Raw genomic sequence first — 72,089 nt, forward strand, 5'->3', positions numbered from 1 at the left:
AAGTCAAAAGTTTACATACATTTCATTAGTATTTAGTACCATTGCCCTTAAACTGAATGACTTGGGTCAAACATTCGGGATATCCTTCCACAAGCTTCTCACAATAGTTGGTCAGAATTTGGGCCCATTCCTCCTGACAAAACTGGTGTAACTGATCCTGGTTTGTAGGTCGCCTTGCTCGCACCTGCCTTTTCAGCTTTGCCCATAAATTTTCAATAGGATTGAGATCAGGGCTTTGTGATGGCCACTCCAAAACATTGACTTTGTCATCCTTAAGCTACTTTGTTGCCATTTTGGCAGTATGCTTCGGGTCATTGTTCATTTGGAAGACCCATTTCCGCCCAAGCTTTAACTTCCTGGCTGATGTCTTGAGATGTTGCTTCAGTATTGCCAGATAGTCATCTTTTCTCATGATGCCATCTATTTTATGAAGTGCACCAGTCCCTCCTGCAGCAAAACAACCCCACAACATGATGCTGCCATCCCCGTGTTTTACAGTTGGGATGGCGTTCTTAGGCTTCCAAGCTTCTCCCTTTTTTCTCCAAACGTAGCGATGGTCATTATCCCAAAAAAGTTACATTTTAGTTTCATCAGACCACAGGACATGTCTCCTAAAATTAAGTTTTTTGTTCCTGTGTGCATTTGCAGACATTAAAGAAGTTGTACACTACTTTATATTACCCCCCCAATGTACCCCCCCAGAGGCCTATAAGACTTTTTGTAAATACCTTACTTTGCTGATAGTGCCGCTCACAGGCATTATCGGTGGCTGCTCACAGGCATCATGTGACCCCGCACTGACGTCACGACAAGTGAGGCGTGACTCAGTGCTGGGGTCCCCGCGGTGGCTGCTGGGTTGTGGGCGGGGTTACCCCTCGCGTCACACCCAGCATCCACCGCACGCTTTCCCAATGAATGGGGAGAGGCAGAGCGCGCGGTGGATGTCGGGTGTGACGTGGGGGGTAACCCCGCTCACAGCCTGGCATCCACCTGGAGCGTGGAAGACAATGACCCCCTTCTGCTGCCAGCACTTGTCGTGACATCAGCGGATGTCAGAGCCGGCTGCAACCGGGGGTCACGTGAGGCCTGTGAGCGTCCAGTGATAGTGCCACTCACAGACAGTATCTGCAACGTAAGGTAATTACAAAAAGCTTTAGGGACCACGGGGGGGATACATTGGGGGGGTAATATAAAGTAGTATACAACCCCTTTAATCTAACTTTTTTATGTATCTTTTGGAGTGATGGCTTCTTCCTGGCAGAGTAGCCTTTCAGCCCATGTTGATGCAGTACTCATTTCACTGTGGTTATTGACACAATCTTACCAGCTTCCGCCATCATCTTCACGAGGTCTTTTATCTTTGTCCTTGGGTTGATACGCACATGTCGGACCAAAGCACGTTCATCTCTGGGACACAGAACCCGTCTCCTTCCTGAGTGGTATGATGGCTGGACATTTCCATCTTGTACAGATGAACGAGGCACCTTCAGGTATCGTGAAATTGTACCCAAGGATAAGCTAAACTTGTGCAAGTCCACAAGTCCTCCTGATATCTTGGCTGATTTTCGTTAGACTTTCCCATGATGCTACACAAAGAAGCAGTGTGTTTCGGGTGTGCATTAAAATACATCCACAGGTGTGTCTCTTAATTAACTCAGATGTTGCCAAAAAAGAAGCTTCCAAACACATGACATCATTATATGGGCAGTCCAGAATTTAAAGGCATAGTAATCTTAGTGTATGTAAAACTTTTGACTTTACAGTAAGTAATAAAAATGCCTTAAAACATTCTCTCTCTCATTATTCTGGCATTTGGCAAATATTAAAAATCATGGTAATCCTAATTGACCTAAAACGGGAAAGTTTTTTTCTGATTTCATGTCAGATATTGAGAAAAACATGCACATGTGGCTTTTTGTATAGTGTATGGAAACTTCTGGTTTCAACTGTAACTGCAATACCAAGAACTGACACTTCAAAAACATTGTGCTGGGCAGTGCAGAACACTCACTATCACTTACAATGGTGGATTAAAGGGGTTGTCCGGTGAAAACAAGTTATCACCTATCCTGTTGATAATCGGTGGGGTTACAACCGCTGTGACCTGCATTCATTGGCAGAATGGGAAAATCTCTCCCAGTTAGAAAGGAGCGGCAGTGAGCATGCTGTACACTCCATTCATGTGTTTAGCTTTATCCTGCAGCCTCATAGAGAATGAAAGGAACAGAAGTTTGTTATAAAAGCTCCCCCATTCTGCTGATTGGTGCGGTCTCAGTAATTGGTACACCGATCAGTAATTATCACCTATTATACAGATGTGGCTTCAGTTTCCGGCACTCCCTTTTTGGTTTCTCTGTAGCCTCTGCATCCCCGGGTGGAAAGCCTTCGTCTGAAGTCATGGTGTTTGAGTTGCAGCTGCTTAGGACTAAAGACGTTTGCAAAAATTTGATTTCCTCTTTGCTGAAAGAAAGTTACTACTGATATCTATGGCAGATATGGAAGAGTTTTTTTGTTATTTTAAACTTTTCCGGTATAAACCTCTTTTAAAATAATCCGGTCCCATGGTCTCAGATTTTGGGATCTAGAATTGAGCCTTTTAGTTAATGACCTTAAAGAAGCACTTTTCCCATCAAAGTTTGTATCCTATTACTATATTGCAATCACATTATATAGCACTGTGTACTTACAATTGCTCATTTTGCCTTTTTACCTAGCTAATTCTTCTTGTTAGAAAGAGTTTCAGGTGTTGTGGAATCCTGTGTTAAGGAGGCACTTCCCCGTGAGTTGTCCCCTTTGGGATTTCACCTAACTGCTAGCATAAAAGAACGTATTTGGAGAACTGACGATATAGATTTATTGTTTCCTTTTGCAAATGAGGATGTTGTGTGTGATAAAAAAGACAAAAAGAATGATGCAGAAGAGAGGAAACGTATTTTGCCAAGGTTGTTCAACAACTGACTCCAAGCCTTTGGTATATATGCTTCTGTTTTAGGTGAAAATTGCCTGGATCAATGCCACAGTCTTTTTTAACATGTTTAATATTGTTTTAGAAGTATATCGCAATTTCGGCAGCATGGCATGGTTCATGAGATGTTTAGACAAAAATTGGCTGTGTATCCGTCACTTTAGTGGGGTAACAAAGACGTACTGTAGGTCTGTGGTTGAATGTCATTCTTCCGCAAAGATCTATGCATCTCTATTGTAGATTATCCCCCTTGGGTATTTGTCCCTAAGAAGGTACCAGGTTCGTTTAGATGAATTCATCTTTTATCATTTCTTTCTGAATTTTCTTTGAATGATGAAGAGAATAAGGCTGGGTGCCCACGTAGCGTTTTTCAAGCGTTTATGCTGCGGAATTTCCGCAGCGGAAACGCTTGTGAAACGCTAGGTAATCCGCACCCCATGGTCCTCAAGGGGATTCCGCATGTTCTATGCACATGCTGCGGATTTTTCCGCAGCGTTTATGCTGCGTACAAAAATCCGCAGCATGTCATTTAATTTTGCGTTAGCGCAGCGGAACTCCTGCCATTGACTTGCATAGAAACCGCGACTGTACATTTCTACAAGCGGCTTCTATGCGTTTCTATGTGCGGATGGTACCCAGTTCTGGAGGAGAGGAGACTCTCATCCAGACCTGGGTACCATTGTACCTGTAAAAAAAGAATAAAATAACAAAGTTATATTCACCTGTCCGGCGTCTTCTCTCTGAATGCCGGCATCGCTTGAGGACCTGCGGTGACGTCACAGTCATGTGACCGCAGGCCCTTCACCGCTCTGTCTCGCCATATGCCGGCAGCCGGGAACCAGACAGGAACGAGCGCTGCTGCACACACCGGGGCCTCGGGGGTGAGTATAGCTTTATTTGTTTTAATTTTTACGGTTCACACTGTATAAATCCATGCCGGTTGCATGGATTTATACAGTGTGACCTAGTTGTCAAGCACTTTCCAAGTGATGCTAAAATCGCCTGGAAAGCGCTTGTCAATCTGGATGTGGATCCGCATGTGAATCTGCATGTGGATCCGCATGTATTCTGCAGGAAAAACGCATGCACAATCTGCATGCGTTTTTTCTGCCAGGGAGATGCAGAAATGCTGCAGAAATTTTCTGCTTCATTTCTGCATCGTGGGCACATAGCCTAAGTCTAATGCTTCACTCATGATGAAGCGTTAGCATTGTTCTGGGTTTTTGGCAATGTTGCATTGTTAGCCAATGCCAATATAAAATCTGCTTTTAGACTCCTTCCGGTTTACCCGGATGGTTTTAGTTGTTTGGCCTTTCAATTTGATGGGAATTTTTATTTTGACAGATGCCTTCCAGTGGGTTTTTCTTTATCTTGTTTTTATTTTAAAGGTTTCTTTAGTTTTTTACAGTGAGTATTGCAGCAGTATATTACGGAAGGAGGAGTCCTTCACTATCTTGATCATTTTTTATTTGTTGGTAATTCTAAATCTGATTTATGCTATTTCCTATTGCAGAAATTTACAGATATGTGTGCTTCCTTGGGATTCCTTTAGCTGAGTAGAAAACAGTATACACTTGTTCCTGTTTGGAATTTTTAGACATCATTATAGACACAGAGAAAATGGAGTTTAGATTGAAGGACTCAAAACTAATTAAAATAAGGTCATCGGTAAAGTCTGTGTTAGCCAGGAGGAAGACAACACTAAAGGAGATGCAATCTTTATTAAGCCTTCTAAATTTTGCCCTAAAAGTTATTCCAATGGGAATGGTTTTCTCCAGAAGACTTTACTTATTGATTAGAGGATTAAAGTCTCCTTATGCACATATTAGGTTAAACAAACAGCTAAAAGATGATCTCAGGGTGTGGTCGCAATTTTTAGCAAAATTTAATAGGCGCAGCTGTTGGCAGCACAATTTTATTGAGGAGGAATCCTTGAATTTATTTACAGATGCAGTTGATATGTCGCTTTTTTTATCGGAAATGGTCTGCGGAGGTGTTGCCTGTGTCATGGATCATTAATATGGTTGTTAAAAATATTGTTGTTGAACTGTTTCCGGTGGTAGTAGCTATAGTCATTTGGGGAGAGGCATTTAAAGATAGGAGAATTTAGATTCATAGTGACAATAAAGCGGTAGTATTTGCAGTCAATACTTTGTCTTCAACGTGTTATGTGTCAGTCACGTTACTGAATATAACATATGGTTAAAGGCGAAGCAAGGATTCTTTTTTTCTTGCTAGGGACTCCTGGCCGTTATGTAGACATTTTAGGCTCTTTGACAAATACTCTTTTTCTTAGGGAATTTATTCTAGAGAATTTAACAAAAATTTTAACATTTTAGTCATGGAAATTAAAATCTAATATAAATATTAATTTAAATAAAATTGGTTCATTTACTGGATTTTAATCCATTAAATATAATTTACATTAAAACAAATCCATAAAACAGTCTCACTCAGAGAACCTTTGCTGGGATCCTGGAAATACAGCAGTATGATAACCAGTATTCACCTATACACAAGACCTAAGTGAGCCTCAGGATAAAACCGTCTAGATTTTTCTGTCAGGTAGTCCACACTGAACCCAAGATCTTTCATGTTGAAACAGTAAGTCCTTAGGTCTCTTAGCTCAGAACGTAGGGCAGTTTCCTCCAATTTCCTGACCAGGGCTTGAAGTTCGGTGTTGAGTTTTTGCAGAGCTTCATTTTCATAGTGCAGAATGTTCTTCTCTTTTATGGCGAGGTCACGTTCCCATTTGGCTAGAGTTATCTTCTCCTCAAGTTCTTGCAGTCTGTAAGTTCATGAATATACAGACAGTTGTAATAGACGAGTAACAATATAAATTGCAGTTCTTTAAATGTTGGTTCTGGTTTCTATTATAAAGCATCATCTGATATGACGGTTAGTCATAGGGGTCATACAAAAGTCTCATTTCTGCCATACTAATAAATTATAAGGCAGACATGTGAACCTACAGATGAAAGCTAATCCATTCTTATAACCCTATAAACTTCCTTTATTGTGAAGGTGCTAGTTTCTTATTTGATCCAGCCTTGTCTGCTCTAAAGACCAACCATTAAAAGTATATTTATTATTATAGTTCCATTTATTCCATGGCACTTTACATGTGAAAGGGGGTATACATACAAAAATAATTACAATAATCTTGAACAAAATGTGATGGCGACTGGTACAGGAGGAGCGAGGACCCTGCCCTCGAGGGCTCACAGTCTTATAGGGATTGTGTTCAAAAACATTTTCAATTTGGTCTCAGGGTATAGATATTTGGGTACAATGTTTTGGAGATCCAGACGCACATATTTGTTCTTTAGAAGTTTTAAAGTGATTTTCGGAAAAAAACATCTGATCACTGCAAACCCCACCAAACACTAGAACTGAGCTCCCTGTTTTTTTTTCAGTCTATTAATTGATAGGGGTGCAGCGATCAGACATTTATTACCTATGACAGGTGATAAATGTCTGTCCAGGGAAACCCTTTTTAAAGTGATGAGTCCAGGATAGGTAATGTAAGAGGAGTGATAAAGGCCGTTTATGTCAAGAGCCAGATCTAGCGGAGACCAGATTTAGTCTACATCCTAAAGGGTCTTCCAATCTGGACATCAATTTTCCATCTGCACTATTAGGGCATATTAATTTTATCAAGGAGTAAAGTCCATTCAGGACCATCCTATTAGCTACAGAGAGTATTATACAGTGTGACTTCATAATATATGGTCACTGATTCATTGGCGTGGCCGCTCTGTGATACAACAGTAGCCTGTGCTAGAGAAATACCACAAGCATTTCAGATAAATTCTTCTGCCTATGAGGGACAGAAGGAAAAAAAACATGTCTGCTTATAGTCTGAAGGGTCTTTTTATAGATATCATAGACTAATTAATTGTGAATTGCTTGTTATTACTATGGGACGATACCAAACCAGCCCAACTCTGAATCCAGTTTAGGCAACCCCTAATGATCTGAAAGGATCCACAATGATTTGTTGATCAATGGAAGAATTAATTGATATTAATGAACTTAAAGCTCTGGATTCCCTTCCTGAGGAAATGTTATTTTCCGCTGCTGCGGCTGATAGAAGTCCTGAGCAATGAACTCCTTGTTATTACAGGGCAGATGAAGACCTGCACCCTTCCTACCCAAACCAGACAGGATTACTTTTGGTTTTCCCTTTTTAGAAATGTAACAGATGTATAGTATATTTGTTTTACAAGACTCGATTACAACATTCATTGAGTGCACAATCGGGTCAGAATTGGAGCTCCTTTACAATGACATTATTGATGTATAGCATGATGACGTACTTGGTCATGAATTTGCTTTGCATCCTTTGAATTTTCCTCCTCAGCTGCACATTTTCTTCTTTGAGTTTCTTGTCATATTCCTTATGTAGCATAATGGCTTCACTTAGGATGTGTTTATGTTGTGAAATGGATGATACTTAGGAGAAATTGTGGAAAAGAAAAGTTTACAACACAATAAGAAAGCCCATCAGCGACTATAAGTGTACAAATAGCTTGCCGACTACTCAGCCAATATAACTATTGTTCTTCTAGTAGCATTACCTTCAATCCCCTCTATGTGCTTGCACCCTTGGGCCAAATGAGTGTGTATGTTTATTCAATGAGGTGAGAGGAATTAGTCATTTACATGCTCCTCTGGTAGTGGATTTTCTTCTGCATGTGAAAAGAATCAGGCATGTTGAAATCAAACGTGCCTGATCCTTATTTCCACTGACATCTGCCATTGGTGAGATGGACAGGAGACACCCACTCTATTGAACAGGGGGTTTGGTTCACAATTATGTAATGTGTATGGCGACATTTAGTTATAACAAAGTATTTCAATCAATTGTCATCTGCAAAAAAAAACACAACATAGAAGTTTCCATAGTGGGTTAAAAAATAACATACACCCATCAATTTCCATCTGTATTTATAATAGAGAGATTTAGGGGCAAAGAATGTTTGAAAATGATCTTACATCAATAATGCAAATTACAAGCCTGATATTTCCATGTAGGACAAGTATGGTCCTCCCAAGCAAGTGTCCCTCTTTGTATCTGCTCTCCACCCTGACCAAGAGATGAGGAACAGGGAATACCTTTTTTAACTCTTAAAATGTATATGAAAATGTGTTTCTAAACCAAAAGAAGCCCTTTGAGCACAACCAGGACTTGCCTTAGATGGCACCATGCTGGATGTTTTTTTTTAGTGCCTCTTTCCACCAGCCCAACATCTGTAAATTACTTCTAATCAAACAATAGGTGAGGAGAAGCTTCTCCAAATTTTAATACCCATCATGAATCAAGTGTCATTATAGCTGTTTTTCGAAAAGCTGCTTACTTCTCCTTGTACAGTCTGTGAGTTCAGATGATAGTGTCTTTGGCTGGAGGGGAGACAGACCTGGCATTCCCTTCGCTCGGTTAGAGTGTGTGGTGACACTGGTCATGCACCTCTAAATCCAGCTCTGGTCACAGCATTTGAGGAAATTTTCAAAAGAGTTAAGATGAGGGTCTCCTTGACAAATAGTCATCTTACCTTCAGGTAACAAAGGTGTTTTGTTTATTGCTTTCTGTAAAACTTGTGCAAGGTGATGGTGACCAGTCTCATGAAGTACGACACAGAAGGATGTGAACATGTGATGGTCCTTGCTTTTTAGCACTTCGATAAGTTTGGCAACTTTCCGATCTGAAGACTCCTCAAGCTTTATTTTGTAATACATAGACAGATAAGGTAAAATATTGGTTTACATAGAGAGTTCATGTAAAATAACTAGAAATGGATACATAGTGATGTGGCTTCTATCAGTTGACTTCATTTTTCCTACACTGAATGCAATTTTTAGAGGCACATGTCCTTTCACTATTGAAGCCTCTCTATGGAAAACACGTGATCGGGGAGTGTGACATGAAATGAAGCGATCAAGTTTTACATGATTCGGTTTCAATGTGCATATACATTAGTATGGGAAAATCGAGACATCTGAGTGACTTTGAGACATGGTCATCGGTTTTGGAGTAGCTGAGGCCAGTGTTTAAAAAAACTGCCAATATTATGTGGTTTTCAGCCAATGGTGTGTATAAGAGTATATCGAGGATGGTGTGATCAAGAAAGAACATCCAGCAAAAAGACATCCCGAGAACATAAAAAATTAGTCACCGAAAGTGGTCAGAGGAGGCTGTCATGAATTGATCTGAAGAACAGGCAGTGCATACTTCAAATTGCTTTATGCTCTGTGATACCTTTACAGACACAGTAGGGCTTATCTATGCATATTGGCCACTAAGTTCATCCGTTCATAGCAGCCGTTTATCCTACTGCTGAAGAATGCTTTCAGTAGGACAATCCACCATGCCATAAGGGTCGTGTAATCATGGACTGGAACATGACAGCAAGTTCCGTTTCTTTCTTAGCCCTAAAAGACCCTTTACAAATTTGATAGCTATATCTCCCAACTACCCCATACATACTCCGCTGAGAACTCCTGTCTTTATGAGAGAGTTGCTGCTAAATTCATCTGGTAGCAGCTCATCTCCAGGAAATTTATTATTTATTATTATAGCGCCATTTATTCCATGGCTCTTTAAATGTGAAAAGGGGTAGGTGAGTGTAGAGCTGGTCGTGCAGCGATATGCTGCAGCGGTGGTTACTGCAGGTTGTAGGCTTGTCGGAAGAGGTAGATCTTCAGGTTCCTTTTGAAGGTTTACACGGTAGACGAGAGTCTGATATGTTAAGGTAGAGAGTTCCAGAGTAGGGGGGGTGCACGGGAGAAATCTTGTATGCGAATGTGGGAAGATAAGATAAGAGGGGAATAGAGAAGGAAATCTTGTGAGGATCGTAGGTTGCGTGCAGGTAAGTACCGGGAGACTAAGTCACAGATGTATGTGGATGGCTTTGTATGCCGTGGTTAGGGTTTTCAACTGGAGTCTGTGGACAGTGAGGAGCCAGTGAAGGGATTGACAGAGGGGATAGGCCAGGGAATAGTGAAGGGACAGGTGGATTTGTCTGTCAGCAGAGTTTAGGATAGATTGGAGGGGTGCGAGAGTGGTAAAAGGGAGGCCACAGAGCAGGAGGTTGCAGTAGTCGAGGCAGGAGATGATGAGAGCATGTACTAGGGTTTTTGCAGATTCTTGATTAAGGAATATACGGATCTGTGACGATACAGCCTATAATCTTAATAAGCCAGACGTTTAGATTTGTTAATCCAAGAGAAATACACTATTATCTTTGTGTTGACTTCTATTGCTCTGTGGAACAATGAATGTTTGCTAATTATGTTGATTAACCTTTGTGGACCCTGTGACTTATTGACTCACAAGACAGGAGGACAAACTAAGCAAATTCATTAAATGCTTAAACAATGAGACATGAGGCTGCCCTTTCCCCCCCAACCTGTAGATGTATACTTAAAAAGGACATGTGCTTCTGTAGCAGGGGAGACTTGGAACAGAAATTAGAAAGAGACTTTACAGAGAGAGTCAAGGTTCAGACTCTGTCACACCATCAGCTTGGAAGCATAGCTTTACCTAAAGAGACACATATTTGGATTCTACATGATTCTAGTCTAAGGGTATATAGCCCTGACTGGAAAGATGCTGATCTTCTCCATTGACCATCAGAGAGACCATGGATACATTTGGGGAGACCAGGTTGGGACGATGAAGTCACCTGGCCCCATGGATATGTTTGGGGTTGCCAGATGGGACCCTCCAGTCGTCTGGAACCCATGGAGACATTCGGAGAAGCTAGATTGAGACCAGCTGGTCATCTGTTACCATGGAAACTCTCGGAGAGGCCAGCGTGGGACCCTCTGGTCTCCTGGCCTAGTACATCGATGGACTGTCGGCTTCCTAAGCTTGCCGCTACCTTCTTTCTGTGGGGGCCCTCCAGAAGCAGGGGGCCACTGGTTGAGGTAGTTGGCCCTGGAAGTCCCAAAGTCGCAGCTGTTCTCGCCCGGGCAGAGCGGACGGGTGAGACTGTGTAATGTTGTACCATCTTGGGTATTCGCTGTGACTGTTCTGTGTGTTTATTGGCCGCTTTATGGTTCAATAAAGTATTGCCATGCTGTTTTACCCTAACCCAGTGTTTGAGTATGACACCCACGGAATACCCCGGGTCTTCACAGGATCCCGGAAATATTGTTGAGTTGGAGTCAGCAGGAAGTGGAAAGGGCTTGGATATGTGGTTTGAAGAAGAGATTAGAGTCCACGGTTACCCCGAGGCAGCGAGCTTGCGGGACTGGGGAGAGTGAGCAGCCATTTACTTTAATGTATAGGTCTGTTGATTGAGATGAGGGAAAGATGATGAATTCTGTTTTGTCCATGTTAAGTTTTAGAAATCTAGCATAGAAGGGTGAGATAGCGGACAGACATTGTGGGATTTTGGTTAGTAAGGACGTGATATCGGGTCCAGAGAGGTACAGTGACAAGCAAAAGGGTAACAATGTTTTGAACTTTTGCCTTCTAATACTGCTTCGAATGTGAGACTTTCATCATTTTATAGACAATCATCTTGGCTATCTCATACATAAATTTGACTTGCAACTATTTAGCATATGATTAATTTTGCAGATTTTTGTCATATCACTGCATTGTTACTGTTTAGATCCTAAAAATCAAAATTGTAATTTTAATTATTTTGCTAGTATTTTGTAAATCCACCTTTTGCTTTCAACACTGCCTGAATCCTTCTGGGCATGCTCTCGATCAGATTCAAGCATGTCTTGACCAAAATTTGATCCCAGGTCTCTTCTAGGCTTTTCCAAAGTTGGTGGATACTGGTCGACTCACTTAGGTATGTATACAGTTTTTTCTTCAACTTTACTCACAAGTGTTTATTTGGGTTGAAGTCTAGGGACTGTGGGGACCAATCCAGCACCTCTGCTTCATTATCATTGAACCATTTCTTTGCCAATCTTGATGTATGCTTTGGGTCATTGTCCTGCTGGAACACTGTCATCCTTTTCATACCCATAGTACTCAAGTGTATGAAGTAATTCGTCTTGTAGGATACTCGCCTATAGCTCAGCATTGAGATCATCATAAATCCTGGTCAAGTTTCCAACGCCTTTGGCTGTGAAACAACCCCATATCATAAGGCATCCTTCACTAAACATGACAGTTCCTTCAAATTCGCAATTCGTTAGCCTCTTTTTCCCTTTTTTCTTCATTTGCACTCATCAGAGCTTAGCCCATTGACTTTCGTCTCATCACTTAAAATCACTAGTTTCCAATCTTCAACTGTCCACTTTTCGTACTTTTTTGCAAACTTGAGCCGACGCTTCTTATGATGGTATTGAAGTCGAGGCTTCTTCACCTTGTTTCAAGCCACTATTCCAGACTTGTGTAATGTGCATTGCATGGTGCTTGCTTGCACGTCTGTGGTCTCACTATAAGAAAGCATACGAGCCACTCCACTGCCACATTTGTCACGCCAGAATTGATAGATCTTGTGATGAACCAACTTGTTGACTTCAATATTTTGCCTGGACATCCACCTCTTGGCTTTTGAATGGATGGACAGACTTCATTTTGTATTCTTCCAACTGTAATGGCACTCGCATAATGCAGTTTGTCAATTTTCTTGGCCGAGAGACCGCTATTGATGAGCTGGATTATGCTGTTTCTCTTTTCTTAAGAAATCTTCTTCATGGCTACTTCTCTATTCGAACCAGTGACCTCTCACTTGGGAATCAATCTAATAACACACTGAGCTATTAGGGAATGTGAGAACAGATTGTATTTTGTAGTATACAGAAAGAAAAATACTTTTCCACCACCAGGAGCAAAACAGTAACAATGTAGTGACATGACAAGAATCCGCATAACTAATCATATGCAAAATATTTGCAAGTCAAATTTATGTATTAGATAGCCAATATGATAGTCTATAAAATGATGGTAGTCTCATGTTTGAATCAGTCGTGGATTTTGAGATATGGAGCCTGAAGGTCAAAAGTTCAAAACATTGTTCCCTTTTGCTCGTTACTGTAGATCTGTGTGTCATCAACATTAAGGTGATACTGAAATCTGTAGTAAAAGGGAATGGTTAACTGTGTCAAAAGCAGAGGACAGGTCCAGGAAGAGGAGGACAGAGTAGTGTTGCTTGGATTTGGCAGTTAGGTCATTGGTGAGTTTAGTCAGGGCAGTTTCAGTGGAGTGATGTGGTCGGAAGCCAGATTGTAAGCTGTCAAAGAGGAAGCAGCAGGAGAGGTGGGAGGACAGTTCAAGATGGAAGTGTTGTTCCAGTAGTTTTGAGGCGTAGGGGAGAAGTGATATGGGGCGATAGCTAGACACAAAGGGTAAGTCAAGGGAGGGCTTTTTGAGGATTGATGTGATTGAGGCTTGTTTGAAGCATAAGAGAAAAACACCAGTTGTTAGTGACAGGTTGAAGAGATGGGTTAAGTTTGGGATGAGATGGGATCGGGTCGAGTGCACATGTGGTGAGGATGTGATCTTGAGAGTAGAGAGGAAAGTTGATCTTCTGTAATGGTGGAGAAGCTGGTTTTTGAGGGGATGGGCTGAGTAGTTATGAGGAGGGACTGTGGGAGCTGTAGGCCAAAGCTTTCTCTGATGTTATCGATCTGCTTGAAGAATGAGGCAAAGTCTTCAGCTGAGAGGAGAGCGAAGAGGTGCTGGGGAATGGAGGAGAGAATTGAAAAGGTTGAATAGCTGTTTAGGCTTGTGAGACAGGGAGAATATGAGAGATGAGAAGTAGGTTTGTTTTGCTACAGTGAGTGTGGACTTGAAAGTAGTGAGGGACTGTTTTAATGTTATGAAGTGCTCATTGGAATGGGATCTTTTCCATCTCCGCTCAATAACCCTGGAAGTCCGCCTCAGTTCTTTAGTCAGGCTGGTGTGCCAGGGTTGCCTGTTGATTTTGCGAGCTTTGGTATGTGTGAGGGGGGCGACCGATTCGAGAGCTGCAGCTGTTGCAGTGTTATATAAAGCGGCAGCAGCATCTGCATTGTGTAAGGAACTTATGTTTGCCAGAGGGAGAAGGGATTCAGAGAGTGAGTGCAGATCAAGGTGTTTAAGATTTCTGTGAGGGTGTGCAACATTGTGGACCTGGAGAGGAGAGGGAAGAGAATGTAAGTAGGCTATGATCAGAAAGAGGGCGAGGTGAGCTAGAGAGGTTAGAAGGGGAACAGAGGCGGGTGAAGATGAGGTCCAGTATGTGGCCATCTTTGTGAGTGGCTGCGGGCGACCATTGAGCGAGGCCAAAGGACAAAGTGATAGAAGTTTAGAGACAGCTGAGTGGGAAGTGTCAATGGGGATGTTGAAGTCACCCATGATGATAGTGGGGATGTCAGCGGAAAAGAAATGAAGTAGCCAGGTGGCAAAGTGGTCGAAGAAGGTGGTAGCTGGCCCTCGGGCGCGGTAAATGACAGCCAGTTGGAGAGGGGGTAGATGTGCACAGAGTGCACCTCAAAACAAGGGAGAGCACCAGAGAGTGGCAGTGGAACTTGGGTGAATAAAAGGATCAGCCATTTGAAAACCAACAAGCTGGATTCTTCTCTCCCCTATCATCTGTCGTGAAAGAGTCCAGAGTACACATTAGACTGCCAGCCGATCTAGCCGATATCTAGTCTAATGTGTATGGAGCCCGAACAGTCCACTGATCTTAATCTTACAGAGCATCTCTGAGACAAGATAGAACAGAATGTTTAGATCATATTAGTGCAGTCATCTTATTTGCGGCAACTACAAAAAGCCATCCTGTCCACATATACCGATATGTTGTGTAGAAAAATGTCAACACTTAAAAGGATATTCACATCTCCAACATCCTGTCCCAAAATGTAGTAGGTGTAAAAATAATAATATTAGCAATGTAGTATAATTCTTCTGATTAGCTATGTCGCTTACCCCTTGTGCACAACATTGCAGTAGCTTAGGTCTCCATGGTTATGACCACAATCAACTAACTATCACTATATGAGTGGTCGTAACCTTGGATACTGTAATGACCTGCACATGGGGTAAGCAACCTAGAAATGTAGTATAGTTCTAGTTCTTCTGATTAGCTATGTCGCTTATCCCATGTGCAGTGCATTGCAGTAGCTTAGGTATCAATGGTTACGACCACTCATATAGTTACAGTTAATTGTTAGTGGTCATCAAAACCATGGATACCTAAGCTACTGCAATGCCCTGCCCTTGGGATAAGCAACATAGCTAATTAAAAAAACTATACTACATTTAAAATTGGAGGTGTTTGCTAATATTACTATTGTTACATCTAGAAAACCAAAGTAGACCAAGCCAAACCAAGTCGGCAAAAAAAGGGTATACAGTGTTAAGAGAACCAGACAGAGAAAAATATACCCAATAAAAATTAATTTTTAATTAATTATAATTACCATTAAAAGTGTCCTTAATAGTCCAAATGGGACACATCATAACTAAACATATCAGATAAAAACATATGGGGGAGAAATAAGGATGCCAGGATATACAGACAAGCTTGCCCTATATGGCCCTTATAAGGTAAATACCCTACCTAACAGCGGAGTGTTTTCACCCTAACGAACGGTTTGGTGTCCCCGCTCCACGAAGGCTGTCCCTTGTCTGACACTAAATCTCCCTAAACAGACACACAATTTAAATTTCATAGGTATTGACCAAAATCAGTCATGCCATTATTAACATGCTAAATATTTATGTTAAATGGGGGAAGAAGTGAAAAAAACAGAGGGAAATATATCCCATAAATATTTATCAGTAGGATCATAGCCAGTCCTCCACCATTAGTGCACATAGGTGGGGGCCGTACAAACAAACACGAACACCCCCAAACGTTTAAACAGATATAGATTGGTTGGGACTATTTCTAATGGACACTTTTGCTTATGGGTCTACACCAGTGATTTTCAACCTTTTTTGAGCCGCGGCACACTTTTTATACTTAGAAAATCCTGGGGCACACCACCAACCAAAATAGCACAAAATGACACTAAAACAGTCATATTATACATATAGTTAATAATATAGATTCTAAATTTATTTTACTCACTCAGTGTGAAACATGGGCCTGTTTCGATAAACACAAAAGGGATATCCTGGCAGGAATGGTGGAAAGACACACACGAAGCTCTTCCTCAACAGTTCTCAGTTTCTCCCTGTTTTTAGTTTTTATCGCAGTCAAGCTTGAGAAGCCCAGCTCACATAGATATGTGGTTGAAAATGGGAGCAATGTCAAAATAGCTTTGTTGGCCAGAATAGGGAACTCCTTGGCAACAGATAACCAAAAACTGTCCAAAGGAAGATCAGCAAACTTTAGCTTTAAACCGCGATCTTGCTTCAGTTCAACGAGTTCCTCTTGCTCCTTTAAAGTCATGCCCTTTCCAGCAACGGATAATGAGCTGTATGGGTCCCTAACCCAGTCAAGGCATTCTGTGAAGGCTGAAGAGAAATAGAACGATAACTTCTCCTCAAGAGTTTTCAAATGTCTGCCAATCGCTTCGCACATTGCAGCAGTATTGTCATCATGCAGTTTCTCGGTGAGTGGGAACATCTGAAGGTTGCCACCCTGCACATGTTGTTGCCAGAGCTGCACCTTTAAACGGAATCCGTTCATTTTATCAGTGCTTGTAAGCAGGTTTTCATTTCGACCTTGCATCCGTGTGTTTAGTTCATTCAGATATTGAAATATATCAGCCAGGTATGCCAGCTTTGCACACCACTCATCACTTGCAAGCAGCTTTGAATAATCGGACCTCTCGTTTGTAAGAAATATTTTAAGTTCCTCTCGCAACTCATACACACGGGCCAGCACTTTGCCGCGTGACAGCCACCTGACCTCCGTGTGGAGCAATAAGATTTTATGTTCCGCTCCCATTTCTGTACACAAAGATGCAAATAAGCGACATCTCAAAGGTCGCGTCTTCACAAAGTTCACTATGCGCACAACATCATCCAACACAGGAGCTAGATCTGCTGGTAAGGTCTTTGCAACGAGGGCCTCACGGTGCAAGAAACAGTGGGTAGCAAGAACATCTGGGTTTCTTTCTTTAACCCTACTTACAAAGCCTTTGATGCGCCCGACCATGGCTGCGGCTCTATCAGTGCAGACACCTGTGCAGTTTTCCCATGTAAGTCCACTTTTATCAAGATATTCTGATGTGACTTGGAATATTGCCTCTCCTGTTGATTTTTCTGTCAGTGACTTCCAAAATAGGAAGTTTTCTCTAATGGCTTCACCATCCACAAAACGCACATTGGCCAACAACTGACAATGTCCACTGATATCCGTCGACTCATCAAGTTGCAAGGCAAATTTCTTCCTGATGCGCACCTTTTCCAAAACAACTGTTTCAATGTCCGCAGACAAGTCATCAATCCGTCTGGCAATTGTGTTATCAGAGAGAGGCACTTTAGCTATCTCTTTAGCTGCTTCAGGGCCAAGCATCTCATTTACAATAGCTTTACAAGCTGGTAGTATTAATGTTTCTGCCACAGTGTGGGACTTTTTTGATTTAGCTATGAGTTCAGCAACAAGGTAGCTAGCTTTGAGGGCTCTCTCATTTACCTTTGTGCTTTTTCTCAAAAAAGTTGCCCCTTTCTCATTGTTTGTACGTAAGCGTACAAAATACTCCATCGGTTTATTTTGAACGGAAGGGTGTTTCGTTTGGAGATGGCGTTTAAGTTTGCTTGGCACCATAGCGCTATTGGAAAGCTTCTCACCACACACCAAGCACAGTGGTGTTGGTGCTGTCGCATCCCCAGTGGAAGTAAATCCAAATGAAAGATAGCTTTCACTGTATTGCCTTGAGCTCACCGTCTTGTCTTTTTTCTTTTGTCGAACTCTCATACTAGGGCCTTCATTTGGGTTAGAATTGTGTCCAGGGTCCTGTTCGGCATTTGCCTTTTCCATTCTCAAATACTTCTCCATCACTGCTGAGATAGTGTGCGCAGCCACACACTAAAATAGAAGAGTATTACATTATCTGCCACACTTAAAGGACCTCTGCTAGGCATATTTCATTCCTGAGGGCTTAAAAAGCAGCTCTCGTGGTGACAAGAAGCTGATTTAAACCCCCCAAGAGTGAACTTCGCGAGAGCTGTATGTGTGTGATAATAACTTCTATTACTACGGTCTGCATTTCCTGCTTGAATTGACACTAGTGACGTAGCACTCAGCTTTCTCTATAAGTAGAATAGAGCCGGCTGCCAAGTGCTACGCCACTAGAGTCAATTCAAGCAGGACATGACTGCTGAAGAACGGTACTAATATCATTTATTATTCCATACATACAACTCTCACGGAGTTCACTCTTGGGGGTTTTAAATCAGCTTCTTACCACCACAAGAGCTACTTTTTTAGCCCTCAAGAGTGAAATATGCCTGGCAGAGGTCCTTTCAATAAATTATTTATTTTAAAAAAGTGAAATAAAAAAGGATAACCCCCTCATATATTCAATCCCATGTAACCTCATAAATACAGTCCCACGTATATGAGCACATGATTATCAGCATCATATACTGTGGTGATGTGCACTGTACAGCGCCACAGTATATGGTGCTGATTATTATGTGGCTCATATACTGCAATATAAAGGGGTACAATGAGAAGTACTATGGCCATGAGGCCAGAGTACAAGTGCCAGCTCATATACTCAGCATATGAGCTGGTACTTGTAGTACTCCAGCCTCATGACTATAGTATTTCTCATTTTACATTTCTCATCGTTATATGCAGTATACTGCTGGAGTACTAAAAGTACCAGCTCATATGCTGAGTATTCTGCCAACAGTTCATATACTCAGGCAAAAGCTCATATTGTCAGCATTATTGGCGGGCATTACCTTGGCGGCGGGCAAATGCGAGAGTCTCTCCGCTCTCAGGATGACGCGCCGTCCTCGGTGACGTCATTAAGTCGCGCGAGGTTCAAAGCTTGCGCATGTGTTATTGTACACGTCTCCTACATTGTAAGAAGGCGTGACTGCGCATCGAGCGCATTGCCGGGAAACAAAACACAGGGGGCACCATAGTTTGGGGAACTTTCCCCGCGGCACACCCGACCATGTGTCGCAGCACACTAGTGTGCCGCGGAACACTGGTTGAAAATCACTGGTCTAAACCACCTTGAAGGACCAGGAAAGTGGGAGCCCGGATTGATTGGAAATTCTTTGTGAAGTCTTAACTGTGAATTTATATTGGAACCATACAGCCACCTATTGAGGGGCCTAAAGAATTACTATCTGAGACGCCTGCTGGGACCTTCGGATGGACTAGAGACCAGATAAGTCCATTCCTTTCGTTATACTTTGACCAATCTATATCTGTTTAAACGTTTGAGGGTGTTCGTGTGGTTTTTTGTACGGCCCCCACCTATGTGCACTAATGGTGGAGGACTGGCTATGATCCTACTAATAAATATTTATGGGATATATTTCCCTCTGTTTTTTTCACTTCTTCCCCATTTAACATAAATATTTAGCATGTCAATTATGGCATGACTGATTTTGGTCAATACCTATGAAATTTAATTGTGTGTCTGTTTAGCGAGATTTAGGGTCAGACAAGGGACAGCCTTCGTGGAGCTGGGACACCAAACCGTTCGTTAGGGTGAAAACACTCCGCTGTTAGGTAGGGTATTTACCTTATAAGGGCCATATAGGGCAAGCTTGTCTGTATATCCTGGCATCCTTATTTCTCCCCCATATGTTTTTATCTGATATGTTTAGTTATGATGTGTCCCATTTGGACTATTAAGAATGTAGCACCCTGAGGATTCGGCTGCTACAGGGGTATTACACCTCAAGCCAGAGGTGTGGTATTCCACTCCCGGGTAAGGATGGAGTGTGGAACTGAGCTCAGTAGGCTGCATGCACTACATACATCCCATTTCCGGGGGACAGACCGATGGTACTCCCACTAGAGAAATGTGCAGGTACGACAGTGTCTGTCCCTGGCTGGAGTGGGAGGGGGGTGGAACATCCCAGTAGTGTAGGGGCAGATAGGGGGAGCAGTCTGGGTAATGCTAGGAGCTCATTGGGTGCTGGTCACCTGAGCTCACACATAGAGGGAGTATATAAGGTGGGAACCATCTTAGAACAGGGTCTTTTGTAGAGGTTTGGTCTGAAAGTCAACAGCCAGCTCCAAGGCCAAGAGAGAGAGAGAGGAGAAAGAAGGACCCAGAGGGGGAGAAGAGGGAACTCCAAGAACCCAAAATTAGACCAGAGGGTGAAGAGTTGGCACAAGGGTACCGGATCCCAAGCTGGTGGAGGGCACTAATCCTTAGCCAGAGACCGGAGGTCGTGGGCAGGATCTGCCACGACCACCCACTAAATCCACCCAGAAGGCAAACCAAGAATAGGGTCAGGGAACCCAGAGACAAGGGTTTTACCAACAAGAGGCCCGAGGGAGCCGGACTTAGGTGGATCCCTGGTGGGGAAGGCCAGAGAGAAGGACAAGTCAGAAAGGGAGCTCAGGAACACGCTCCAGAATCACCTGGGGGTTGGCCGAGTCCAGGACCTGGTGGACGCAGCACGGCTCGGGTGGTCACTCAAGGCCGGAGTGACCAGAACAACAGCAGTAAGTAAAACCCTGAACTGCACAGCCCGACTCGGAGTCTTATTACCACCCTCACTGCACCACCACAACCACCACCCTCTACAACTGACCCCCTGAGGCTATACCCCTCCCGTTGGGGGTTATACTACCCGAAGCTGCACACACACCACCAGCCTCAGCGGACCCTGCTGCAGCGGCGGCCGTAGTGACCGCAAATCAACGGGTGGCGTAGTCGACACTAAAGAACATCCAGTAACATCTGTAGGACTGCCACACACTGAGCTTGACACCCTGGGCACGGACCGGGTCACCGCCTCTCGGAGACTACAACCCCCATCTGATCCGGCTCCGGGTATCCCCCAAACAACACTGGCCCAGGGGGCACGTCAACTTTGGCGTAGTCGGCAGGATAACGTGCCCGCAACAACCGGGTACTGCGTGCCTGAAGAAAAGTTCATCGTTACCTTAAAAAGAAGTCTCCCGCCGGTTCCGGAGGGTCCCCGCCAACGGACTCCATCACAGGTCGTTTCCCGCCGGTTGTCCGCCATTTGCAGCTTTTCCCGCCATCCATGGAGTTTCCCGCCACTGGGAGACGATTCCCGCCATTTCCAAAGATTTCCCGCCTTGGAAGAGCGGACGCCATTATGGGCGTGCCAGAGGGTGGCAAGAGGCCACCTCCCATCGTGGGCCAGGTCGAAGAATGGCGCCAAAAGCGGAAACCGCGCCCACCAACAGAGACTGTGATGCTGGAAGTGTCCATCAGCGTGAGAGAACTGCCCCTGGAACTGACAATCACAAAGTTGCCCCGGGACCACCTTCAATGTGGGCGGAGACAGAACAAGAGAGCAAAGATGGGTGTCGCCTGGAGGAGTCTGGAGAGAGCGCACCCGGAGACAAGAAGTCTGGAGAGGAGTCCAGAGAAAGCGTACCCGGAGATGGAGGGAGAGACAGGCAGCACCGACCCAGTGGTCAGGAGCCTGCTGCAAGCAACAACCCCACTAGGCTTAGTGGAGATCCTAGCACAGCTCCCCCGAGACCGGGAGTGTGCACAGACTGCGCTGGAGGGCCTCGCACGGAGGATGGCCCGGGTGCAGCGAGAGACGTTGGCGGAGTGGAGCCGAGAGATGGCCCAGCGGACCGAAACCCGTCAGCGGAGCACGCCACCCGAGACGAGGAGACAGACCGCCTCTGAGGATGGTGCAGGAAGAGTGAAGGCCGGAGACGGCGCCGAGAAGGGAGCTGAACGGACGGAGGCAGGTAAAGGGGACGTCTCTACCCCGAGCCGGGAAACCGCGTGCCTGCCCCAGCTCCCCGTCGCAGAGCCCGAAATTCCCCCTGCCGTGCCCGTCGCTGCATCGTCACCGCCGCAGACTAGGCCTCAACCGGAAACCGCGGCCGCGACCCCTGTGACGTCACGCGCTTCGACCCTGAGCGCGGCAAAGCAGGAAATACCATCGGCCTGGTCGCAAGGCCTAGTACACCCGGGCGCCGCCATTCCAACAGCGCCCCCTACCTCCGCGGAGCCACCAGCCTGGTCGCAGGGCCGAGTAACCACGGGCGCCGCCGTTCTTACGGTGCCCTTTTCCTTTAGCGTGCCCCAAGCCTGGTCGCAAGGCCTGGTCAACCCGGGCGCCGCTACCACCACAGCGCCCATAACACCTAAAGTACCGCACCTGGGTGAGGACCTGTTCGCCCAGCATACGTGCCCGGATGGGCAGCCCTTTGTGTGGCCACCGGAGTTTCACCATCCCCGACTCCGGAAAGAAAGACCCCTAGATGAGCCCCTGATTCCGGTTCCGAAGCCCGTCAGGAGAACCCCGCTCCCGCTAGAAGAAGCACAATTCGAGTGGGACCCCACCGGAGGAGATCTCATGGGGTTCACTCAAGAAACGCGGGCAGCCGCAGCAGAGCGAGTGGAGTGCTGCCGCCAGCAGTTGGCAGACTTCGAGCGAGAACGGAAAGAGAGGCGGATCCGTGAGCAGCGGCTGCAGGAACGGAGCGCAGGGCAGAAGAGCCGGACCAGGAGGAGCCCCCGTGCGGCTCATGGTCCCCGTACCACCGGGACTGTGATTAAATTCAACCTGCAGCATGGGTGGGGCTTCATAAGAGACCATCATACCCCCGGCGACGTCTTTGTCACCCGCAGAGACGTAGAAAGCCATCTGCCGGAGGGACACAGAGGTCGTGACCTGTATGTAGGGGACGAGGTCACCTTCGCCCGGCACAAGTGTGCCAAAGGACCCTACGCCCTCCATGTACATCGCCTGACGGAGGAGGAGCTGCGGTGTGAGGAGGAGCAGGAGGACCCGGACGGGTCTGAAGATAAAGAAGGAGCAGGAGGACGCCGTCGTTAAAGTACGGTAAAGAGACTGTAAATGGTTACCCATCGGGGTACAGTGAACTGTTGCTGCTTTAAATATGTCCCCGTTGGGACAAGAGTGAACTGTTAACCCGTGTGTCCCTATTCCCATTACCTGGCCGAGAACTGAGAGCGGCCATATTCCCCCTGTATATAGTTGCGCTTTCTAAGGCGCCCTCTACAGGTTTTATAGGAAAACCGTGTTAGACTGTCGCACTTTACCCGGTCACAAGTTGCACCGTGGCCGGAGGAACAAGAATGTTATTTATGAAAAGTTTATGCTGATATATATATTGTTTTATATGTTTATGTTTATGAAAAAAAATTGTATGTTTTGGATGTTTTTTTATATCTTACAGCCCGAGGACGTGCTGTGATTTACCAGGGGGGAATGTAGCACCCTGAGGATTCGGCTGCTACAGGGGTATTACACCTCAAGCCAGAGGTGTGGTATTCCACTCCCGGGTAAGGATGGAGTGTGGAACTGAGCTCAGTAGGCTGCATGCACTACATACATCCCATTTCCGGGGGACAGACCGATGGTACTCCCACTAGAGAAATGTGCAGGTACGACAGTGTCTGTCCCTGGCTGGAGTGGGAGGGGGGTGGAACATCCCAGTAGTGTAGGGGCAGATAGGGGGAGCAGTCTGGGTAATGCTAGGAGCTCATTGGGTGCTGGTCACCTGAGCTCACACATAGAGGGAGTATATAAGGTGGGAACCATCTTAGAACAGGGTCTTTTGTAGAGGTTTGGTCTGAAAGTCAACAGCCAGCTCCAAGGCCAAGAGAGAGAGAGAGGAGAAAGAAGGACCCAGAGGGGGAGAAGAGGGAACTCCAAGAACCCAAAATTAGACCAGAGGGTGAAGAGTTGGCACAAGGGTACCGGATCCCAAGCTGGTGGAGGGCACTAATCCTTAGCCAGAGACCGGAGGTCGTGGGCAGGATCTGCCACGACCACCCACTAAATCCACCCGGAAGGCAAACCAAGAATAGGGTCAGGGAACCCAGAGACAAGGGTTTTACCAACAAGAGGCCCGAGGGAGCCGGACTTAGGTGGATCCCTGGTGGGGAAGGCCAGAGAGAAGGACAAGTCAGAAAGGGAGCTCAGGAACACGCTCCAGAATCACCTGGGGGTTGGCAGAGTCCAGGACCTGGTGGACGCAGCACGGCTCGGGTGGTCACTCAAGGCCGGAGTGACCAGAACAACAGCAGTAAGTAAAACCCTGAACTGCACAGCCCGACTCGGAGTCTTATTACCACCCTCACTGCACCACCACAACCACCACCCTCTACAACTGACCCCCTGAGGCTATACCCCTCCCGTTGGGGGTTATACTACCCGAAGCTGCACACACACCACCAGCCTCAGCGGACCCTGCTGCAGCGGCGGCCGTAGTGACCGCAAATCAACGGGTGGCGTAGTCGACACTAAAGAACATCCAGTAACAGCTGTAGGACTGCCACACACTGAGCTTGACACCCTGGGCACGGACCGGGTCACCGCCACTCGGAGACTACAACCCCCATCTGATCCGGCTCCGGGTATCCCCCAAACAACACTGGCCCAGGGGGCGCGTCAAGAACACTTTTAATGGTAATTAATTAAAAGTTCATTTTTATTGGGTATATTTTTCTCTGTTTGGTTCTCTTAATATTGTTACATCTACTACATATTGGAATAGGATCTTGGAAATGGGAATATCCCTTTAATGGAATCTATGCCACAATGCTGTAGTTCTGCACCCTACTAGATTGGTGTCTCTATTATAGTGATCATTCAGTGTATATATATTTCTAGTTAGCATAAATGCTTGCGGACACAAGACCTAGAAAATCCACTAGAAATTGAATATCCACAAATAATAAAGTCTCAGCTTGTCTACATTGTTATATTCAGAATTATAGCGCTATGCCACTGTGGATTTGTAAATTACTGTACACAAAACTAACTATAAAACCATATTTTACCTCCAGCAACCCTATCTGCTCAGTTGTCAGGATTCCATTTTCTTTGAGCCTTCTGTACACAGGAGACGTGAGAGTGAGATGTTTCACAATGAGCTGATGGTAATGCTCCAGAACACCAGAATGGCCGATATCCTTTCTTGCTGCAGAGCCAACTAAAATATCAAAGGAGACATAAGAGGGTTAAAAATCCTGGCAATGCAGAACTATGTACCAGCAAAATGGAAGAGACATGCAATTCTTTTATGTAACCAATATCCTGTTTTTCCACTTAGCCTTCAGTTAGCAGCAAATTACATACATAAATTTCTATGAAAGTAGTCTTATAGAACAAGAAGCCCTGTTTGCCACAGTAACTTGGTTATTTGAACCCTTGTCTTTTCACCATTTCAATTGTCACTTATGCATCATCGAGATATGTGGTAGGTTGCCTTACATGGGGCTTCTTATGTATGGGCCTATTGAAAATTGTATTTTTAAAGGGAATCTGTCACCCCCTGGCACTTATCTGACCTTTAATATGGGCATACAGGTGATAGAAATGTACATCTATACATTCCTGTATGCCTCATATAGCACAAATAACTAGTATTTTTTATAAAGTTCATCCCCTGAACTGACCAAATAAAGCCCAGGCAATCTGACTCTAAATCAACACATCTCATATTGATAATCTAGATGTAACCTATAGGAACACCCTCAGATGTTTACAAACTTTTGGGATTGATTTAAAGGGAATCTGTCACACCCTGGCACTTATCTGACCTCTAATATGGGCATACAGGTGATAGAAATGTAAATCTATACATACCTGTATGCCTCATATTAGAGGTCTTGTTGCTGTGAAATGTCTTTTTATTCAATCAAGTTTCTGATGCCTGCAGGCCCGGGGCCCTGAAGAAATCCACAGCTCCTGTGGTAATTATAATGTCCCCCCCCCTCCCCTGCATGTCACAGTGCCCTGTGATGTGCAGTTGCCATGGCCAAATCCAGGCACCGTGATGTGCAGGGGAGGGGGGAAACATTATAATTACCACAGGAGACGGGGATTTTTTTCAGGGCCCTGGGCCTGCAAGCATCGGAAACTTGATTAAATAAAAAGACATTTCACAGCAACAAGACCTCTAATATGAGGCATACAGGTATGTATAGATTTACATTTCTATCACCTGTATGCCCATATTAGAGGTCAGATAAGTGCCAGGGTGTGACAGATTCCCTTTAAATCAATCCCAAAAGTTTGTAAACATCTGAGGGTGTTCCTATAGGTTACATCTAGATTATCAATATGAGATGTGTTGATTTAGAGTCAGATTGCCTGGGCTTTATTTGGTCAGTTCAAGGGATGAACTTTATAAAAAATACTAGTTATTTGTGCTATATGAGCTGAGTTAAGATCCAGAAAGTGTAAGTCACCCAAATTGTTAGAGGAATGTCAAATTCTGCGACAGACCCAATGAAGGTAAGTTATATATGCTAACTATCTAGATTTCCTCACATGATTTACCTTCTAGCTCATTTAGAAAAAAAGGATAAATAAGAGTATACTTTCCGAATTTACCTCGCTGGTTTGTGGGACATGGCTCAAAGCTCGTTGCTACGTTATAAATTTTTGTTCACAGTCATAACCCTTTGTGAGCCCATGCTTCCTCTACACCTATTTCTATTTTCCGCCTCTCCTAGTCTTGATCCCTATCTCTCCAAGACAAAAAAAACTCTTGGAATTCTTAGATTCTGGGTGATTTTGGGCATTTTGTGGCGCCCTTGAGATTTGTCTTCCGTTAGTCTTTGAGGACTCTCTTTTTCTGAGAGTTGACAACTATGATGTAAAGCTATGCACTCCTAAACCATAACTGCTGTTATTACAACATTAATGGTGCAGTAAGAACAGACTGTCAGTAAAACATGCGCATCTGGCAAGGAGGAGGCAAGAAGAGACCTTTGAAACTTGAGGTTGAGAACCATTGCCATTTAGACCTCCAATTTTCAGTCAGAAATCAGCAGGAAATACGTAGCATGCTGCCTTTTTTTGCGGGGGCACTGAAAAAATTTGTTATTACACGTGAATACAGCGGTGGAAATCCATGCTGATATCTATGTCAAATCGGATATGTGTGCCTTTGGTACGTGTTTAGGAGTTCTCGACTATGCTTGAACAATTGGAAAATTATCTCAAAAGCTCTTTAATGAGCTGCATGGCCTATTCCCTTAATTAAGCCGGTAAAAGCTGATTCCAGGTGTGGTATTCGCATTTGGAAGCTGTTGCTGTGAACCCACAAGATGCAGTCAAAGGAGATCTCAATGGAAGAGAAACAGACCATCATTTGGCTGAAAAAAAAGAAATCCATCAGAGAGATAGCAGAAATGTTAGTAGTGGCTAAATTAACAGTTTGGTACATCTTGGACGTCCACGAAAGACAACTGTAACATCCCTGGCGGCGTGCTTGCATAGTGCACCACCTCCCACTATGCAAGACCGCAATATTACCTGTCAGTCCAGCCTGCAAACCTTGCTCCAGTTCATGCTGTGTGCATATCTCTTGACTGACTGCTTAGGGCGGCGGCCCGGTTACTTCCTGATTCTTATAGCTGCTGTGGGCGCACCCCTAATGCGTCTCCAGCCTATTGCTGTGAGTCACTGGATATTTAAACCCCCTCCACCCAGAAGGAGGGGCCTGAGCAACACCTTCACTCAGTTTGTCTTTGCAACTGAATTGCCAGGTCCTGTCCTGTATCTTGCCTGTTTCCGCCACTCTGGGGGCTGCATACCCAGACCTGTTACCTGTGACTTCTAGTCTGTTTCCGCCACTCTGGGGGCTGTATACCCAGGCTCGTTCTTGTATCTCATTGCAGTAGAAGTTCCTGTCTGAACTGTATCCTAGCCTGTTACCTGTTTGTCTCTAAGTCCGTACCTTCCCTTTTCCTGCAGTATCTGAACCTGCACCTAACTCCTACTCGTTGTCTCTGTACTTCTGTTTGTGAGTTTTGTGTCCACTCGCTACTTCATAGTAAGTACCTTATGTGTATCTGGTTCTGCTTGTCCCTTTTCCCTTCCTCCGTATCTTCCTCCTGTGTTCTAGCCATCTTCCTGTATTTTCCAGTCTGTTCCATGTGAACAGAGCCCTGTCCTCTCTGCCTGCACCTTCAGCCCTGTTCGGCTCTGGTTGCTCACTGCGCCAGTGGTTTCTCTCTGCTCTGACTTGCCCACCGCTCCGGCGGCTTCCCTCTGCTCTGCCTTGCCCACCGCTCCGGTGGCTTCTCTCTGCTCTGCCTTGCCCACTGCTCCGGCGGTTCCGCTCTGCTCTGCCTTGTCCACCGCACCTGCGGTTCCGCTCTGCTCTGCCTTGTCCACCGCACCTGCGGTTTCGCTCCGCTCTGCCTTGTCCACCGCACCTGCGGTTCCGCTCTGCTCTGCGTCGTCCACCGCACCTGCGGTTTCGCTCAGCTCTGCCTTGTCCACCGCTCCGGCGGTTCCGCTCTGCTCTGCCTTGCCCACCGCACCTGCGGTTTTCGCTCCGCTCTGCTTGCTCACCGCACCAGCAGTTCCTCTCTGCTCTGCCTTGTCCTCCGCTCCGGCGGTTTCTCTTTACTCTGCTTGACTAACGCATCTGTGGCTCTGAACCTGTCTCCCAGTCTGTACTGGACCCTATCCAGCCTGCGCTCCAACCTGCTAGTACTGCACTCCAGCCGTGCTTGCCAGTGCCCACCTGTCTGCATACCAGCCGTGCTTGCCAGTGCCCACCTGTCTGCATACCAGCCGTGCTTGCCAGTGCCCACCTGTCTGCATACCAGCCGTACTTGCATAGGCGGATTATAATGAGGGCAATCCGGGCTACTGCCCGGGGCCTCAGGGGGCCGAGGCTCCGGGGTGTCTATGGCCAGATTGCCCTCATTATATGTGCGGCGCCGTGGCACATACTGGCAGACAGTGGCGGGGGGGCCCCCGGACCGCTCCCCCAGCAGCGGCGCACGGACGCTGCTTCTTCTCCGGTCGGGCCAGTACTGCAGCAGTTAACTTCCCTGTGCTGGCCTGGCCGCGTCACTGCTAGGAGGCGCGGCCCTGTGCGCGGACTTGTCTCCTAGCTGTGACGTCACGTAGTGCGCGCCCTGCACTGCTACTTACCACCGGAGAGGAGCAGGACTGGAGCCGAGCCGGGGGATGGTGAGTCTGTGTGTGTGTGTGAGAGAGAGTGTGTATGTGTGAGAGTGAGTGTATGTGTGATTGAGTGAGTGTGTGTGTGCAGGCAGATATCATTGTGTGATGTCTGTTTATATGTATTTTTGTGTTTTCAAATGTGTGTATGTATATGTCTGTGTGTGCGTGACTGCGTGTGGCCTCCCGCTGTCTGAGGGGGGCGCCGTGCGGCCTCCCGCTGTGTATAGATGGCGCCGTGTGGCCTCCTGCTGTGTATAGATGGCGCCGTGTGGCCTCCTGCTGTGTATAGATGGCGCCGTGTCAATATTGAGTCATACAATTAATGTAAGGCTATGTGCCCACGATGCACAAATGCTCCGGATTTTTTTTGAGCGTTTCTGCATCTCCCTGGCAGAAAAAGCGCATGCGGATTTTACATGCGTTTTTCCTGCCAGGGAAATGCGGATGTGAAGCGTTCTTCACATGCATTTCTGTATGCTAGTTATCAAGCGCTTTTCCAAGCGATTTTAGCATCACTTGGAAAGTGCTTGACAACTTGGTCACACTATATAAATCCATGCAACCGGCATGGATTTATATAGTGTGACCGTAAAAGAATGGTAAAAAATAAATATATACTTACCTTCTGATGGCCTGCCAACGTCAGCGGTCGCGTGACCCGTCACATGACTAACTGACATCACGGCAGGTCCTTTTCAGACCATCGTGAGCTGCCGGCAAGCCAGGATGCATCGGATAAAGACACCGGGGGCCATCAGAAGGTAAGTATAATATTTATTTTTTATTTTATTCTTTTTTTACAGGTACTATGGTACCTGGGCCCAGAGGAGAGTCTCCTCGTCTCCAAATGCGGGTACCATCTGCACATTGAAACGCATGGAATCCGCATGTACAGATGCAGTGATGCGGATTCCATGCTTTCCAATGCAAGTCAATGGCGGCGAAAACGCCGAGCTTCCGCAAAATAATTGGTAATGCTGCGGATTTTTCCGCAATGATAATCCGCAGCGGAAATTTCCGCAGCATGTGCACAGCACATGCAGATTATCATTGGGTAACATGGCAGACCTTCTATCAAGCGTTTTCTAAGCGTTTCTGCAGCGGAATTGCTTAAAAAAACGCATAGTGGGCACACAGCCTAAAAAAAATTATAATTAATATTGTGCCAAATTTCACGTGAACTATCACATGATCTATCACAGGGGATCATGTGACATGTGATACATCAGGTGTGTGTGTGTGTGTGTGTGTGTGTGTGGGGGGGCCTGCGCCTGCGCCTTCTAAACTGCCCGGGGCCCTTGCTACTCTTAATCCACCCCTGCGCACTTGCCAGTACCCACCTGTCTTCATACCAGCCGTACTTGCCAGTATCCACCTGTCTGCATACCGACCGTGCTTACCAGTATCCACCTGTCTGCATACCAGCCGTGCCTGCCAATACCCACCTGCCTGTATGCCAGTCTAACCTGCCTGTTCCTGCATTCCCCGGTGTGGGTCAACAACTGTGACCGGGGTCTGACCTGGAGTAGCACCTGGTCCCTCTGCTCGGTTCCTCCTTGGTTCACGGAGTTGACAAAGCCGCCGTGCGACCTTGGTCGGATCGGGTTGATACTTAGTTACACCCCTCCAGGCAGTCCTCGGTTCATGGTACAGTGGGATCACTAATCACGCACACGCCAGTCATTCCGGGCGTGTGCATAACAACAACAGTGGTGGATTATCACAAAGTCCTTTCTATGGTGAAGAACTCCTTCAAAACATCCAACCAAGTGAAGAACACTCTCCAGAAAGTAGGTGTTTCATTATCTAAGTCTACCATACAGAGAAGACTTCATAAGAGCAAATAGAGTGTTAAGCACAAGGTGCAAACCTTTAATCAAACCATTAATCAGCCTTAAAAATAGACTTTGCAAAAAAACAACTAAAGAAGCCAACCCTGTTCTGAAAAGCATTCTTTGGACAGATGAATCTAAGATCAACCTGTAGTAGAATGATGGGAGGAAGAAAGTATGGCGAAGGCTTGAAACAGCTCATGATCCAAAGCACAGCATCCTCTGTATAAAAACGGCAGAGGCAGTGTGATGGCATGGGTATACATGACTTCCAATGGCACCGGGTCACTTGTGCTTATTTGATTATGTGACTGAAGACAGAAGCAGCTGGATTAATTCTGAAGTATACAGGGCAATACTTTCTGTTCAGATTCAACCAAATGCAGCAAGGTTGATTGGACAGCGATTCACAATACAGATGGACAATAACCCAAAACATACTTTAAAAGCAACCCAGGAGTTTTTTTAAGGCAAAGAAATGGAACATTCTGCAATGGCTGAGTCAATCACCAGATCTCAACCCCATCGAGTAGCATTTCAGATGCTTAAAGTGCACCTGTCAGCAGGATTGCGTTCAGTAAACCGCATACACTGTCAGGATTAATATGATACGTTGGTTGATGAAATCCGTCCTGTGGTTCTTGTGTAATCTTTACTTTCAGTTTGGAGACAATGATATGCTCGTGCTCTGGGGCGGCCTGTGGGGGGGCATTCTATCTGGTGCTCTGCTTACATATTCATCTATATGCTCTTATGACAGCTCACTGTGCCTTCACTGACCTGCCTCCTAATTTACATAATGCATCTAGTAGAGCGGGGCTAGGTAAAATAGGTAGAAAGAAACAGAAGGTAGGTGTAGTATAAAGAACAGAAACAGCAATGAGAAAAATCCTAGCTGGAACTTCACTGACTAGCTTTAAAGGTACAGCAAAATGGCTGAACATCCACAAAAAACTATCACCAGCAGGAAATGCCAGCAGGGGGACAGAATATAAAGCCGCACCCGAAAGGTGATAGGGCAGACAAATGAAAACACCTGTGTCATGCTAAACAGACTGCAGCCAGAATAACAGAACCTAAACGCCCGGAGAAAAGGTGTGTCTGCTGTGGCTCGACTGACACAGAAGCCAACCACAAAACACAGGCTCAAGGGTTCGAACCCAGGAGCGTGACAGCGACTCTGATCCATCCAGCAGACTGACACACATTTGGAACACAGGCTCTGGTTCTAGATGAGATGATGTTTTCAGTGGTACAATTTTTTTGTGTCAGTATAATAAAAAAGCTACATTTTTGGCATTTTTTTTACAATGTTAATCGTATGGGTTATTTTTTTTTTTAGCTTTATGGCTTGGCCCGTTTACACAAAACAGCATTTTTAGTAGCAAAATATTATTCCATACTTTATTTAGAATTTTTTTTTTCCTTCTTTACTCAGTCCCTATAATGGACTTTAACTTATACTTGTCTGACCGCTGATCTAATATCCTACAATACTTCTGTACTCTGTTCAGTAGGACATTAGATCTCCAAGTTTAAGGGTAGGTTCACACGAACGTAAAAAAATCATCAGAGTTTCATCCAGAAAAGTGGAACAATTTTTTTTTGCTATTAATCATTTACAAGACTATTTACAGTTTCCTATTTTACAGAATTGAAATGTCTCCATAAAAAAAATCGGATGCTGTACTATGTCTCTGTATGGCATCCAATTTTTTTCACACACCTATAGACTCATCTGATTTACGAAAGAAATCAGTGAATGCTGGAATTTTTATTTTTCCACATGTAAATTTGGTCAGTGAAAAAGAAAATCACTCATTTGCACTGTCTCATTGAATAATATTGGGCCGAGTGCTGTCCGTTTGTTTCACCGACAGCACTCGGACCGAAAATGCGGTCATGTGAACATTCACAAATCGCCTGTTAGACCTGCTTATTGAAGAGCGATACAGGCCACCGATGCTGGCTGACCCAAAGGCCATTACTAAACGGTAACTAAACCGGCACCCCGCAGGGAGCCAATAGACTTGAAGAGGGAGCCCCCTATCTCAAATAACCATTTAGTTACCACTGTCACTTTAGGGAGCACAGTGACAAAGTGATTAGCACTGGTTCAAATCCCATCAAAGACAGCATCTGCAAGGAGTTTGTATGTTCTCCCCGTGTTTGCGTGGGTTTCCTCCGGGATCTCCGGTTTCCTCCCACACTCCAAAGACATAAGGATAGGGAATGTAGATTGTGAGCCCCAATCGGGACAGTGCCCATAATGTCTGTAAAGTGCTGTGGGATTAATGGCGCTATATAAGTGAGTAAAATGAATAAGGGGTTTAATGACCATGATCAGTGCTAATAACGATTGTGACGGTGCAGCAGAGTGTCAGCTATGATATTCAGCTGGAACCCTCTGATTATGGAGCTGACTCTGCTTGTGAGTTGGCACTACCATCTTGCAGTGTATGGCAGTTTGTCAGAAGTCGCCAACCGCTTTGCCATACATGTACAGCAGATATTGGGAAGGGGTTAAAGGGAATACAGGTGCATCTCACTAAATTAGAATATCATCAAAAGGTTAGTTTATTTCAGTTCTTCAATACAAAAAGTGAAACTCATATATAGAGTCATTACACACAGAGTGATCTATTTCAAGTGTTTATTTCTGTTAATGTTGATGATTATGGCTTACAGCCAATGAAAACACAAAAGTCATTATCTCAGTAAATTAGAATACTTTATAACAACAGCTTGAAAAATGATTTTAAAATCTGAAATATTGGCCTACTGAAATGTATGTTCAGTAAATGCACTCAATACTTGGTCAGGTCAATTCCAGCGATGTATCACTTAGTTTACTGGGTGCAGCACTTATGACACAATCAGGGTTTTTTAGATGAAGCATGTAGCAGAGCTCAGGAAGCTGTCCCCATTCACACCCCTAATTATCAGGTTTTTTTGTACGTTGACAGCAAGCTGCTAATCAGTGCTGGGGGCGTGGTTGGACCAGCATGCAGGATGGCACCAGTCCGACAGTGATAATCTTCTGCTGATAAACACTCATTGTATTGACACAACAGCACACAGCCTAAGGCCTCATTCACATGTCTGTGTTTAAATACGTACATGAAAAAGGGATATGGGGTAAATCAGTGTTATGTATCAGTGTGTCTGTATTTATCATCAGTGTGCATCAGTGTTTTTCATGGATGAATAAATAAATAAATTACAAAGCTTCTCCTATACTTTGCAGCAATGTTAAACACAGATGTCATCCATGTTCTGTATGTGTTTTTCACTGACCAATAGACTTGTATTGGCCCTTGTCATCTGTGCGGACAATGGACATGTTTCCCTGTGTTTTGCAGACACACGGTCCATGAAAAAACACGGACATGTGAATAGCACCACAGATTATAATGGGATGTTCATTCTGTAAAAAAAAAAAGGATACAACATGTACACACGTGGTCAAAATTGTTGGTGGTCCTCGTTTAATGAAAGAAAGACCCACAATGGTCACAGAAATAACTTGAATCTGACAAAAGTAATAATAAATTAAAAATCTATGAAAATGAACAAATGAAAGTCAGACATTGCTTTTCAACCCTGCTTCCACAGAATTGTTTAAAATATTAAACTCATGAAATAGGCCTGGACAGAAATGATGGTACCCATGAAAATAATGTGACAAAAGGGACATGTTAAATCAAGTTGTGTCCACTAATTAGCATCACATGTGTCTACAATCTTGTAACCAGTCAGTGGGCCTGTATATAGGGCTACAGATACTCACTGTGCTGTTTAGTGACATGGTGTGTACCACACTCAACATGGACCAGAGGAAGGAAAGGAAAGAGTTGTCTCAGGAGATTAGAAAGAAAATTATAGACAAGCATGTTAGGTTAAGTGCCCACGTAGTGTTTTTGTAGCGTTTTTACGACTGTGAAAACGCTTGTAAAACAGTCTGCCATTCAAAGCAATGTGAATTCGGATGTGCTGTGCACATAATAATTAGCGCGCCGAATTCGCATTGCGTTGCAAAACGCAGCATGACCATTTCTACCGCGATTACGCTGCAAATTCGCGGCCATTGAGGAACATTGAAACGCAGCAAACCCGCAGGTATATGTGGATTTGCTGCGTTTCAATTAAATTCAATGGCCGCGAATTTGCAGCGTAATCGCGGTGCGTGTGGTACCCGGGATGAAGAGAAGACTACAACTCCTCTTCATCCCGGCTACCATGCGGTGAAAAAAAGAAATAAAAAAGTTAAAAATAAACAAAACCTGTATATTTGTAGCACCCCGAGGGCTCGGCTGCTACAGGGGTATTGCACCTCAAACCAGAGGTGTGATATTCCACTCCCGGGTAAGGATGAAGTGTGGACCAGGGCTCAGTTAGCTGCATGCATCACACACACCCCATTTCCGAGGGACAGCTCAACGGTGCTCCCACTAGACAGAAGTGCAGGCACGACAGCATCTGTTCCTGGCTGGAGTGGGGAGGGGGTGGAATACCCAGTGGTGTAGGAGCAGATAGGGGTGGGTCTCTGGGCATAGATAGGAACCCATTGGTTGCTAGTCACCTGGGCTCACACATAGAGGGAGGTATATAAGGTGGGCACCATCTTAGGACAGGGTTCAGTTCAGAGAGGAGGAGAAGAAGACAGGAGCTCAGCCAGAGAGGGCTGACAGGGAGCTGTGGCTCAGTCTGGGCCCAGCTCCAGAGGCAGGCCTGGAGTGGAGGCCAGAAACAGCAGAAAGAGAGAGGAGAAGGAACGGAAAGGAAAGTAAGAAAGGAACTGGAACAGAGGAGAAAGGAAGCAAGGAACACAGAGAAAGGCCCAGAGACACGAGGACCGAAGGAACCCCATATGCCCAGAGGAGATACAGGGTGAAGGGTTGGCAGAACAGGGTACCGGAACCCAAATTGGTGGAGGCGACTAATCCTCAGCCAAAACCGGAGGTTGTGACCACATCTTGGTGCAACCCCTCACTACATCCACCAGGAAAGCATACCACATAGGGTCAGGGAAACCGGGAGAGGTTTCGCCAACAGAAGGCCCGAGGAAGCTGGACAAAGGTGGGTCACTGGTGGGGACGGCCAGAGAAAGGTAGAGAAGGGAGCTCTGAACCACACTCTGGAATTACCTGGGAGTTGACAGAGTCCCTTGCCTGGTGGACGCAGCACGGCTCGGGCAGTCATCGCCTGCAGCATTGACATGAACAACAACTGTGAATAAAGCATTGAAAACTGCAACCGCACGTCTCTGTGGTTCCTCGCCGCACCAGCACCATTAGCACTGGGACGCTCACACCATCATTCCCATCATCTCTCACATTAGCTGCCCTGAGGCAATACTTCTCCCGTGGGGAGTTATCCCATACTCCGCTGCGCAAACAACATCAGCCTCAGCGGTCTGCAGCGCAGCGGCGGTCCCCACTGACCGCAATCCACGGGTGGCGTAGTCAGACATTTGCTATACATTAAGACTGCCACTGGTTTGACCACCCTGGGCACGGACCGGGTCACCGCCACACGGAGACTACAACCCCCAGCATCCTACAACAGGCCCGGTTCCGGGTTCCCCAGCACAGCACAGGCCCAGGGGGCGCGTCATATTCACCTCTCCGGCGGCCCCCAATCTGCTCCCGGCCACTTCCTCTCTGCTTGGCGTCCCGCGGTGTACTGTCAGGACCTGCGGTGACGTCATTTAGTCACCTGATGGTCACGCGACCGCTGACGTCGGCGGTCAGGTGATGGTCGCGTGACCATCAGCTGACTAAATGAGGTCACCGCAGGTCCTGACAGTACACTGCGGGACGCGAGGAGAGTGGACGCCGCCGGCAGCAGACTGGAGGAGACCGGAGAGGTGAATATACAGGTTTTTTTTATTTTTAACGATTTAATTCTCTTTTTTTCACTATAGATGCTGCATTTAAAGCATCAGTTGTTCACACATTATAAATCCATGCCGGTTGCATGGATTTATATTGTGTGACCAACTTGTCAAGCACTTTTCCAAGTGATGCTCAAAATCGCTTGGAAAACTGCTTGAAAAAACGCTTCTGTCTGGCAGAAAAAACGCTCTGCATCAAATCTGCTACGTGGGCACATAGCCTTAAAGGTAAAGGTTATAAGACCATCTCCAAGCAGCTTGATGTTCCTCTGACTAGAGTTGCACATATTATTCAGAAATTTAAGATCCATGGGACTGTAGCCAACCTCCCTGAACGTGGCCGCAGGAGGAAAATTTATGACAAATCAAAAAGATGGATTATACGAATGGTAACAAAAGAGCCAAGGATAACTTCTAAAGAGATTAAAGGTGAACTTCAAGCTCAAGGAACATCAGTGTCAGATCACACCATCCGTCGTTGTATGATCCAAAGTGGACTTCATGGGAGATGACCAAGGAGAACACCATTGTTGAAAAAAAATCATAAAAAAGCCAGACTGGAATTTGCCAAATTACATGTTGACAAGCCACAAAGCTTCTGGGAGAATGTCCTATGGACAGATGAGACAAAAATGGATTTTTTTTGGAAAGGCACATCAGCTCTATGTTTACAGACAGAAAAATGAAGCATATCAAGAAAAGAACACTGTCCCTACTGTGAAACATGGAGGAGGCTCTGTTATGTTCTGGGGCTGCTTTGCTGCATTTGGCACAGGGTGTCTTGAATCTGTGCAGGGTAGAATGAAATCTCAAGACTATCAAGGGATTCTAGAGAGAAATGTGCTGCCCAGTGTCAGAAAGCTTGGTCTCAGTCGCAGGTCATGGGTCTTGCAACCAGATAATGACCCAAAACACACAGCTAAAAACACCCAAGAATGGCTAAGAGGAAAACATTGGACTATTCTGAAGTGGCCTTCTATGAGCCCTGACCTAAATCCTATTGAGCATCTTTGGAAAGAGCTGAAACATGCCATCTGGAAAAGGCAACCTTCAAACACGAGACAACTGGAGCAGTTTGCTCATGAGGAGTGGGCCAAAATACCTGTCGAGAGGTGCAGAAGTCTCATTGACAGTTACAGGAATCGTTTTATTGCAGTGATTGCTTCAAAAGGTTGTTCAACAAAATATTAAGTTAAGAGTACTATCATTTCTGTCCAGGCCTATTTAACCCCTTAAGCCCTGGAGCATTTTTCGTTTTTGCATTTTCGTTTTTGCTCCCCTTGTTCCCAGAGCCATAGCGTTTTTATTTTTTGGTCAATATGGCCATGTGAGGGCTTATTTTTTGCGGGACGAGTTGTACTTTTCAACGCCATTACTAGTTTTACCATATCCTGTACGGGAAAACGGGAAAAAAATTCCAAGTGCGGTAAAATTGCAAAAAAAGTGCAAAACCACAGTTGTTTTTTATTTATTTTTTTTACCACGTTCACTGAATGCTAAAACGGACCTGCCCTTCTTATTCTACAGGTCATTACGAGTTCATAGACACCAAACATGTATAGGTTCTTTTATATTTAAGTGGTGAAAAAAAATTCCAAAATTTGGTAAAAAAAAAAATTAAAAAATAGCGCCATTTTCTAAGACCCGTAGCGTCTCCATTTTTCGTGATCTGGGGCTGGTTGATGGCTTATTTTTTGCGTGCCGGGCTGACGTTTTTATTCATAACATTTGGGGTAGATCCGATGTTTTGATCGCCCGTTATTGCATTTTATTGCAATTTTGCGGCGACCAAAAAACGTAATTCTGGCGTTTAGAATTTTTTTCTCGTTACGCCGTTTACCGATCGGATTAATTCTTTTTTTATATTGATAGATCGGGCGATTCTGAACGCGGCTATACCAAATATGTGTATGTGGGTTTTTTTTTTATATATATATTTTATTTTGAATGGGGCGAAAGGGGGGTGATTTAAACTTTTATATTTTTTTATTTTTTTTTATATTTTTAAAAACTTTTTTTTTTTACTTTTTGCATGCTTCTATAGTCTCCATAGGAGACTAGAAGCAGCAACTATCCGATCGCCTCTGCTACATACAGGGGACGAGCAGGTCCCCTGCATGCAGCAGAAATGGTCCTGTGCTATGAGCGCCGACCACTAGGTGGCGCTCATAGCGACAAGATCATGACAACCACAGGCGTCTGCTGCAGACCCTGGGTTGTCATGCACGCCCATCGGCGACCCGCGATCACGTGACGGGGTCGCCGGTGGGCGGGGCTTATGACGCGCTACCCGGAAGCGCGCGTTAAATGCTGCTGTCGGAGATTGACAGCAGCATTTAACATGTTAACAGCCGCGGGTGGATCGCGATTCCACCCGCGGCTGTTGCGGGCACATGTCAGCTGTAAGAATCAGCTGACATGTGCTCCGTTCAGTGAGGGCTCAGCGCAGCAGCCCTCACTGAACGGAGGGATCGCAAATATGCGTACTAATACGTCCCCGGTAAGTAAGGGGTTAAAGAGATTCATTTTTTAAAAAATTCTGTGGAAGCAGGGTTGAAAAGCAATGTCTGACTTCCATTTGTTCATTTTCATAGATTTTTAATTTATTATTACTTTTGTCAGATTCAAGTTATTTCTGTGACCATTGTGGGTTTTTCTTTCATTAAACGAGGGGTACCAACAATTTTGACCACGTCTGTATGTGCAACATGGATGTTTGAATGAGGTCTAATAAGTGACACATCACTGAAACCAGTGTCTCAACCCCTACCTCCTGCTGCTATCAGATTAAATAGCAAAAATCTGCTGACAGATTTAATTTAAAAGGAAAAAAATCCCTCCCATATTCACCTACCACCAGGGATCTGTCAGCGCAGGAACTAGATGCCTCTGCTATGACACATTGTGCTCCTCCATGAGGTCTCCAAAGGATGCCAGCACACTCTTCTTTCAGCCTGTTCACTGCGGTCCCGAGGATGTCTCGGGATCTTCGGTACCCAGTGAGACGCAGATGACAACCTCAGAGACTGCATGCGGCCCCAGGGCTGGATGTTGGAGACTCCTGGCCTAATGTGTATTTAATAAAGGTAAACTTTCTTCTTCATTACAACCAAGGTGGCTATCACAGAGGAAAATTATCTGGTCATGCCTGATATCTCTCCAGGCCACAAGGAGAAGTTGTAGGGCAGAACATTTCTTAAAGACTTGATGTAACAAACAATTCTACATGATGTCAGGTTTGTCTTGTACTGAGGTCATTACAGGTCTGGCATTTCAAGTCAATTAGTAGCTGTGTATGTAGAACAATACTCTGTACATATTCCCTGCAGCAAAAAAAGTCCTAAACAACAAAAAACAGTTATGACAAAGAGTCCATAGGGCTGTTGTCAAGAATTAAACGTGTGTTTGTCACCTTCAATTATTATTTTTTTTAATTATTGTGATTAAGGTTAAGTTCACACAGTCCGTTTTTGGTGCGTTTTTTGTGCATTTTTTTTCAGCTCGTAAATGGGCCAAAATCGCATTACATACCTTATTCCATGACTTCCACCGACATTTTGCAAATTCTGTGCACGTGATCAAGAATTATTCTGACCGGATTTCATGTGCGGAAAAAAGCGCAGCATGTCCATTCTTTGTGCATTTCCACATAAAAAAGGAATGTAAACGCTGTGGAAAATGCAGCGTTTTTGCTGCCAAGAGGTGCAGAAACGCTGCAGAAATTTCTGCAAGCAATTCCTGAACATGCGCACATAGCCTAAAGGTGCGTCTGGAAAAAAATAAAACTGCCTAGGCAACGGGATGTGTAAAAAATAAAAATACCAAACTCAGACAAACTCACCTACAGGCGTCTATCTGAATCCAGCAAAGACCGCTCCATAGTCTGCGCAGAGACAGGAAGCAGTGACGTCACCATTCCACCAGACTGCTGCAGCCTGTGATTGTCTGCACCAGTCAGGTGACTTGAGCATCAATATAAAAGGCTTCAGCGGTTCAGCTGCTGGTGGAATGGTGACATCTCTTCCTGTGCATGCACAGACAGCAGAGCATAGAGTGCTTAGGAGGCACAGACCACGGAGATTGCTTAGGAGGCGCTATGGGAGTATTACTTAATTTTTTTGTCCTCCAAGCCACCTGTAAGCTTTTCATTTTGACCAAACAACCACTTTAAATCCAACCAAAAAAAGGTTTAAAAGTTTAAAGGCGTCGGACACTTTATCTTGTTTACTCACAAACTGACCATCATTTCTGTCCTGATGGAGGAGCAATTGACTAGACCTGTCCATCAGCCTCCTCCAAAATAAAAGCAGCTATCCCATGTGAGCTTTTTTAGTTTGATTAGGCTGATGGACAGGTCTGGTCACATGTTCCTCCACCAGCAGCGATTGTATGGACAGAAGTGTTGGTCAGTTTGTGAGGAAGGATGCACTTACAAGAGAAATTGGCAAACCTCTTTAATACGACGTCAAATTTTGGAGACAAAAATAAAGGGAACCTGTAAGACCTGCTTCCCCTCCTGAGAACTTGCACATGTGCCCTCATGTCTGGGGGTGGCACATGCACAGTAAGGTCCTGATGACCGTGAGAGTCAAAGTATCGGCCTACCCCTGAAATGACTGTACTAGTGTGAGATCTCAGGTGGGGAGCAGGTCACATAGATGAGTTACCTGTCTCTCACTGACAGAAGGGCGGCAGTGGGCAGAGAAAGAGATAGAGAGCTGGAGAGCTGTAAGTGCAGGGCCAAACCTCCTGCACTTGTGGCTCATTTACGTAAAATTTTGCTGATGGATGTCTTTAAAATGTAGACTTATAAAACAAAGGTATGAATGTAATTAACATTACAGGAACTTTACATAGATGATATTGGTTTGGGGTCTAAAACCTGTTTAAGGTGGAAAATAGACCTCATCACACATGGGATATGTGATTGTGTAAAGGGCTGTCTCCAATATCAGTGTGTTGACATGATGTTACGGATGAAAATATCACCAAGACACAATAATAATAATTTCTCAATAATACATTATCCAAAATAAAATAAACTGTTCTTAATTTTTTAGCAAACCCCAGGTTCATTACTTACCGAAGATGGGCTCCTCATTGAACGTAACTTTTCTCCTGCTGGTTCTCATTCTGTACATCTTCTCATAATAAGATATCCACCACTAGGCAGTATTTATATCCAGAAGATTTCCGAATGATTCAGTCCACCGTGCCTATAGCGTAGTGCGGCCATGAAGGTATCTGTTCAGGAGCCACACCATTGTGCGTACTGTGGATGGCCTTTTGCTAATTGTTTGAGCTCTCCTATTTCATGTTGCTATGAGAGTGGGAGTTACTCCTTTACTTTAAAAGAACACATTAGAAAAGTTGCCTAGCAGTTTTATCTGCAGCTTTATAATCCCTTTCATGTAGTGTTTGTTTGCTTTTGCTTCCTGGTATTTACTCTGAGTTGTACCTGAGTTCAGAGCTTACTGTTCCTTTTACAAAGATATGTAATCGGAAATGCATCATTTTATGCGATCATTATAACTTTTACAAGTGATTCTGAGACTGTTTCTTCATGACACATTGTACTTTATGTTAATGGTAAGTTTAGGCTGATATGTCTTGTATTTACAATAAAAAAATATGAAAGTTACTGTGAAGATCTGAGGTTGTGGGATTTAATAATCACCTAGGCAGGTTAATGTTGCAACAATATTTTATTCCTTTCATCAAGGTTTTACAACAACTCCAGGTAAATGGCCTAAATACAGTTCTCTCAGTCCTCAAGTTCCCACATGGGATCAGTAGTTCCACTGCCTTTGTATCGGGCGATACTCACTGTCTCCCAACTTTTGGTTGGCCCACAGATTTCGTATCTCCTGCCAGTATAGTCTGTATTCACATTCCATGATCCTCCAGACAACAGATAAAACAATGGAAACGCGGGTATCCAGTAACAACAGTCCTTTAAGAAAGTTTATCAAATCCAGACGACAGATCCCACAACTATAGCACGTTTATCCAACCCAGTCGGCAGCCAATCTCTACACCATATGCAATCGATCCATCAATGGTTCAGGTCCTCATACTAAATCTTATCCCTTCGACATCATTCCAACAATTGTTGACTAAACATGTGGCTTCTATTCTCCTTCACTGGGATCAGCCCCCTCAAAGCTAAGTGTGCATTAGTGGAGGCATTTTTCTCAAGCCGAACTCATCACCTGGGACTGCATGTGCGACTCCCTATGATGACGGCTCTGCTGGATCTACTTTCCCAATCCACACAATGGGTCTAGTCGCTGTTTGAACAATGGCTTAAGGCTCCTGAGATACTGATGAGATTACTGGAATGCTGGACACTTTACCAGTGAAATGAATGCACATAAACTGATGAGCAAGCAGAACATTAATAAAACACAGCAAGCAAATCTCTAATAAAACAATAATAATATCAACAGAAACGGAGCTCCGAGCTGGAAAAATCCGATAGTCTTTAGTAAGTGGCCAGCTCCTCACAGTTACTAAAAATTTAGAAAGATCTGAATTTTTCTACATTTGAATTTCTCTTCTCTTAAGACTGGGTTCACATCTGATTTTCACCTAGATAAAATGGATGATTTTCATCTATATGGTGGTCAGTATGTAATCTGTATGTCATCAGGTTTTTTATATCAACATCTACAAGAACAAATACAGTTTCCTCTGTTAAGTACTGCAATGTATCCATAAAAAAAAACAGATGTTGATCCGTATAAGATCTTTCTTTATTCTGTGCACGAATAGACGAGTCTCATCCGACATATGGAAGAAACTAGTGAATGCTGTGACTTTTTTCACATACAGATTCAGACCATGAAAAAAAATGCTCATATGAGCAGCTCAATTGAATAACATTGGTCCTAATACTTTCTCGGTGCTGTTTGTTTTTTTCTAACAGCACTGGAACCAAAAATGCGCTTACCCTAACACAATCACGCCTCACACAATAGTTAAAGCAGTTGTCCAGTACTTTTGACAAATGCCCCAATGTATTTACCTTGGGCCCATAAGTGTTTTTGTTATTACCTTGCTGTGTCTTTATGGCCTGTGAGCGGCGCTATCGCGGGCCGCTCACAGGCATCACGTGACCCCCGGCTGCATCCGGCTCTGACATCCGCTGATGTCACATCAAATTCTGGCTGCAGCCGGGCGTGACTCAGTGTGGTTACCCCACGCATCACACCCAGCATCCACCACGCGCTCTCCCTCTCCTCATTTATTGGGAAAGCGCGCGGTGGATGCTGGGTGTGACGCGCGGGGTAATTGGGGCATTTATCAAAAGTACTGGACAACTTCTTTAATAATTAAGATTTACCATATGTCTGCTTCATGTTATTGTTATTCTTTTGATTCTTTTAGCCTATTAGAAGGGTAATAAATTAAGCAGCAATTTCATTTTTACATTTTTAAGACATTTTCCAAAATCAATTTTTTGAAGGACCTATGCAATTTTAACGCCATTATGTCCAATGACGGACATAGCCCATCTTGTGCAGGTGTCAGTTTCCGCACCATGACGGTCTTTCCTAGTCATGACTTTGAATTGTCACTGTGTGTAAACACACAGTGACAGTTCAGTGCTGACAGCTGTCAGTGACACCTGCAAGGCATGGGATGAGGTGCGGGAATCCATGCCATCGGTCCCCGCACCCAGATCGCTGTTTTCGGTCAGTCATTCTGACTGACCGGCAGGAGTGGGCTGGGCCAGGGGGGCACAGGGGCTACAGGGGGCAAATGCCCCCTGGGCCGGTCCCCTAGCGGCTGTTTCGGGCCGCTCTGCTAGAAAGCAGGTGCTGGCTCTGTACATTTAAATATGTACAAGTCCCGGCAGCCGCTTTCTAGCCCCGTAGACACACCTACACTGTGTGCAGTGAGTCTGCTCAACTCGCATCATCTAGGGCACAGGGCTGCTTCTGGTAGGAGAGCAGTTTGTAAGCACAGTATCAGGTCAGCTGGGGCGAGGCAGGAGATCTTTGATGTTTTTAGGAGGAGGTGAAAGGACAAGGCTCGCCTCAGGCTCTTGGTATGTTCATGGCCAGATCATGCGTCTGTCTGCAGTCCTGCTGTCTGATTTATTGCAGTAGACTGACCCATCACACAAGTCGGGTCGTGCTGTCAGTGGGGTCATCGGCTCCAGCTTTACCTGATCTGTATGGAAGGTCAGTCTGCAGTAATAACTCAGTGAGGGTCAGATAAAGCGACTGCAGACAGGAGTATACAGCACCCTGAACTGACTGATCCTGAGCCTACAGGACACCATATAGTATATATGTACAGTGGTGGCCAAAAGTATTGTCACCCCTGCAATTCTGTCAGATAATACTCAGTTTCTTCCTGAAAATGATTGCAATCACAAATTCTTTGGTATTATTATCTTCATTTAATTTGCTTGCAAGGAAAAAACACAAAAGAGAATGAAGCAAAAATCAAATCATTGATCATTTCACACAAAACTCCAAAAATGGGCCAGACAAAAGTATTGGCACCCTCAGCCTAATACTTGGTTGCACAACCTTTAGCCAAAATAACTGCGAACAACCGCTTCCGGTAACCATCAATGAGTTTCTTACAATGCTCTGCTGGAATTGTAGACCATTCTTCTTTGGCAAACTGCTCCAGGTCCCTGATATTTGAAGGGTGCCTTCTCCAAACTGCCATTTTGAGATCTCTCCACAGGTGTTCTATGGGATTCAGGTCTGGACTCATTGCTGGCCACCTTAGAAGTCTCCAGTGCTTTCTCTGAAACCATTTTATAGTGCTTTTGGAAGTGTGTTTTGGGTCATTGTCCTGCTGGAAGACCCATGACCTCTGAGGGAGACCCAGCTTTCTCACACTGGGCCCTACATTTATGCTGCAAAATTTGTTGGTAGTCTTCAGACTTCATAATGCCATGCACACGGTCAAGCAGTTCAGTGCCAGAGGCAGCAAAGCAACCCCAAAACATCAGGGAACCTCCGCCATGCTTGACTGTAGGGACCGTGTTCTTTTCTTTGAATGCCTTTTTTTTTTTTCCTGTACACTCGCGGCTGTCAGGTACACATGAATTGGCCAATTTATGCGCTAAGATTTCTCATTTATTTACAGCAGTAATGCTATTCATTTTCCATACTTCATATTTCATGCGCTAAAAAAATTTTTCAAAAAATTTTTCATTTATTTCTATTTTTTACAGCAGTTATGCTATTCATATTTCATATCTATATACTCAGTGTTACAGTGTGCTACTTTATTTGTTCATTATATATGGAGGTAGCTGCTCTTAGTAAGCACCTGTTCACACCTAGTTTTTGTAGTGGAAGTGCCGTCATTTTCTTTGTTACTAGATTTAGCGTTGACTGAGCACTCCACCCCAACCCCCATGCCGCAGGTGGTTTTAAATGCATCAGGATCTGTCTTTCCCACACATAAGCAGACGGAGGTCTCTTAGAGAGGTATTCACATTGGTAGGTCCTGACATCGAGAAACGCCTTACCGCGGCTGTCAGGTACACATGAATTGGCCAATTTATGCGCTAAGATTTCTCATTTATTTACAGCAGTAATGCTATTCATTTTCCATACTTCATATTTCATGCGCTAAAAAAATTTTTCAAAAAATTTTTCATTTATTTCTATTTTTTACAGCAGTTATGCTATTCATATTTCACATCTATATACTCAGTGTTACAGTGTGCTACTTTATTTGTTCATTATATATGGAGGTAGCTGCTCTTAGTAAGCACCTGTTCACACCTAGTTTTTGTAGTGGAAGTGCCGTCATTTTCTTTGTTGCTATGGGATTCAGGTCTGGACTCATTGCTGGCCACCTTAGAAGTCTCCAGTGCTTTCTCTGAAACCATTTTATAGTGCTTTTGGAAGTGTGTTTTGGGTCATTGTCCTGCTGGAAGACCCATGACCTCTGAGGGAGACCCAGCTTTCTCACACTGGGCCCTACATTTATGCTGCAAAATTTGTTGGTAGTCTTCAGACTTCATAATGCCATGCACACGGTCAAGCAGTTCAGTGCCAGAGGCAGCAAAGCAACCCCAAAACATCAGGGAACCTCCGCCATGCTTGACTGTAGGGACCGTGTTCTTTTCTTTGAATGCCTTTTTTTTTTTTCCTGTACACTCGCGGCTGTCAGGTACACATGAATTGGCCAATTTATGCGCTAAGATTTCTCATTTATTTACAGCAGTAATGCTATTCATTTTCCATACTTCATATTTCATGCGCTAAAAAAATTTTTCAAAAAATTTTTCATTTATTTCTATTTTTTACAGCAGTTATGCTATTCATATTTCATATCTATATACTCAGTGTTACAGTGTGCTACTTTATTTGTTCATTATATATGGAGGTAGCTGCTCTTAGTAAGCACCTGTTCACACCTAGTTTTTGTAGTGGAAGTGCCGTCATTTTCTTTGTTACTAGATTTAGCGTTGACTGAGCACTCCACCCCCACCCCCATGCCGCAGGTGGTTTTAAATGCATCAGGATCTGTCTTTCCCACACATAAGCAGACGGAGGTCTCTTAGAGAGGTATTCACATTGGTAGGTCCTGACATCGAGAAACGCCTTACCGCGGCTGTCAGGTACACATGAATTGGCCAATTTATGCGCTAAGATTTCTCATTTATTTACAGCAGTAATGCTATTCATTTTCCATACTTCATATTTCATGCGCTAAAAAAATTTTTCAAAAAATTTTTCATTTATTTCTATTTTTTACAGCAGTTATGCTATTCATATTTCACATCTATATACTCAGTGTTACAGTGTGCTACTTTATTTGTTCATTATATATGGAGGTAGCTGCTCTTAGTAAGCACCTGTTCACACCTAGTTTTTGTAGTGGAAGTGCCGTCATTTTCTTTGTTGCTATGGGATTCAGGTCTGGACTCATTGCTGGCCACCTTAGAAGTCTCCAGTGCTTTCTCTGAAACCATTTTATAGTGCTTTTGGAAGTGTGTTTTGGGTCATTGTCCTGCTGGAAGACCCATGACCTCTGAGGGAGACCCAGCTTTCTCACACTGGGCCCTACATTTATGCTGCAAAATTTGTTGGTAGTCTTCAGACTTCATAATGCCATGCACACGGTCAAGCAGTTCAGTGCCAGAGGCAGCAAAGCAACCCCAAAACATCAGGGAACCTCCGCCATGCTTGACTGTAGGGACCGTGTTCTTTTCTTTGAATGCCTTTTTTTTTTTCCTGTACACTCTATGTTGATGCTTTTTCTCCAAAAAGCTCTACTTTTGTCTCATCTGACCAGAGAACATTCTTCCAAAATGTTTTAGGCTTTCTCAGGTAAGTTTTGGCAAACTCCAGCCTGGCTTTTTTATGTCTCGGGGTCCCTTTTCATTCAGACGCCGACGGATAGTACGGGTTGACACTGTTGTACCCTCGGACTGCAGGGCAGCTTGAACTTGTTTGGATGTTAGTCGAGGTTCTTTATCCACCATCCGCACAATCTTGCGTTGAAATCTCTCGTCAATTTTTCTTTTTCGTCCACATCTAGGGAGGTTAGCCACAGTGCCATGGGCTTTAAACTTCTTGATGACACTGCGCACGGAAGACACAGGAACATTCAGGTCTTTGGAGATGGACTTGTAGCCTTGAGATTGCTCATGCTTCCTCACAATTTGGTTTCTCAAGTCCTCAGACAGTTCTTTGGTCTTCTTTCTTTTCTCCATGCTCAATGTGGTACACACAAGGACCCAGGACAGAGGTTGAGTCAACTTTAATCCATGTTAACTGGCTGTAAGTGTGATTTAGTTATTGCCAACACCTGTCAGGTGCCACAGGTAAGTTACAGGTGCTGTTAATTACACGAATTAGAGAAGCATCACATGATTTTTCAAACAGTGCCAATACTTTTGTCCACCCCCTTTTTTAGGTTTGGTGTGGAATTATATCCAATTTGGCTTTAGGACAATTCTTTTTGTGTTTTTTCATTTCATTATATTAAATGAAGATAATAATACCAAAGAATTTGTGATTGCAATCATTTTCAGGAAGAAACTGAATATTATCTGACAGAATTGCCGGGGTGCCAATACTTTTGGCCACCACTGTATGTATGTATATATATATATATATATATATATATATATATATATACATACATACATACACACACAGTACAGACCAAAAGTTTGGACACACCTTCTCATTTAAAGACTTTTCTGCATTTTCATGACTATGAAAATTGTACATTCACACTGAAGGCATCAAAACTATGAATTAACACATGTGGAATTATATACTTAACAAAAAAGTGTGAAACAACTGAAAATATGTCTTATATTCTAGGTTCTTCAAAGTAGCCACCTTTTGCTTTGATGACTGCTTTGCACATTCTTGGCATTCTCTTGATGAGTTTAAAGAGGTAGTCACCAGAAATTGTTTTCACTTCACAGGTGTGCCCTGTCAGGTTTAATAAGTGGGATTTCTTGCCTTATAAATGGGGTTGGGACAATCAGTTGTGTTGTGCAGAAGTCTGGTGGATGCACAGCTGATAGTCCTACTGAATAGACTGTTAGAATTTGTATTATGGCAAGAAAAAAGCAGCTAAGTAAAGAAAAACGAGTGGCCATCATTACTTTAAGAAATGAAGGTCAGTCAGTGTGAAAACTTGGGAAAACTTTGAAAGTGTCCCCAAGTGCAGTTGCAAAAACCATCAAGCGCTACAAAGAAACTGGCTCACATGAGGACCGCCCCAGGAAAGGAAGACCAAGAGTCACCTCTGCTTCTGATGATAAGTTTATCCGAGTCACCAGCCCCAGAAATCGCAGGTTAACAGCAGCTCAGATTAGAGACCAGGTCAATGCCACACAGAGTTCTAGCAGCAGACACATCTCTTCAACAACTGTTAAGAGGAGACTTTGTGCAGCAGGCCTTTATGGTAAAATAGCTGCTGGGAAACCACTGATAAGGACAGGCAACAAGCAGAAGAGACTTGTTTGGGCTAAAGAACATGAGGAATGGACATTAGACCAGTGGAAATCTGTGTTTTGGTCTGATGAGTCCAAATTTGAGATCTTTGGTTACAACCACCGTGTCTTTGTGCGACGCAGAAAAGATGAACGGATAGACTCTACATGCCTGGTTCCCACCGTGAAGCATGGAGGAGGAGGTGTGATGGTGTGGCGGTGCTTTGCTGGAAACACTGTTGGGGATTTTATTCAAAATTGAAGCATACTGAACCAGCATGGCTACAACAGCATCTTGCAGCGGCATGCTATTCCATCCGGTTTGCGTTTAGTTGGACCATCATTTATTTTTCAACAGGACAATGATCCCAAACACACATCCAGGCTGTGTAAGGGCTATTTGACCAAGAAGGAGAGTGATGCCTCCACAGTCACCAGACTGGAACCCAATCGAGATGGTTTGGGGTGAGCTGGACCGCAGAGTGAAGGCAAAAAGGGCCAAAAAGTGCTAAGCATCTCTGGGAACTCCTTCAAGATTGTTGGAAGACCATTTCCGGTGACTACCTCTTGAAGCTCATCAAGAGAATACCAAGAGTGCGCAAAGCAGTCATCAAAGCAAAAGGTGGCTACTTTGAAGAACCTAGAATATAAGACATATTTTCAGTTGTTTCACAGTTTTTTGTTAAGTATATAATTCCACATGTGTTAATTCATAGTTTTGATGCCTTCAGTGTGAATGTACAATTTTCATAGTCATGAAAATACAGAAAAATATTTAAATGAGAAGGTGAGTCCAAACTTTTGGTCTGTACTATTATATATATATATATATATATATATATATATATATATATATATATATATAACCATATAATATAGCATGAGAGATCCTGTAGCCAGGAGCAGATTCAGTCAGTGCATATAACTTTATATATCTGTGGACAATATAACACATCCAGTGTACATATTGTTATATACCATCTGGTGTCTGTAGCCATGGTATATTATATATTGGTGATCCCGGACCCTGAGGATTATTCGGTCACTATGTGGTGGTAATATGTGGTCCGGTCATGGTATGGCAATATTTGTCCCTTGTATGTGGTATTATTCAGTCACTATGTGGTGGTAATATGTGATATAGTCATAGTATGGTGTTATTTATCCCTTGTATGTGGTATTATTGGTCATTTTAAAAAATGTGTGTGACACATTCACAGGAATGCTATGTGTTCTGCTTAATTAAGGGTTAAATGGCAGGAGAATGGCTTTCCAGCCGCTTTCAGATGGTCATGTAGCTAGGAGAAGTTAGGGAGATGATTGGACCTAAGGCCCGTCCATTCAGGGCACCGTAACAGGGGAGATATGTTTTTCTGCCCTGGAGATGGACCGTGATTGGAGCGGGTATCAGCTGGGGGATATAAGGGAGCAGTGCCGGAGGTTCATGTCTGTCCTCCGGCACTGTCATACCTGAAGTGCTGCCCTGCCCTCCCTCCCTGAATTTTTGGCACGGCCTAGCGTTAGTCGTCCAGGTATCTGGATGGACAGGTAGTAGATTAACGGGCTTAAGCCTTATGGCCGAGCTGCGGTGTTTGAAAAATGGTTTGAACCTTTTAAGAAGTTATTATGTTAATATGGTTATATTTATATGATATGTTTTAATATTTTAATAAAGGCTGTGGCCAGTCTTTTATCCACCAAGTCAATGTGTCAAGCAGTATTTGTTATGCGCTGTGTAGATAGAGAGTTAGATTAATGTGTAATGCCTTTGCAATGTATCTGTAAAAATCGAAAGCTATACTATGGCTCTGTATGGCATCTGATTTTTTTTACGCACCCAGACTTGAATGTGCGATTCTCATCTGATTTATAGAAGAAACCAGAGCACGCTGCACTATTTTTCTCACACAAATTCAGTCAACGAGAAAAAAAGTCTCATCTGCACTGTGCCACTGAATAACAATGGTCCGAATGTGGTCCGTTATTTCAACAGACAGCACCCGGACCAAAAATACAATCCTGTGAATGAGCCCCAATCCTGGCTAGAAATCAGACATGAATTGCAGCAGCTGCTTACTGATGGTCTCCTGGCCAATCTCCTGCCAGCCTCCAGGCTTTAAATCACAGAGAGGAAGCAGTCAGCAGATTGTGTGCTGTGATGAGGGCCTTTATGAGAGGGTGTAAAGATAGCAGCAGTGATGACCAGGGTAAGTGGAAGGGCTCTGGCGGGTGCAAGGGTTAAGTTACTTGCATGTTGTCTGGTTATAGGTAAATTCCACTTTTACATTGTGCTGCTGTTTTATGAGATTTGCATTGCTGGGTTCTTCATGGTTTATTGTGGAGGCATGTCATTGTATGATTTTCCATTTTTCTTTTTTTTGTCTTATTGCTGAAACTAGAACTTGGCTTCTTCACTCTTTTTAGGCCATTAAAAAAAACAAAACCCTTGTTGCTTACTGAAATTCCTGCTGTGACTTTGCTGCTTGCCTACAGGACTGAGTACTGGGCTAGCTGAACCTAACCCTGACAGCACATGTAACTCCTTTAGTGATATGGGTTAGGATGCAGTTTTCTCCCATTCTGACTAGACTTTTAGTTGGGTTTATGCTGATTAAATGGCTATAAATTACCTGTTTTCCTATAGCGATCGCAGCCCCCTATAATGTGCCCACACTACAACTATGAGACACTTAATTTGCTGAAGAACAGTCTGGACAGCTGAGTGTTTCTGGCTTGTCGTTTCCAGAGCATGCGTATTAAAGCCGACAACATGGAGACTGCAGTCGCTGGGAACAAGGCGACTACCAGACAGCGGCAAAGAAACGCTCTGAGAGATATTGGAAACTGCATGCAGGCTCGGACTGGCCCATCGGGAAATGAGTGAATTCCCCCGGTGGGCCTGACTCCAACACTCTCTCTTCTCAGTCTGCAGCACATACGCTGTGTATCCATCTAAGCTCCGCCCCTCCCCTCTCCGCCTATAAGAAGAAGGGAGAAAAGCTGATAGAGCAACTTCCTCACTGTGGGCTCCTGCATTGCCTGGTATAAGGTAGGGTGGGGATCAGACACTAACAGGCTCAGACTGTAGCATCAGATAACTGTGCCAGGTGGATCTCTTCCTTGTCTCTCACTCCTGGCTATGATGGTTGGGAGGGAGGCTCGGCACAGCGCCCCCCTGCACCCATTGACTACTGCTGCTCCAGCAGCCTGACAGCTGTAAGCCCAGCCACCAGCACGGACCTGCTGTGAAGTCTCAGGCTGCTGGAACATGGGGCCAGGAGAGCTGTGCAATCATTGCTGAAGGTAGCAGTGAAGAAAGTGCTCACAGAAAAAAGTGAGGAGAAGGTGTCCTCTCTCTCCTGCAGTGCTGTCAGCTAAGCTCTGTGGTCGGCACTATCAGGAGGGGGAGGGGAGGGTCCAGAGGAGCACAGTGCTGACCTCAAGTGAGTACTGGAGCCTCCTGTATTATACCTCTAGCATCTCCACTCTCTCCAACAAAAGTAGCTTTTTCCTGTTTGCACCCTCTACCCTTTCTGCTGTGGAGTTATCACAATGTCTTCCCCACTGCTGTTCTGTGATGGTGACAGGGGGGGTCGCCATCTTCTTCATTGATGCCAGAGATCCTGTCATCTTATTTCTGTGTGTGTATTAATGTATCCACAAATGCTTCTATATACACTATATAAATACATTGTATATGTCTGCATTTATGTGAATGTGTATGTGTGACATTTTTAGTGATAGACATTAAAAAGCATATATGCTTTACCTAAAAACACATTCACCTTTTAAAAAATATCTGGTATTTTTATTTGCAGAATAAATTAATATATCAATAATGTTGTTTATAGCAAAAATATGATCACCTCCCCACGCCCACAGAAGTTAATAATAGTAAATCACCAAAAGGGTTGTTCCATTTCAAAAATGACTCCATAAGCTTAAGGGTATAAAAAAAAAATAACAAAAAACTGAAGTTTTACTTTTTATCTTTGTTGATTGTCTGCAGCTGTGAAGTTGCTTGCAGTGCTGTAGTCAATCACTAAACTCCGCGTCTGATGTAGACTTCACAAGCCACTGAGCTCGGTGATAGTTTACAGCACAGTAGACATGAAGTCACCACTGCAGACAATCAGCAAAGGCGAGAGCCGTGGCAAGAGGCATTGTTAGACCCTGGTAGAGTGAGTAAGGTTATGTACACACTGTGTCTTTTTCAGGATTATTCTGCTTGGAAAACACCTGAAAAAGTGCAAAAAAAAGAATCAAATAATCAGCAATGTAAAATGACTTGTGCATTAGTTGACTCTTTCAGCTTCTTCCAACTGCTTTAGGTTTTCAAAGATGAAAAATGGTTAAAAGAAGTCAGCAAGAAGCTCCCTATTAACACGCACAATATTAAAAGAAAATAAAGTTGCCTGTAAAATAACTAAATAATAAAAAAAAATAATCTAAAGACTCTTCAGAAAAAACACCTCTGTTGTGTTCATGAAAACTCTTCCTATAGCAAAAACAATGTGGGTAGACGAGTGTCTAAAAGACGTCATGTGCGCATAGCCTAGAACAGCAGCAGTGGTGAACCTATGGCACGAGCACAACGAGCCCTCCCTGTGGTCACGTGCACCTCAGCCCATGAGTGTGCGGGATCCGCCATCACCAACTCCATCTTCTGCTGGATGAAGTATTGCAGCACACGAACTTGCCGGATCCGTGTGCTGCAATACTTGCTGCCAGCTGATCAAAGACCAGCGGCTGACGTCGCTGTGCATGTGACCTGGCACATTGTGCACCTACATCGCTTGGACCCTGAAGTCAGCTGCTTGCTTCAGAAGATGTCGAGGCGCGGCCAGGGAAGGTGAGTAGGAGTCTTTTTTTTTTTTTTTTTTTTTCTATGTATTTAACAGATGCGCCTGCAGAATTGGTGAACATGCACAAGGATGTAGGGGGGGGGGGGATGCATATATGCCAGGATTGGGGGGGACATATATACCAGGATATGGGGAGCATATTCCTTTAAATCTGCAGTCTGGTACCCCTGCTCCTGTTTGTGTCTGCTCTCTGCATGATTTTATTTTTTCTAAACGAAAATCTCTGTATTCAGGTAAAATTGCTGTGTTGGCACTTTGCAACAATAAGTGTTTTAGGTTGCAGGTTTGGCACTCGGTCTCTAAAAGGTTCAGCATCACTGCCCTAGAAGCTCAGGGTTTTTTTTGTGTCCCCAAACCTACGGAGTAATAATCTTTTATGCTGGATAACCCCTTTAAATGATATGCACCCTCTGTTGACGGCAAGATAGGACTTTGGAAAACTAGAAAAATATACTGACTCTTGAAGACCTAAAAGTGAACAGGTGTAGCTAGGATCACATTAAGCATTCGGGTTTTTTTTTTTTTGTATTTTTATAGTAACAGAAATATTAAGCTAAAAGAAATATATCTGTCACATAATAGACAAAAATGGCAATGGACAGAACCAATTGAATATAATCAGGTCTTTGTTTCCATTAGTGTCCATCTTTTTAGCAGAAAAAAATGCAGCATGTACCTGTTCTTCTAGTGAATATAATGAAACTTGCAACTGAGCCTCATCACAAAGGTGTACCTAGCCTGAGCATTGAAATTTAGAGTGGGCCCCTAGAATAATTTCCACTGGTGGGCCCCAGGCACCCCAGTCCGACACTGGGTACAAGCCCCCTGCACACAGCCACTGCCCTCCAGTTCTGCATTACCCTAGGTACAAACCCCTGCACACAGCCCCTGCCCCCCAGGTATGTTTTATCCACGGATGTAAGCCCCCTGCACACAGCTCCTGCCCTTCAGTTCTGCATTACCCAAAGTACAAGCCCCCTGCACACAGCCCCTGCCCACCAGTTCTGCATTACCCAAGGTACAAGCCCCCTGCACACAGCACATGCCCTCTTCATTACTGCAATCTCGAAGGTACAAGCCCCCTGCACACAGCCCCCCTAGTTCTTCATTATCCACTAGTGTAAGTCTCCTATACACAGCCACTGTCCCCCAGTTCTGCATTACTTAAGATACAAGTTTCCTGCCCTCCAGTTCTGCATTACCCAAGGTACAAGCCCCCTTCAGACAGCTCCTGCCCCCCCCCCCCCCCCCCGGTCGGCATTACCCACAGGAACAAGCCCTCTGCACACAGCCCCTGCCCTCTAGTTCGGCATTATTCAAGGTACAAACCCCTGCAAGCAGCCCGTCTCTCTGTTATCAAACTGACTCTAAGAGCATGTAGGGTGCTCGAAACGCGTTCAGTTGTCTTACTTCTACACCTTCCTTTCCTCCATACATCCTATTTGTTTGGTCTAAACAATTGCCTATTTTTAATGGACATAATAAAGGAATAGAAATTTTATACCATAGAAGCTGGATCTCTCTCTTCGTTTACAAACCCCTGCACACAGCCCCTGCCCCACAGGTCTGCATTATCCACTGCTTTAAACCCCCTTCACCTAGCCCCTGCTTACAGTTCTGCATTACCCAAGAGTCCCCTGCACACAGCCCCTTCCCCCCCAGTTCTGCATTATCCAAGGTACAAGCCCCCTGTACACTGCCCCTATCCGCAGGTCTGCATTATCCACGGGTGTAAGCCCCCTGCACACAGTCCCTGCCCTCTAGTTGTGTATGCCACCTGCACACAGTCTCTGCCCTTCAGTTCTGCATTACTGAAGGTACAACTCCATGCACACAGTTCTGCATTACCCACGGGTACCAGCCCCTTGCACACAGCCACTGCCCTCAGATCTGCATTACCGAAGGTACAAGCACTCTGCACGCAGCTCCTGACTCCCCCGTTCTGCATTACACAAGGTACAAGCCCCCTGCACACAGTCCCTGTCCTCCAATTGTGCATTAATCACAGGTGTAAGCCCCCTGAACACAGTTCTTGTGTTACGTCGGGTGTCAGTGCAACACAGAGCGGAAAGGGAAAGGAAGCCCAGACACTAGGGAAAGAGGGAAGAGGTGACCTATGAATCTGGACTAGCGTCACCCTGTCTCCTCCTAACATCCCTAAACAGCCTCCGTAGCTCCGCAGCTGTTGCCGATCACTTGCCTCGCCCTAGTATCCCTGGCGTAAGGCTAGAGCTGGGGGTGGAAGGAGATGAGCACTAGTCGACCTCCACTAGCACTCTAAAGACTAAAGGGGAAGACAACACAGGGAAATAACAACTAAGCTTAGAAGAACTCCAACAGGGCACACGGCCTAAGACTCCAGAGAGGACGTGATGCTGCTTCAGTAGAAATGAGTATAACCGACGACGCCCACATAGACACACCAGGTATATATACACCCAGACTAAAGGGAAGTAGTCGCTGGGTCCTAAACACAGCCTCCTATCTAGGCAGCTGTCTGCATTGCCAAACGTGGAGATCTCCTGCAAACCACTGCAGGACGACTGTCTGTCGCCTCTGACACACCTGTGACAGTACCCCCCCTCCTCTACGAGCGGCCTCAGGACCGGTTTTCTCAGGAAAAGAGGTGTGAAAAGAGCGAACCAATCTGGGAGCTTTCACCTTTGACTCTGAAACCCACGTCTTCTCCTCCGGACCATAGCCTTTCCAGTGCACCAAGTATTGCAGAGAATTACGTTGGAGACGAGAATCTACTATCCTCGAAATCTCGAACTCCAAATTATCATCAACCATTACTGGGGCGGTGGTAGAGGTGAGGGCTCAAGAGGTTCTATGTACCTTTTGAGTAAGGACCTGTGGAACACGTTGTGTCTGAGGAAGTTCAAGACTAAACGCTGCTGGGTTAATGACGGTGGTAATTTTGTAGGGACCAATAAATCTAGGTCCTAGCTTCCAAGAAGGAACTTTCAATCTTATATTCTTGGTAGACAACCACACAAAGTCATTCACATTCAGGTCCAGACCTGGCAAGCGTTTTCTGTCAGCCATACATTTATACCTTTCACCCATGGTCTATTACACAGAACACCCTGCCACACTGAGGAGAGCGACAAAGCAAACCGTTCCTCTTCAGGAACTCTGGAAGCTCCTCCCCCACTGAAAGTACCAAACTGTGGATGATAACTGTATGCACTGAAAAATGGTGACCTGCCAGTGGATTCTTGACTATGATTATTGATGGCAAATTCTGCCCGCAGTAAGTAGCATGCCCAATCCTCCTGATTTTCGGAGACTAAACACCTGAGGTATGTCTCCCAAGTTCTGATTGACCCGCTTGGCATGACCATTCGACTGAGGGTGGAAGGCAGAGGAAAAGGACAGCTGCACCCCCAGTCGAGAGCAGAATGCCTTCCAGAACTTGGAAACAAACTGGGTCCCCCGATCAGATACCACATCGGAGGGAACCCCGTGAAGCTTCACAATCTCATTTATGAACACCTGAGCAAGTGTCTTAGCATTGGGAAGTGCAGGTAAAGCGACAAAGTAAGGCATTTTACTGAACCTAACTACCACTACCAAAACCACTGTTTTGCCTGCAAAAAACGGTAGGTCCGTAATAAAATCCATGGACAAGTGTGTCCATGGCCTGCTAGGGATAGGTAGCGGAAGAAGAGTACCAGACGGACGGGTGTGCGAAACCTTAGAAAGCGCGCAAATACTACAAGCAGCTACATGTTCAATTACATCCCGATGCAACCCTGGCCACCAAAAACGACGAGAGAGGAGGTCCGCGGTTGCCTTACTACCTGGATGCCCAGCAAGCACAGGGTTATGATGTCCTTGATTACGCCGCAGATCAGGTGGTAAAAATAATTTTCCTGAAGGGCAGGAGGCAGGGGCGCCCCCCTGAGCCTCCAGCACCTCACCCTCCAGTTCAGGAAAAAGAGCTGAAACAACTACCCCTTTCTGTAATATCGGGGCAGGGTTCTCATGGTCACCACCACCAGGGAAGCTTTGGGACAAAGCATCAGCCTTGACGTTTTTGACCCCTAGACGAAAAGTGACAACAAAATTGAACCTAGTAAAAAACAGGGACCATCTGGCTTGCCTAGGCTTGAGACGTTTAGCTGACTGGAGATATGACAGGTTCTTATGGTCAGTAATAACAGTAATAGGATGGACAGCCCCCTCCAACCAGTGTCGCCATTCCTCGAACGCCAATTTGATCGCCAAAAGTTCCCTATTACCCACGTCATAATTTCTCTCAGCCGAAGACAACTTTTTAGAAAAGAAAGCGCATGGACACCATTTACCAGGGGATGACCCCTGAGACAACACAGCCCCAACCCCGAAATCCAAAGCATTGACCTCCACATTAAAAGGTTGAGAAACATCGGGTTGACTGAGAATAGGTGTAGTGGCAAAATGATTCTTTAGGGAAGAAAAAGCCTGGAGGGAAGCCTCCGACCAGTTGGAAAACTCAGACCCCTTCTTAGTCATGTCAGTAAGGGGTTTCACTACCACTGAGTAATTTTGGATGAATTTCCTGTAAAAATTAGTAAAGCCCAGAAAAAGTTGTAGGGCCTTCAGGTTCTTGGGATGTTCCCAGTCATGGATTTCACGGATCTTCTCCAGATCCATCCGAAAGCCTGAAGATGACGACAAGTTCCGCAAAAACTGCACCTCCTGAACAGCAAAAACACATTTTTCTAGTTTGGCATAAAGTTTATCCCTTAATATCTGGAGCACCTGCTTAACATGCCCCTGATGGGTCTCAAAATCAGGTGAATAAACCAAAATATCGTCCAGCTAGACTACCACAAACATCCCCCACCAAATGATGAAAAATATAATTTATGAAATGCTGGAATACTGCAGGTGCACTGGTCAAACCAAAAGGCATAACCAGACTCTCGAAATGACCTTGCGGGGTATTGAACGCTGTCTTCCATTCGTCCCCCTCTCTGATTCTAAACAGATTGTAGGCTCCCCTTAAATCCACCTTGGAGAATACCTTAGCTCCCACAACCTGGCTGAACAAATCGGGAGTCAGAGGAAGAGGGTATGGATCACAGATGGTAATTTGATTTAATTCCCGGAAATCTAAACAGGGACGTAGACCGCCATCTTTTTTCTTCACAAAGAAGAACTCTGCCGCCACAGGCGAAGATGATGGTCAGATATGTCCCTTCTCCAGACTTTCTGCTATGAAAACCTTCATGGCTTGTCTCTCAGGGCCAGAAAGATTATATAGTCTGGACTTTGGTTCTTTAGCTTCGGGGGTCAGGTTAATAGGACAGTCATAAGCACGATGAGCAGGCAAATCCTGACATCTTCTCAGAAAAAACATCCTCAAAACCAGACAGAAAAGCAGGCAGTATCCCAGTAGAGACAACAACAATAGAAACATTCAGACAGTTCTCATGACAGTAATCTCCCCATTCCGTAATCTCCCTGGTTTGCGAATCCACCAACAGATTATGTTTAACAAGCCAGGGGATACCTAAAACAATCGGAGTAGGGAGATTTTCCAAAACATAGCAAGGGATGATTTCACAATGAACTGACCCCACCCTCAGTTTTACATTATGTACAATCTGAGTAAATGCTCTCTGTGCAAGTGGCGCTGAGTCAATGGCAAAGATGGGAATACATTCAGCTAAGCACAGCAAGCGAGACCATGAGTTTTCACAAACTCAACATCAACCATGCTGACCCCTGCTCCACTGTCAACAAACACAGAAATGTTTTAGATTTTGCTCTCTATCACCAACCCTGCTGTCAGGACAAAGCGGGAACTGCAGTTTGGCCACAAATGCACCCCTTGTTTATCCAACTCCAGACTACCGAGAGTTAAACGAGACTCCTTTTGTTTAGAAATTGAAGGACAGGTCCCAACAAAGTGTCCCTTTTTCCCACCAAAAAAACATGCGCCTCTTTTCTTGTGAATCTCCGGGGAGATGTATGATGTAGAGACACCCCCCCTCCTAACTGCATAGGTTTCTCCACCTCCCCCAGTACTGGTTCACCCCCAGATCGCTCCCTTGACAAAGGTACACAACCCCGACAAGAAGGCCCCAGAGAAGAAGGTTGCACCCGTCTATCCCGAAGGCGCCTATCCAGACGTATGGCCAAAGACATGGCAGCCTCCAAGGACTGAGGGGTATCATATATAGCCAAGGCATCTTTCAACCTTTCAGTAAGCCCCTCACAAAATTTACTTTTATGGGCTGAGTCATTCCATTTGGAATCCGTTGCCCATCTACAGAATTCCGAACTGTACGTTTCCACTGACCGAATGCCCTGATGAAGGTGACGTAGCTTAGACTCAGCCAAGGCAACTCGGTCAGGCTCATTATAGATGAGGGCAAGAGCTCCAAAAAACCCCTCCACAGACTGGAGACAAACTGAGTCCTACGGTACCGAAAACGCCCATGACTGAGGATCGCCCTGCTGTAGAGAGATCAAAATAACAACCCGTTGCTCCTCATTACCGGAAGAGTAGGGATGAAGTGTGAAGTACAATTTGCATGCCTCCTTAAAACACAAAAAACTTGTCCCTACGTCCTGAAAACCTGTCAAGGAGGGCAACCTTGGGTTCAGGCTAGGTAGGCCTACATGCAGAGACCCCCACATTGGCAGCCTGTAAACGATGCTGAACCTCACAGCGGAGGTCATTCACCTCCAGAGACAGACAGCGGAACTGCTCTGTGAGCTCTGCAACTGATCCCATACTAAAGGGAGTAAGGAAAAAAAACAGGTGCACACCCAAAAACACACAAAGAAAAAAAACCAAAATGTCAATCTTGTGTAGTTTTTTTTTTTTTTCCAAAACTTGCTCGGCCCGTTATAATGTCACTCCAGGTGTGAGTGCAACACAGAAGGGTAAGGGAGCCCAGACACTAGGGAAAGGGGGAAGAGGTGACCTCCTAATCTGGACTAGCATCACCCTGTCTCCCCCTAACGTCCTTATGCAGCCTCCACAGCTGTCGCCGATCACGTGCCTCACCCTACTATCCCTGGCGTAAGGCTATAGCTGGGAGTGGAAGGAGATGAGCACTAGTCAACCTCCGCTAGAACTCTAAAGACAAAAGGGGAAGACAACACAGGGAAATAACAACTTGGCTTAGAAGAACTCCAACAGGGCACACGGCCTAAAGACTTCAGAGAGGACATGATGCTGCTTCAGCCAAGTTCCAAGTAGAAATGATTATAACCGGCGACGCCCACCTAGTCACACCAGGTATGTATACACCCAGACTAAAGGGAGGTAGTCGCTGGGTCCTAAACACAGCCTCCTATCTATTCAGCTGTCTGCATTGCCAAACGTGGAGATCTCCTGCAAACCACTGCAGGGCGACTGTCTGTCGCCTCTGACACACCCGTGACGCCCTGCCCTTCAGTTCTGCATTACTGAAGGTACAACCCCATGTCCACAGTTCTGAATTCCCTACAGGTGCAAGCCCCCTGCACACAGCTACTGCCCCCAGATCTGCATTACCCAAGATACAAGCCCTCTGCATACAGCTCCTGCCACCCCTGTTCTGCATTACACAAGGTACAAACCCACTGCACACAGCCCCTGCCCCCCAGTTCTGCATTACCCAAGGTACAGGCATCCTGCACACAGCCCCTGCCCCCTAGTTCTGCATTACCCACAGGTAGAAGCTTCCTGCAAACAGCCCCTATAATTATTTTGCATTTTATTGAATGAAATATGTATTTGATACAATAGAAAAACAGAACTTAATATTTGATACAGAAATCTTTGTTAGCAGTTACAGAGGTCAGACTTTTCCTGTAGTTCTTGACCAAGTTTCCACACACTGCCGCAGGGATTTTGGCCTACTCCTCCATAGAGATCTTCTCCAGATCTTTCAGGTTTCGGGGCTGTCACTGGGCAACATTGAGTTTCAGCTCCCTCCAAAGATTTTGTGGCTTCAGGTCTGGAGACTGGCTAGGCCACTCCAGTTCCTTGAAATGCTTCTTACTGAGCCACTCCTTAGTTGCCCTGGCTGTGTTTTTTTAGGTCATTGTCATTCTGGAAGACCCAGCCACAACCCATCTTCAATGCTCTTACTAAGGGAAGGAGGTTGTTGGCCAAAATCTCACAATACATGACCCCATCCATCCTCCCTTCAATTCGATGCAGTCGTCCTACATTCTTCTCACCTTCTTCGAAACCCATGACGTGCAGTGTCCTCGTCTGTCGCTGAGGCCGGCAGCTGACATCGGCACGCCGTCAGCTGCTCGCCTCTGATTGGCCAACGACGTGTATTGCCGAGCAGGAAGCTGGAGTGTCTCTGCTCTGCAATACACTCCTGTGCTGTCTCCAATATTTGATTGCTGATTAGGCAGTTCAGTTTGTGTAATTAATAGTGTGAGTTTGCATTGTTTGTCTTCAGCTAGTTATTATTGTCAATCATTTTTCTATGCTGCCTCCCGCTGGCCAATATCTGTTACTTATTGTACTTGTAATCTTGAATATTAATAATGGGTGTGTTTCCCAGCAGTTCATTGGTAACTTGCTCTCAGCAGCCATTTCCTTTCCCTCGTGCTGTGAGCAAGATACACATCCACTGGCTTGTGAAAGCATCAGTTTCTGACCACCACACACACAACTTATCATCAAAACACACATCAACCTGTGTCAGCGACTTCAGAGAAGTTACTTCATTGTACCTACAAGCATAGTGCTGTATCCGGGTTCTAATAAACCAAGATTTGGATTGAAACAACGCTGGTTTACATTCAAGTCTACGGACGCTGAGCATAGATGTTAATGGTCCTGTCTGCTTCACATCAAGAATATGAAGGTAGGAACTCTCACAGCACCTTATCACCCAGGATCACCTTCATTCACTGTCCTAATTATAATTGATACCACAGGAGTCTTTTTGCATGGAACAAAGATACAACAGAACACAGTTTATAGGTGTCAAAATGTATATTATAAACACACGGTGTTTCAAACAAGTGCAGACGAAAACTCAAAGTCCATAAACACTCAGGGGAAAATGCAATTGACGCGCCCCCTGGGACATATTCCTTTCTGAGGGGAATACCCGGCACCGGATCAGATGGGGGGTTGTAGTCTCCGAGCGGCTGTGACCCGGTCCCGTGCCCAGGGCGTCAAGCTCAGTGTTATGTGGCAGTCTTTACTGATGTTATTAAAGTTCGTTGTGTCGACTACGCCACCCGTTGTGATGCGGTCACTGTGGCCGCCGCTGCAGCAGGGTCCGCTGAGGCTGATGGTGGATGCGCAGCTTGGTGGGATAACCCCCAACGGGAGGGGTATAGCCTCAGAGGGGACAGGCGCAGAGGATGGGGGTTGTGGTGGTGCGGTGCAGCCGGTAATGATGACAGACTCGGGTTGTGCAGTTAAGGGTCTTTACTTACTGCAGATGTTCCTGGTCACTCTAGCTCCAAGTGACCTCCCGAGCCGTGCTGCGTCCACCAGGTCCTGGATCCGGTCAACCCCCAAACAAGTCCGGAGCGTGGCCCTGAGCTCTCCCTCTGTCCTTTCTTCAGCCGTCCCCACCAGTGATTCACCTAAGTCCAGCTCCCTCGGGCCTTCTGTTGGGCAACCTTTGGCCTTAGGTTCCCTGACCCTTCCTGTGGTGTGCCTTCAGGGTGAATGTAGTGGGTGACCGTGACAGACACTGCCCACGGTCTCCGGTCTCTGGCTGGGGAATGTCTTTGCCCCCACCAGCTTGGGTTCCGGTACCCTCTTGCTGACTCCTCACCCGGTGTTCTTATTTGGGTTCTTGGGTCCCTTCTTTGTCCCCCTCTGGGTCTTTCTTCACTCCACTCTCTCTCTCTCCAGGGCTGCTGTTTCCTGCTCTCTGCATCTGACTTGTCCTCTGCAGCTGACTGACTGACCCTGATTCTAAGTTGGTGCCCTCCTTATATATCCCTCTATGTGTGAGCTCAGGTGACCAGCACCCAATGAGCTCCTACCACTACCCAGACTGCTCCCCCTATCTGCCCCTACACTACATGGGATGTTCCTCCCCCCTCCCACTCCAGCCAGGAACAGGCTCGGTCGCACCTGCACATTTCTAAGTGGGAGTGCCGTCGGCCTGCTCCTCTGGAATGGGATGTATGTAGTGCATGCAGTCTATCTGAGCTCAGTTCCACACTCCATCCTTACCCGGGAGTGGAATATCACACCTCTGGGTTGAGGTGCAATACCCCTGTAGCAGCCGAATCCTCAGGGTGCTACATTCCCCCCTGGTAAATCACAGCACGTCCTCGGGCTGCAAAGACAAAAACACCAAAACATACAAATTTTTATAAACATATAAAACATATAAAATATTATATATATATAAACTTTTTCATATAGACATCATTATAACATTCTCGTCGTCTCTTTCTTTCTTCCTCCTCTGGTCACCGTGCAACTCGTGACCAGGCAAAGTGCGACAGTCTTTTGATAAGCAGTTTCTCATAAAACCAGTAGGGGGCGCCTTAGGAAGCGCAACTATGTACAGGGAAGTTTTGGCCGTTCTCAGTCCCCGGCCAAGTAAAGGGAATGGGATGGCTGCTCACAGTCCTCAGCCTGGTTTGGGTAGGGGACACCCGGGTTAAACTGTTCACTGGTCCCAACGGGGACTAAACTTTAAAGCAGCCACGGTTACTTGGGTACCCCGACAGGTAACTATATACAGTCCTTTGTACTATCTCAGTCATAGTACCTTCTAGCCTTGAACCCGTCCGGGTCTTCTGGCTCCTCCTCCCTACACCGCAACTCCTCCTCTGTCAGGCGATGCACGTGGAGGGCGTAAGGTCCCTTGGCACACTTGTGCCGGGTGAACGTTACCTCGTCACCGACGTAGAGGTCACGGCCTTTGTGACCCTCTGGCAGGTGAGACTCGACATCCCGTCGGGTAACGAAGACGTCACCCATGGTGTTCCGGTCCTTTATGAAGCCCCACCCATGCTGCGCATTAAACTTTATTACCGTCCCGATGGTACGGGGACGATCTGCTGCATAGGGGTCCCTTCTGGTCCGACTCTTTTGCTCCGCGCTGCGGGTCCGGGCCCATTGCTCTCTGGCCCGCCTCTCCTCCCGCTCTCTCTTGAACTCTGCCAGCTCAGCAGAGAAGTCTGTAAAGCGCAGTTCACACTGGAGAATGTTAGAAAACAAGGAAGTGTTTATCAAGTCCATACATAAGTAAATATATAGATGCAAGGAAGTCCAAATAATATATATTAGATAATCCAGGGAGGCCTGGGTCAGAAGTCCCTGATAGCTGCAGAGCAGAGCACGGGACTGTGCTGCGCTATCTAATGCAGGTGAGTCAGAACAGAAACCAGCTTACTTGTTAACAGGTGAAGACTGAGGCTCAGAGGTAGCAGCAGGAGCAGCCAGAAGGAGGACTACAGGTAACAACTGAATGCAGCAGAGTCTCTGAGAGCAGGTAACAGAAGATCCACACAAGTCTGCAGGGCAGAGCAGGAAAGAGGGCAAAAATGGCCAAAATGTAATTAAAAATATTCGCAGTCCTGAAATTCGCCTTATATGGAGACAGAACAACTCTAGCTGAATGTGCGTCCTCGGAAACACATCCAACTGAAGTAGACGCTGGGGTCGGCGGGTACCCCTCATGTACGGGCCCAATGGTGGTTGTCCCCTCTGCAACCGCAATCGTTACGCTCCTGTGTACCTCCATTCAATGTGTAGCTGCTACTGATGGCTACTGCAGAATAGTTTATTTTCTCCTGTGTAAATCTGGCTGCCGCCAGAGATGATAGTAGCTGCATGGTGGGGGTGCTGGGTGTCTGACTTCCACAGAGGTCCAACAGACCATTAGAGGTCTATTGAGACATTAGACTCTTCCGTAACATATTTAAATGCCCGTTCTATTGCATACTGGGAGATGAGACTGGAGGTGTCTAGTAGAGATGAGCGGATACTTCCGTGGGACTCTGTTCCAGTGTCCAGGTCAGTGGTATCTGACAGCAAGACGGAAGTTCTGCGAATCTCTTACCTTCCAGCTTAGCTTTAGGTTTGCCAAGCCTTGCACAAATGATGTCATGCTAGACCTGACTAATCAAATGCTGCACTGGGCATGCCAGAAAGTAATTGATTTTTGGGCCTTCTGTGTAACTGCCAGGTACCACTGACCTGGATGCTGAACCGAAATCTCTCACATCAATCTGCTCATCTCTAGAGTCTAGCAGTGGCTGTCCCTATTGAATACACGTAAACCCTCAGTCTTACTGATCATTCTATTATATGGGGGAGTCGAAAAAGATAAGTGTTGGCAGCACAAGTGTCTTGTCAATAGCCAACTCATGTCTATGTCCACCTTATCATCTGGAAAGCCATTCTCCAACCTACCGTAAAGACTGTTAGAGCCTCAGCTAAGCCTCACTCAAAAGAAGTCATGTAACAGTTATTTTAAAATAATAATGTAAATAAAACACAAGTCTGGATAAATGTCATTTTCCAAAACTTTATTTAGCATTGACTTAGAAAATTAAAATCATTAAAATATAAACTCCATTTTAAATGTAAAAAAAGCTGCAGGGGCAACAGTTTTTCTTCTGAAACTCCTTTGTGGTTCTGCTGCTAAAGGCCCTGCTTGTTCTTGGTCTTCCCCATCGTGCAAATTCTGAAGACCAGGATTGCTCCTCGGGGTCAGGCTTTTGTTGACCAGTCATGAGGTCAGAATGCCATGGAGATATATAGCCTTCAGTTTAGGAAAGCAAGAGGGGAATAAGATGAATGTGATGTACAGACAAGACAGAGCTAAAAAAACAATATGTATGAAATAATATGTGACGTTGCAAGTTGCACAAAAATTGGGCCACAATGACCAAAGTGCAGTAGCATTAAAGAGCTTACAAAATGCATGTCTTAAAGAGAAACTGTCATTTGCCATTAATATTTTTTTTTTCCAAAACAACTTCAGAGAAACAAAATCATTTAGACCAGGTAAAATATTTCCATATTTATGGCAAGTGACAGATCCTCTTTAAAGAAGAACTCCCGACAAACAGCCTGCAGCTGAAGCCTGGCAGGACACACTGACTGTGAAACAGTCAGCAAAGATCTCATGTAATGTAATGTAATACATGTCTATTACATTACATGAGATCAGTGATCAGAAAGATAAAAATTAATGTCCCATACAGGGACTAAGTAAAAATGTAAAAAAAAAATGTTTTTAAACTGTTAAAAAAAAATCACAAAATAAATAAAAATAAATAAATAAAATATTAAACCAATAAATCCGTATATTTATGCAAAACCAAAAAAAGTACACATATTTGGTATTGCCGCGTCCGAAACAACCCGATCTATAAAACTGTCACACTAATTAACTCCTTCTGTGCACACCGTAATAAAAATAAATAAAAAACGGAGCAAAAAAATATGCTTTTTCATCATATCGCCAAACAAAAAGTGGAAAAAAATGCGATCAAAAAGCAAAATGGAAATAAAAATGGTACCGCTGAAAACGTCATCTTGTTCCGCAAAAAAAAGCCGCCATACAGCTCCATCAGCCGAAAAATAAAAAAGTTATAGCACTCAGAATAAAGCAATGCAAAAAAAATATTTTTTCTATAAAATTGTTTTATTGTGTAAAAGCGCCAAAACATAAAAAAAATATACAGTAAGTGTAGTATCGCTGTAAACGTACTGACCCGAAGAATAACGCTGCCTGATCACTTTTACCACACGCAGAACGGCATAAAAAAAACCCCTCAAAAAACAATTCCTGAATTGTTGGTTTATATTAATTTTACCTCACAAAAAACGGAATAGAAAGCGATCAAAAAATGTCACGTACCCAAAAAGGGTACCAACAAAAATGTCAACTCGTCCCGCAAAAAACAAGCCGTCACATGACTCTGTCGGCCGAAATATGGAAAAATTATAGCTCTCAAAATATGGCAATGCAAAAAAAAGCGTCTTAGTGTGTGACAGCTGTCAATCATAAAAACCTGATATAAATCTGGTATCTCTGTAATCGCACCGACCCGAAGAATAAAGTAATCTAATCAGTTATATCACACGAGGAATGGCGTAAAAAAATAAATAAAACCAATTCTTCACCTGCTACTGATTTGTTTATGATGTCTCCCAAAGATCGCAGTAAGGCTCTGCCCACATTTATTCTGCGCTCTGCGCTAAGCAGAAATATGTGATTCAGACGGAACCCATGACGGAAGATTCCCTGTAATGAGGCAGATATAGGCCACTGTGGATGCCGTCTGGCCTGTGATCCCACGGTGTCAGTTTTTTTAGGCGTGCCTAAAAGTGCGGTTGGCCACAGTTTTGTGCACTTCTGAAAAAAAAGGACACCGCTAAACAGAGGCCAGACGGAGTCCAGAGTGACTCTGCTGCCTCATTACAGTGAATGGATCCCGCAGGGGTTTCATCTGAATTACATCACTTGGAAATTTAGATGGAAACCCCAATGTAAGTGCTCAGCCTAGAGTGCCGGATAAATGTTACGTAAAATGTTCCCAATAAAATCTTCAACTCAGTCCTCAAAAAAAGCTAGTCCCCACTCACGTCCGTCAACTGTTAAAAATATAAGGGACTTCCAAGTTACTGGTAGCAGAAAGGCTCTGGAAAAGCGAAATGGTCCTTGCCCCCCATAAGAAATTCAGAAAATTTTGTGCTCCCAAATCCAAATGCCTATTCTACAATAATTTGTTCTCCAATTGTCAAATAGCGCTCCGTCCCTCCCAGATCTCACCGTATGGCTAAGCGGTACGATACAGCCACATATGGGGTATTGCCACTTTTAGAAGAAATTGTGTGACACATTTCGGCACCATTTTTACCCATTGCCCTGTGTGAAAATGTAAAATCTGAGGGCAAAACATTTTTTTGTGGTTAAAATATAATTATGCTTTTTTCACTGCCCTATGGTATAAATTAAAAAAATAAATACTCACTACTTCCCTAGATGAATTCCTTGAGAGGTGTAGTTTACAAAATGGGGTCACTTGTGGGGGTTTCTGCTGTTTCGGTATGTCAGCGACTCTTCAGATGTGACATGGTGTCTGCAACCTATCCCAGCCAACATAGCGCTCTTTTCTCTTCCGAACCCTGCTGTACACCAAAGCAGTGGTTTTCCCCCACATATGGGGTATCGGCGTACTCAGGAGAAATTGCATCACAAATTTCATGGTGCAATTTATCCTGTTACCCTTATGATAATGCAAAATTAGGGAATGAAAAACATTTTTTGTGGGAAAAATGTGAAAATTGTATTTTTATGGCTCAATATTATAAACTTCTGTGAAGCAGCTGGGGGTGCAAGGTGCTCATCACACATCTAGATAAGTTCCCTAAGGGGTCTAGTTTCCAAAATGGTGTCACTTGTGGGGGGTTTCCACTGTTTAGGCACATCACGGGCTCCCCAAATGCAACATGGCGTCCACTAATTATTCAAACAAATTTTACATTCAAAAAGTCTAATGGCGCTCCTTCCCTTCTGAACCCTGCAGTGCGCCCAAACAGTGGTTTTCCCTCACATATGGGGTATCAGCGCGCTCAAGAGAAATTGCACAAAAAATTTTGGGGTCCATTTTTTCCTGTTACCCCTGTGAAAATAAAAAAATTGGGTCTAAAGTAACATTTTTGTGAAAAAAGTTAAATGTTAATTTTTTTTCTTCCACATTACAAAAATTCCTGTGAAGCACCTGAAGGGTTAATAAAGTTCTTGAATGTGGTTTTGAGCACCTTGAGGGGTGCAGTTTTTAGAATGGTGTCACTTTTGGGTATTTTCTGTCATAAAGACCCCTCAAAGTGACTTCAAATATGATGTGGTCCCTAAAAAAAAAAAATGTTTTTGTAAATTTTGTTGGAAAAATGAGAAATCACTGGTCAACTTTTAACCCTTATAGCTCCCTATCAAAAAAATAAATTTGGTTCCAAAATTGTGCTGATGTAAAGTAGACATGTGGGAAATGTTATTTATTAACTATTTTGTGTGACATATCTCTCTGATTTAAGGGCATGAAAATTCAAAGTTTGAAAATTGCAAAATTTTCGCCAAATTTCAGATTTTTTTCACAAATAAACGCAAGTGATATCGAAGAAATTTTACCACTATCATGAAGTACAATATGTCACGAAAAAACAGTCTCAGAATCAGGGGGATCCGTTGAAGCGTTCCAGAGTAATTACTTCATAAAGTGACAGTGGTCAGAATTGAAAAAATTGGCCCGGTCACGAAGTCAAAAACAGGCTCTGGTGCAAAGTGGTTAATGGCATATGGCTGAAAGAGATCTTCCCCATCAGAATCACCCTACATGTAAACTTCAGGCAATCCAACAATGGCTAAAAATTTCTAACCGTCACCATCACATCACACCGCATTCACCTTTCCATCTTCCGGTAATCAACTTGACAGCCGGCAGCCTACACTGCCCTTTTAGCAAGTCCACTTGTATTCCTATATAGGACAGTGGAAAATATTTTTTTTGTGAATTCCATTAATAATTTCTCCTCTGCTTCCTCACTACCTGTCTAAGTCTGTCTTCGCTGCCAAGACTTGGGTTAAATAAAAAACAAAAACATCCACGTACTCTCCTTCCCTGATGCTCTTACTACAAATGTATAAGTGGATGACAATGAACACACCCTGCGCTGTGACTAGTATCTCACTGTTCAGAGCTTTCAGCCATGTAGTGATCACCTCTTTCTTATAACACTTCACAGCTTTCAAACACTTTATTAACGTATTAAACATATTTCCTTCCTTACTGCATGCATCTTCATCTGACCATACAGCCCCATCCAATGAATTAGAATAAGACTTACTTGGCTACTGCGGTGCTGCTTGGATTGTGTCCTTGCTGTGACTTGCTCTTGTTTGGCCACTGTTTGCTGCGTGAGACCTCCATGCCCCGGCCACCTCTTATCGTCTAGTGTCCACATCTTGTTGCACCTTGTCGCTGCTTCGATCTCTGCAACAACAGACACTGTGCGAGTATGCGTTCACATGTGATTTCACTGAGGATGCAACAAATTCCTGCCCACACCAATTACTCCCTATACGTGGCCTGTGCTGCGACCACTCACCTAATCCTGGATGCTGTCCATGCTTCCCAACCTAAATTTGTCCTGGACTATGTTCCTTACATCTCCTAGTTCTGAGGTCATGATCTGCTCCTGCTATATACTGGTTATGTCCAAGGCCTATTTCTAGTTATAGCTTGTGGTCATGAACCTGATCCCGGCTGTGTCCCTGGTGCCATGATCCTGGATGCAGCTCTTTGCTGTGTCCTAGTTATCCATCACTTTGGTTACAGCTCCACATCTGGTACTTAAAGGGGTTTTCCAATGAACAAAAGTTCATTTTAATCAATACATCTTGGAATAATAATAACTTCCACAATTGGATGTGTTTTAAATAAAATGTTCCTGTGATAATCTTATAATGTGCCCCAGCTGTGTACTGTGTAATGACCCGACTTCTGTGTGCCACTGAAGCACATGGCCCGAACAGATGCCACATAAGCCCATGGTCTGATGTCCACATGCTGCTGAAGCATGCGGCCTGGTGTCTCCTTGCCACCAAAACACACGGCCTAGCGTCTGCG

The 72,089-nt window shown here is 44.7% G+C and overlaps 1 protein-coding gene across 1 annotated transcript; it reads right to left on the reverse strand.

Moving 5' to 3' along the window:
• Positions 1-5,249: 5,249 nt before the first annotated feature.
• Positions 5,250-42,066, reverse strand: LOC141168333 (uncharacterized). The gene is made up of 5 exons (XM_073655053.1): positions 41,791-42,066; positions 24,827-24,978; positions 8,521-8,686; positions 7,285-7,420; positions 5,250-5,753 (listed from the first exon to the last, which is right to left on the reverse strand). Exons 1-5 carry the CDS (start codon positions 41,846-41,848, stop codon positions 5,471-5,473), a joined length of 795 nt encoding a protein of 264 aa, XP_073511154.1. The 5' UTR covers positions 41,849-42,066; the 3' UTR covers positions 5,250-5,470.
• Between the last annotated feature and the right edge of the window lie 30,023 nt (positions 42,067-72,089).

Source organism: Phyllobates terribilis, unplaced genomic scaffold (genome assembly GCF_046119375.1).
Source record: "Phyllobates terribilis strain yellow unplaced genomic scaffold, ASM4611937v1 Scaffold_1__5_contigs__length_1240528914, whole genome shotgun sequence".
In the NCBI taxonomy this organism is placed as follows: Eukaryota; Metazoa; Chordata; class Amphibia; order Anura; family Dendrobatidae; genus Phyllobates; species Phyllobates terribilis.

Coding starts and splice junctions, on each gene's coding strand:
- LOC141168333 (XM_073655053.1), bottom strand. CDS start 41,848: ATGTACAGAATGAGAACCAGCAGGAGAAAAGTTACGTTCAATGAGGAG. Junction 24,979..41,790: donor CAATGAGGAGCCCATCTTCG/GTAAGTAATGAA, acceptor TTGATATTTTAG/TTGGCTCTGCAGCAAGAAAG. Junction 5,754..7,284: donor CAAAGCAAATTCATGACCAA/GTACGTCATCAT, acceptor ATGAACTTACAG/ACTGCAAGAACTTGAGGAGA.